At 42.4% G+C, this 60,968-nt stretch overlaps 2 protein-coding genes and 1 long non-coding RNA gene across 3 annotated transcripts; 2 read left to right on the top strand and 1 right to left on the bottom strand.

Moving 5' to 3' along the window:
* Window positions 1–15,601: 15,601 nt before the first annotated feature.
* LOC122000852 lies at window positions 15,602–29,693 on the bottom strand. The gene is made up of 3 exons (XR_006117231.1): window positions 29,557–29,693; window positions 17,005–17,047; window positions 15,602–15,924 (listed from the first exon to the last, which is right to left on the bottom strand). It is a non-coding gene; the product is annotated as an uncharacterized LOC122000852 (long non-coding RNA).
* LOC122000851 (homeobox-leucine zipper protein HOX20-like) lies at window positions 29,054–30,641 on the top strand. Its single transcript, XM_042555322.1, has 3 exons — window positions 29,054–29,475; window positions 29,577–29,938; window positions 30,046–30,641. Exons 1-3 carry the CDS (start codon window positions 29,433–29,435, stop codon window positions 30,484–30,486), a joined length of 846 nt encoding a protein of 281 aa, XP_042411256.1. The 5' UTR covers window positions 29,054–29,432; the 3' UTR covers window positions 30,487–30,641.
* Window positions 30,642–37,124: 6,483 nt separating this feature from the next.
* LOC121999175 lies at window positions 37,125–37,604 on the top strand. The gene has a single exon (XM_042553893.1). The coding sequence runs from the start codon at window positions 37,125–37,127 to the stop codon at window positions 37,602–37,604; it is 480 nt and encodes a 159-aa protein (XP_042409827.1).
* Window positions 37,605–60,968: the final 23,364 nt, after the last annotated feature.

Below are 60,968 nucleotides of genomic sequence, written 5' to 3'. Positions count from 1 at the left end.
CTTCGAGAAGTAGTCCACCGCAACGAGCAAAAATTTCCGCTGACCGGTCGTCATGGGGAATGACCCAACGAGACTATGCCCCATTGGTCGAACGGGCAAGATACTGTGGACGCCTTCATTTCCTCGGTCGGTCGGCGCAGAAGGTTGTAATACTTCTGGCAAGACAAGAAGGTGGCCACCATCCGAGCGACATCTTCTTGGAGGGTTGGCAAAAAATATTCGGCCAGGAGTATCTTTCGAGCTAACGCACGACCGCCCGGGTGACCTCCGCAGGAATCTTAGTGCACCTCCCACAGAATGTATTCAGCATCTTCCGATCCAACGCACTTGAGTAGGGGCCTGGAGAAGACTCTCTTATAAAGCTGGTCCCCAATCAAGGTGAATCGTACGACCCTATTCTTCAGCAAGCAAGCTTCTTCCAGATCAGCAAGTGTGGCTCCTGACCACAAGAACTCTATTAGGGCCACTCTCCAGTCGTTGGGGAAGGTTATTCATTCCATTCGATCGATATGCGCCACGAGTCAGACTTGTTTGATCGGCTGCCCTATGGAGATCGATGATAACAAACTAGCTAATTTTGCCAACTCGTCTGTCGCCTGGTTCTCCGATCGGGGGACTTTTTTATATAATGACCTCTTGAAAGTTGGTCTTTAGCTTCTCGAAGGCCTCTACATAGAGCCTGAGTCCGACATTACTTATCTCGAACGTCCTAGATAGTTGCTTGGTGACCAACTAAAAGTCTGAGTGGACGAGAACTTTAGCGGCTCCCACATGCTTATTTGCCTGCAGGCCGACTATCAGTGTCTCATACTCTGCTTCGTTATTGGTGACTTTGTAGTCCAGCCAAACGGAAAGTTGCATCCGGTCTTCTCGTGGTGAGTGAGATGAGCAATATGCTGATTACTCTACCTTGCCGAGTGGACGAGCCATCAACATATATCTTTCATGTTGCCTCCGGCTCAACATTTTGGATCTCTATGATGAAGTCCGCTAAGGCTTGAGCCTTGATTGCCGCTCGGGGTTGATATTGAATGTCGAATTTATTTAGCTCGGTCATCCATTTGATTAGCCTTCCTGATGCCTTGGGGTTGAGAAGGACTCGTCCCAAGGCGCTATTAGTTACCACAATGATTGTGTGCACTAGGAAGTATGGACGATGCCTCTGAGCAGCGAGAATCAAAGCATAAACTAATTTTTCAAGACCGGTGTAGCGAGACTCTGCATTCTTCAATATATGGCTCAAAAAGTATACAGGCTGTTGCTCTTGGCCGTTATGCCTAACTAGAGCCGATCCAACAGCATGTTCGTTAGATGATAGATAAATCCAAAGTGGCTCACCAATAACCGGCTTGGCCAGTACAGGCAAGGAATTTAGATATTTCTTGAGCTTTTTCAATGCCCGATCGCACTTGGCGTCCCATTGGAATTTTGTAGCTCAGCGAAGCACTTTAAAGAATGGCAGGCTCCGGTCGGATGACTTGGATATGAGTCTGGACAGTGTTGTGATCTGACCGGTCAACCGTTGAGCTTCCTTTAAGTTCCGAGGTGGCAACATGTCTTGCAACGCTTTGCCTTTGCTCAGATTGACTTTAATGCCCTGCTCGATGACGATGTAACCCAGGAAGCGGCCACTCTTTTCGCCGAATAGACACTTGCTTGGGTTCAGCTTTATTCCATAGGTCCTCAGCATTCGGTGGGCCTCCTCGATATCTACGCACAGGTCAGCAGCTCGGAGAGATTTTATTAATATGTCATCAACGTATACCTCTATATTACAACCAATCTATCGTCGGAATACCTTGTTCATCAGCCTATGATAAGTGGCTCCGACATTCTTGAGTCTGAATGACATGGCGTTGTAGCAGTACGTTCCGTCGGGCGTAATGAAGCTGACCTTCTCCTGGTCTTCTCGGGCGAGCGACACTTGGCGATACCCTTGGTATGCGTCGAGCATGCAGATCAACTCACAGCCCGGCGTTGAGTCCACCATCTGGTCTATCCTGAGCAATAGATAGAATTCCTTTAGACACGCCTTGTTCAGATTGCGGAAGTCGATGCAGACCCGCCATTTATTGCCTGGCTTGGAGACCAACACAACATTGGCTAGTCAGCTCGGGAATTGAACTTCCTTAATATAGTTGACCTCCAGCAACTTCTCTATCTCCGCTCAGATGATCAAATTTTGTTCCGCGTCGAAATCCCTCTTTCTTTGCTTCACTGGCCGAGCATTCAGTCGGACATGAAGCTCATGCTGAGCCACACTCAAGGAGATATCGGGGAATTCGTGTGTTGACCAGGTGAACACATCGTGATTTTGTCTAAGGCAGACGACCAACTCTGCCTTCTTCTCCACCTCCAGGTCGGTGGCAATAAAGATAGCTGCTTCCGCTCGGCTGGAGTGGATCCGAACCTTCTCTTTTTCTTCGTACACCAATGTAGGAGGCTTTTCAGTGATTGTGTTCGCCTCCAAGCGCGGACTCTTCCGAGCGCTTCTCGCCTCGGACTTGACCATCTCGACATTGCATCGCCGAGCGGCCAGCTGATCGCCTTTGACCTCGCCCATCTAATCGTCTACCGAGAACTTAATTTTTTGGCAGTAAGTAGATACTACCGCCGGAACTCGTTGAGGGTCGGTTGACCCAAAATGACGTTGTAGGCCAACGGTGCGTCCACGATGATGAAATTCGTGGTTCTGGTTCTAATCAATGGTTCTTCCCCAAGCAAGATGGCCAGTCGGACCTGTCCGAGTAGCAACACTTCATTGCCCATGAAACTGTAAAGAGGTGTCGTCATAGGCAGCAACTCATTCCGATCAATTTGTAATTGTTCGAACACCTTCTTGAAGATGATGTTCACTGAACTCCCTGTATCAACAAAAGTTTTGTGAATAATGTAATTAGCGATTACTGCCCGGATGATCAGCGCGTCATCGTGAGGAATCTCCACTCCCTCCAAGTCACTGGGGCCGAAGCTGATCTCGGGTCCTTCGGCCTTCTCCCTGCTGTATCCCACCGCGTGGATCTCTAGCCGCCGAGCGTACAACTTCCTGGCTCTGTTGGAGTTGTCGTCGGTCGACCCTCTAACGATCATGCCTATTTCTCCTCGGGATGCGTTGCTTCTATTTTGTTTTTCCCGAGCGGAGAGTCTGTTTCGCTCGGTCGGGCCTCGGAAGGGATCAGTGTCATCCCTTTGTTGATGTTGATGGTGTCGCTCGGGCGCCCTTCTTTCGTCCTCTCACTGCCCAGTAGATCGATGCGTTTGTCGTTGATCGGGAGAAGGAGATCGACGGTGGTATCCTCTTGGAGTCGGTCGACTGATGATTGGTGTTAGACCGTGACAATCACGTGTGTTGTGGGTCGTCGACTGGTAGAAAGAACAGAACATCGATGCCCACACTTTGCCTTTTGTTGCCTTTTGCCGATCGGAAGCCACATGCTGCACGGCATGTGTCCTGGTCTCCTGGTGTGGCCGTGCTCCTTCGGCCCTCGGCCCTTTGGGCGACTGATGACTGCTTGATGGTCGACGCTGAGGGTTCGGTCATCGCCTCTTTTCTTTTGGCCGCTTGAGCTTCTTCCATATTTATATATTCATTGGCCTTCTTGTGCATGTGGTCGAAGTCCTTGGGCGGCTTCCTGATGAGTGATCGAAAAAAATCTCCCTCGACAAACCCCTGAGTGAAGGTGTTCATCATTGTCTCGGATGAGACCGAGGGGATGTCCATGACTACTTGATTGAAATGTTGTATGTAGGCCCGAAACGTCTCTTTCGATCCTTGCTTCAGGGAGAAGAGGCTGACGCTCGTTTTTTGATAGCGTCGGCTGTTGGCGAAATGATATAAGAATGCAGCTCGGAAGTCCTTGAAGCTACGTATGGATCTGTCTGGCAACCTTCGGAACCAACGCTGCACCGATCCGAAGAGGATAGTGAAAAAGACTCGACACTTCACTCCATCTGTATACTGATGCAGTATGACTTCATTATCGAACCTATCCAGATGATCATCTGGATCGGTCGATCCATTGTATGTCCCGATTGCCAGCGGGGTATAGTGTCTAGGCAAAGAGTCTTGTAAAATCTCATTGGAGAACTACCGATTTATCTGTTCGGGCGATGCGTTGCTTTGGGGTGCCTTGTCTTTTCATGCATCCCGAACGGGAGCGTCATCCAAAGACGATCCCTGCTCTTGATTCGCCTGGGCTATTCCGAGGGGGTTTAGAACAAGGCGCAATGAAAGGGGATCAACGCGGGCAGCGCTTCCCCCTGTGTGTCGATCGGCCTTCTATTCTACCCCATACGGAGATTTGCTCTGCTCGGTCTTCCTTCCCCTCTCGTCTACAGGCCGCAAATGTTGTAGGCTGCAGCGCTTGCCGATTGGCTAACGCCCATTGTTGCTGCTGCTCGATCATCTTTGCCGCTCAAGCTTGAATGAGCATGTCGAGCTCTTCCTGGGTGAGCGTCACGGTGGTGAGTTGTCTAGCGTCCTCCTTCTTCTCGGCTCGGATGCAGGTTAAGTTCCCACAGACGACGCCAAATATGATCCTGTCCGAAAGTTGATGAGATGGAATGCTGGGGATATGACACCCCCGCTGACCGCCTGTAGACTCCGCTCGGACCTGCAACACAAACTACATCAATGCTGAGCTAGGGAAGGGGTCTCCGGAGTTGGCTCTCCGACGCTCAAGTCAGTCACCGACGATGAAGTATAAAGCGGAGCAACAAGAAGATTGTAGCGCAAACAGTGAATATTGAATATCTCCACCAATGCTTGGCCCCCTTATATAGAGCTTTTGTAGCGCGCACGCACGCTCCTCGAGGTGAGCATGCTTCCCAAAGTTTCCCCTGAAAAGACTTGTCAATAAAGTATCCCTGACACAATACCTTAACGACCCGAGCATATTTCTGAAGTGACAGTGGAAGCTTCCGTCGTACGATCTTCTGCTATCCATGCCCGATGTTGGCGGCGCCAACTCCCAAAAGGATGTCGATGGATATCAAAGGGAGTGTACTGGTAGGCCGAGCGAGTTGATAGCTCGACCGAAATTTCGTCACTCTGGTGTCCCGTCCGGTTGGCCAGAACCTCGCTACTCCTGCGTGTGTGTCTGTTCGACAGAAGTTCCACTTTGTCACTGTCGAGTCCTGCTGCCAGGCCGAGCGGGGTAACCGCTCGGGCGAAGTTGAATTCTATCCATATCAAACTCTGCTGTATGACCGAGCGGGGTAGTCGCTCGGCCCGGCTTCTGCATCTCGTCTCCTCCTCCGTTCGGCGTCCAATAATCCATTGAGCGTCAATTATTTGACTCCTCCCGTGTCGAACGCGAGATCGGACCGGAACCTTCTCCCTCTGGTCGGAGCATGATCGACCGAGGATATCTGAGCATTAACCGCCTTGACTTTGACATCCATCGTATCAGCTATCTTCCGTAGGATGAGACCCCTCTTCATCACCATATCAACAATCATTTGCTGATTTGCGATCATACATAACTAATCAAAACATAGTATTTTACTAAAATAAGATTTAACTCAGGTAAGTACTTGTTAAATTAAATAAATAACACTTATTAAATCTAATAAGATATGTGCCCAACAAGTATGCCGGCCCAATAGATCCTGGTTAGGCCCATTTAAGCTAACTAGTTGGAAGCTATAATATTTTGGGATTATTTCATTCAATTTCAGCATGATTCTGCTGCAAGGATTTTGGCTATTTTGGTGGCAGCTGCATCAGCATTCTTCACCACGAGAGCATTTTGAAGCCCAGAACATTGCATAGAGAGAACTTTTCATATTATGCTTCAGTCTTATTGGGAACTCATATTGAATGATCTACAGTGTACATTAAGTAAAGGTAGATCTTAACGGTTTTCCTAATATCGGTTTTACGGATATGAAGAGAAGTACATATAAATACATAGGCCATAGGTATATGATGGAATAAATTTCAGTTCAACAATTTTTAAGAATCGATTCCTGATCATTATATCAAAAAATATTATGTGTCCACCGTCTATACTACATCATAACACCATAATGTACGTTAAGCAAGCCTTGCGGTTAGTTTGCATGGCCCAAGCTTTTTCCAAAGCTTTCATCACTCAACTGTTTAGGATCCACTTTGCGTGAAGCATGACATCTTTACATATTCAAATTCTGCAAGCAAAGATAAGTCCAATGTCCACGTCCTATTGGGCTTCCTAGTCATAGCTAAAAACATCAACAGAAGCAGACAGCTCTCGTTCTCTCTCTCGTTCTCTACTTTTTGCTTTCATTCTTTGTCCACTTCCTTGAGCTCCTCTTCCATTTTGAGCCCTTTATTAGGTGGGTGGGCGCTCCCTTGGGCTCTACCAAAACAAATAGCAGAAAAGAGGCATCGCTTTCCTGTTTACCTTTTGAAGGAATGGGAAAAAGCCTTTCCTGGTCGCTTTAATTTATGTAACTCCAAAGCTTGAAGGCAATGGATGGTTTGCGGATAGGTGTGCCCATGTGAAGTGTTTCCATTGGCTGCCAGCTTGGAATAACTAACTAGCAATTAAGATAAATACGATTTGATGATGCTTAATTATGACAACTACAGCCGTATCCTGGAGAAGCATTTCATATGGCTTACTTCCAATAACCAACCCTAACGTGTAAGATTTGTTGAGAATCAACGGGACTTTAATTTGCTATCTAGAGCAAGATCGCCCATGCAGGTAATAACAACATTTGGGACCTTTATTTTTTTTTCTTTTTGAAAGGAGATCTTAACAAAACATTTCTTTTGCTGCAAACTGGGTCCATGATATTAAAAAAAACAAAAAAATATCCAAAAGGAGGAGACTCTTGGGAGCTTTTGACCTATAAATTTCCAATTATTCAGTAAACGGGGGAAAATGGAAGACAAGAAAGGTAAATGCAGTCATGGGAGAGGCTGACTGGCTCACGGGTAGCGGAGGCACGCAGAAACAAAACACGAAGAGAGGGCGCCACCGTGGGACCCATCGAAAAGACTGGATTTAACGAATGGAAGAATAAATGCGCTTGATCACGATTGAATTTACCACCATGCTGCCTGCCTGCCTGCCAGACTCGCATTCATCCGGTAACATGTCAAAATCTAAGCTTTGCTACAGATAGTTTATAAAATTAAAGATGCGGGACATTTGTGAATAATATAATATATGACCTAAAAATATAAGGGAGGTTTTGGGGGTATGATCATTAGGATACTAAATAAGTCAAATCTAGTTACATTTTATGGAGTTCAACCTTATTTACTAAGATAATTAAGTTGAGTCAAATTTAAAATGATTATTCAAATTTAACTTGATTTTTTAATGAACTTGAGCTTGATTCATCTAAATGCTATCGAACTCTTAATTCAAATTTTTTTATTGTTTGATTAATTTTTGAACTAGATAATATAAACTTGTTTGTTTATTTTAAAAACTTCTTTATTTAGCAAGTTGATAAGAGTTTTATTGATAAACATGATGTATAAATATTGTTCACGAATATTTATTCTTCACAAACATTATTCATGAACGTTGTTCACAAATATTATTCACGAACATTATTCACGAATATTGTTTAGATATGTTGTTCACGAATAAGTTCACGTATATTGTTCACGAACATTAACGAGTAGAACACATATGATTCTATCTAAAATCAAGAAAGATTGTTCGTTGGATAAGTTTCTTTGAGGTTAACTGTAGAAAGACAATGAGCAAGAAAAATCTGGTGCCATGAGAGAGCCTGCGTGTCAAAAAGAAGAGCTAAAGGAAGCAAACGTTAGTAACCAGGCTAGGGAGGGGTCCCCAGCGCAGGCACTCCGATACTCAACCCAGACAAGGGATTGAAGAAGGAAAGATGAAGAATAATAGAGAAGAACAGTGGGTGTCGATAGCGAAGCATTGTGTATCTATGCCTGTAGGTGGAGACCCTTTATATAGTGCTGTTTTTTCCCTTCGCATGAATATCCAGGCATTTTCGAAAAAGGATCGGCTATTTTGACATTTTGACAGTTTTCCTAAAGTAGACCCACCATTTCTGTGCTTTACAAGGTAGAAGCTCCTATCATACAAGACATATTCCCTTAATTCTCTGTCAGCAGTTACAAAAAGTGTCAAAAAAGAATATTAGGTCGTTAAGTTGAAGAACTATTAATACTTTTTGACAGTATGTCGGCCAAGTCTCTTCTAATGTCCGGTCGGACCTCGCTTTTGGACTGGGTTGAGTCGGCTAAGGAATGCTAACCATCTTGAGAACTCGACCTCTTTGAGGACTTGTCATCTGCTCAGACAAGGAGTCCGCCCAAGTCATATGTCCAGTATATTCAATCAAACCGAGAGGTCTCGGTTCTAAATGGAATTGAGACGGCTCGGGATTCCATCCAGCTAGGGGGAGGGGGGACTTAGGTCTGATCGGACAAAAGGTATGATCGGCTGGGCTACTTGGTCGAGCCATATGACTATGATAGACCCGAGTGTTACCTCTCCTTAACTTTGATTATCACATCAACCAGCTTTCTTGACTTCGACCTCAACTTCAGGGACTCTACCTTATTTGTCGTATCACGGGACCTTTGTGAATAATATAATATATGAGCTAAAAATAGTGGGGAGGTTTCGAGACATGATCATTAGGACCATAACTAAGTCAAGCCAAGTTAAATTTTATAGTATTTAAGCTTGTTTGATAAGGTAATTAAGTTAAGTTGAACCGGGCTTAAAATGAACCAAGCTGTTAAAATGATTGTTCAAATTTGGTTTGTTTTTTTATGAGTTTGAACTTGGTTCGTTTAGATGATATCGAACTCTTAATTCAAACTTTTTTTATTGTTTGAAGTTTTTATATTTTAAGTATCTTTGATTAGTTTTTAAGCTTAATAATATTAATTTATTTGTTTATTTTAAAAGTTTTCTTTATTTAGCAAGTTAATAAGAATTTTATTAATGAACATGGTTTATAAACATTGTTCATAGATATTGTTTGTGAACATTATACATAAATATTATCCACGAATATTGTTCACAAACATTATTCACAAGCATTATTCATGAATGTTGTTCACATATGTTATTCACCAACAAGTTCACGTTTATTGTTCACGAATATTAACAAGCTGAGCACATATGTGTTCAAGTTTGTTCGTTTAGTTAGATGAGTTATTTAAACTTATTTATTTAATTGATCTTGTGTATTGATCATATCGTAATCTGAGTCAGACGAAGACCGACTGAGATGACGTCGGTGTTGACGGAGAGGCGACTTGGACACATCTAGCGCACGAGCATCGGAAAGGTGGACCCCCACGTGGAACTGAAGGATAGTGGTGATGAAAACGACGACACTGAAGCTCTGCACACACTCAGACAAGTACCCATAACGTTAGAGATCAGAAGCCAGGAAAAAAGTCCCCGGCGCAGGTCCTCCGACACTCAAGTCAGGTACTTTTTCTCTAGAAGAACAGTGTACGAAGGAAAAAAGAGTTGTAGAAGACGAGTGCGAATGTGTTCTAACTCAAGTTTTGATAAATGACAAAATAGGTTAAGTTAGTTTCGTTGTTATCTAACACTCTGATCGAGTATGCAGGCGAAGCCCAGACAGGTTGACGGGCTGACCGAATGTCTGGCACGAAGCCTAGATAGGTCGACGAGCCGATCGAATAGCTGGCACAAAGTCCAAACGGGTCGACGGGCTGACCGGACGTTTGGCATGAAGTCTAGCTAGGTCGATGGGCTCATAGGCTGACCGGATAGCTGGCACGAAGTCCAGACGGGTCGAAGGGCTGATCGGACGTCTGGCAGGTAAGTTAAGGTAAGTCATTGGAGGGGAGTGACTGTGAGGACGCATTCTTGGGAAGGAAACATTAGGCGTCGATCTGACTTAGATCCATTTCAGATATCTAAGTCGAGATCGTGACTAGATTTCGGTCTCGAGGAACGGAATCTAATTACTATTATGTTTTATTATAAACTGTGCTAACACTCTGTTTTGCAGAATATATAATTTACATTGCCTCGGACTAACATTTTCTTGCATGAAGGAGATTGTTGGAAAACAAGGGTCCAGGTGCCCGGAGGCAAGTTTTATCCCCAAACGAGCTTCGCCACATGGAGCACCCTGGTTGGCTTGGCTACGTCACATTCAGGGCGCCCTGAAGGTATTCAGGTGCCCCGAACCTCCTATATAAGGAGGGTGAAGGCTGAAGCAAAGATATAACTCACGATCTACGCTTCTGTGCTCCTGCGACGCTGCGAAGGCTCTCCGACAAGTTTCTTTTCTATCTTATTCTCTTATTGTCAGTTTTTCTTTTACTAAATAATTCCTGTACTGCATTTGTAAAAACCTTTCGAATTATTAGTGATTACCCAACGAAATCACTCAATGAGTGTGGGCCTTGGAGTAGGAGTCGACAAAGGCTCTGAACCAAGTAAAATGACTTTATTAGCATTGTGTTTTCGTTTTTCCGCTGCCTACTCTATACGTCGATATTTTTAAATCGCTATTCATCCCCTCTAGCGAATTCTCGATCCAACAAGTGGTATCAGAGCAGGTACCGCTCTGATTTGGTGCAACCACCAATCAAACAGGGGGTGAAACTCATTTCTTTCTTTTTCTTCGATTTTCAGTTTCTCGTCATATTCCAAATTGGTATTATTATCTTTTTGGAATCTTTTTCGTCGCAATTAATCTGAATTGGTGCAACACCAATTTAGTTGTTAGTTTCCTTTTATTTTATTCCACACTACTAATCCAAGACCTAGTCTTGGGATCTTTGTGTCTATTTGTTTACTTGTGTGCAGATTAAAATGTCTCAAATTGAAGGCTTCAACACAGTACGCCCTCCCCTATTCAACGGGGATGATTTTTAGTATTGGAAGAAGCGGATGGAGGTCTACCTGAAGATCGATTTCGACCAATGGTTCGGCGTCACCAGAGGCTACAAGGTGCCGGTCGACAACTTCGGAATTCCACTGGACTCAGAACAGTGGACTCCGGACATGAAGAAAAAATCGTCAACAGACTTCAAAGCACTCAACACGCTACAATGCGGACTGACGAAGGAAGAGTTGAACCGAGTAGGACCGCACCAGAATGCGAAAGAACTATGGGATAAGTTGATCGAGCTACACGAAGGAACGAGCGACACCAAGGTAACGAAACACGATCTCCTTTAAAATAAGTTATTTAATATTAAAATGTAGGAAGGAGAAATCGCAAGTTAACTACATGCGAGGATTAAAGACATCCTCAACGGACTCCACGCAATAGGCCACCAAATGGAGAACTATGATCTACTCAGGTACACATTGAATGTCTTTCCATATAACACCTTGTGGGCATCCATCGTGGATGCCTACAAGATTTCAAAAAATTTATCTAAGTTAAAATTAGACGAACTGTTTTGCAAATTAGAATTGCACGAGCAAACTATTGTTGGGACCGAGAAAGGTGTTGCCTTGTTTGTAGGTTCATCCAAGGAAAGGACGAAAAATAAACCTGAAATTGAAGATGAGTCTGACCAGAATTCTGAAGACGAAGAGTACTTGGTGAACCTGGTAAGGAAGATGTTCACCAGGAGGAAGAAGAGCTTCAGCAAGAAGGACCTACAAAAGATCAACTCCCCAGCCGAACCAAGGAATGTGACCTGCTTCGGGTGCAACAAGAAGGGTCACTATAAGAACGAGTGTCCGAGGTTGAAGAGCGACAAGACGAAGACATCCAAGAAGAAAGCTCTCAAAGTAACCCGAGACGACTCCTCTTCAGAAAAATTGGAGGCCAAAGATTAGAAGCACCAGAGTCACCTTGCGCTGATGGCTCGCGAAGTAGAATCGGAGGACGAATCGAAAGACGGGTCCGAACCTGAATCGAGCCACGAGTTCGTACTCGTTTCCAAAAGTCCCGAAGAGGTATACTCTAGTTTGAATAATTTTTTTAAAAAATTATTGTGTGTTTAAATAGAAAACTAATCACAATAGAAAATGAAAATAAATTGCTCCTTGAGGAAAACCAAAACCTCAAGGAACAAATCACAAATTCTAATTCAACTTAAGACCTAACACTTGAGGAAGAAAATTTAACACTAAAAACAGAAATTAATAAATTAAAAGATCTTTTAGAGAAATTTATAACAAGATCCAAAAATTTAGATCTAATTTTAAATAATCAAAAGGCAATTTACTGTTTACAACAAAATTGGACTTGACTACAAGTCAAGTTTAAATAAAACATTTAAATCGTTAATAACCCAACACAAACAATCAAGTAAAACTTGGGTTCCGAAAGCGTACTTAACCACGCAAGTAGGACTTAACCAATATTACATACCCAAATAAAAAAATATATTATGTAAAGTCAAATAAATCAAATCAAGAATCAAAATACAAACCTAGACCAACAAATTCAAAATCTAAACATTTCAAAACCCACCAAAACTTAGAATATCATCAAGTCAATTATTACGATAAAAATAACACACATAAACCAACAACTAAAAATAAAAAATAAAGGCCAATAATTCAGAGGGAAGCTCCAGAATAGCTGACACCTCCAAAAATAATCTACCGATAGGGTAACCAAACTAACCTATCTGGCAGGGTAATTAGGACTAGTTAAAAAGGGGCAACAGTTTAACTTGACCTATGGAACTGGTGAAGTTTTGGATGATAGTACGTTAGGGAAGCGTAGTCTATGCATGTCTAGGAAGATATGGCTTCGACCTGGTGCATTTGGCTAAGTGGAACTAACCGAAGCTACCCCTTACGGATCCTAATTAGTTAGACCAAGATTTTGTATTAAGTTCAGTGGACAGGACTATTTGGAAAATCTCGAAGGCATGGCTACTCTAAAGATGTTCAGGTGACTCACCATAGCCCATAAGTTTATCCAAAGAATGTCTATTTGTTGAGCCCAAAGCTAAACCTGAATTTAACACAAAGTTAAACCAAATCCTAAAATTTAAACTTAATTCATCTCACAAAAATTATAGTTTTCCCGGATTGAAAACATAGATCGGGTGAGATGACTAAGAACTTCAAATTGAATCGAACCAAATCGAATCAAATTGAACCAAATCGAAATTAAATTAAATCAAATTATTTTAAAAACTCTTTTAAAAATTATTTTAAAAACTTTAAAAATTATTTTAAAAAATCTTTTAAAAACTTTAAAAATTCTTTTAAAAACTTTCAAAATCATTTTAAAAATTCTTTAAAAAACTTTAAAAATGATCTTTTAAACAACTTTAAAAATTATTTTAAAAATTCTGTTAAAAATTTTAAAAATTATTTTAAAAAATTCTTTTAAAAACTTTAAAAATTCCTTTTAAAACTTTAAAAATTATTTAAAGAAATTCTTTTAATAAAAATTTTAATTTTTTTAAAAATTCTTTCAAAAACTTTAAAAATTATTTTTATTTTTTTTAAAAAATTACCTGGTAAAAAACCAGGGGCGAGCGCCCATGGTATAGCTATCCGGGGCGCACGAAAGGTACTCCGGGCGCCCCGCCCCCACTAAACTCCGGGCGCCCGGACCTCCCTATAAAAGGGGGGACAGGGCGGCCCCTACTCTTGCACATCACCTTTTCATCTCTTGCAAAAGGCCTTTTTTGAGCCTTAACGAGAGAGGAATTGCTAATTAAAATTTTTCTTTGTTTCTTCGGTTATTACGTTGCTGCGAGTCAACCAAGGTCGTCATTTCTAAAAATCTTATTCACGATGCCTCATTAAAATTCCCCCCCCCCCCCCCCCCCCCTCTCAAGTTTTCAAATATTTCATAATTTATGCTTAGTATGTTTTTTTTATAATTTAGGAAATGTTCTAGATTTGGTGTTGGGCCCTCTACTGCTAGTGTTGACCCTAGGTTTCCTACTGACGAACTTAGGATTAGGTTTGAGTCTACCATCTATATGCCTATTAGGACTAGATGCTTAGATAGACAGTTTTTCTTATGCTCCTGTATTCTAGCTGTAGAGGTTATTAACTATTATAATTTACAAAACCTTGTTTACTGTACCAGTTCAGTAAACATAAGTTTATGTGCTGAATTTTATAACGACTTAGTTAGAATAGATGATCTTACTTATACTACTAGGGTAGCTTGTACTGATATCACACTCTCCCCTACCATTATTCAGACTTTTTTAGAGCTACGACCATCTACATGCACTTTTCAATGCTACCCTCCTAGGGATCTACCATTTGGTGATCCTTATTCACACATTACTCTGGATACGATTTACTCGTATTTTTTTATAGGGGGTGGGTACCCACTGTGACTATGTTTAGGTCAGTATCCCTTCGAGTTCACGACTATGTACTCTATAGAGTTTTAGTCTTCTACATTCTGTCGTTGTCCACTCGCGACATAGCGATGATGGGTCCATTTCATTCCTTTCTCTTATATGCCATTTGCCATGGATTAGACTTAGACATTAGTTTACATATCTTTCAGACCATTATCTACTCAGCTGGAGTCACCACCAGCGCTCAAGTTCATATGCTGTATTGTCACATTTTGACGACATATTTCGCCTCTCTACGTATTGACATCACCCGAGGCGATATCCGAGTCATGACTAAGTTTGACATCCTAGGATCTAGGAACTTCTCTTTAGGAGGTGTCCATATAGATGATAAGGGTGTCCTATCTTGGCGGAGGGGGGTACAACACTAACCAGACCCAGATGCCTAGGAGGAGGCAGAGCAGGATGAGTTTATGGTTGCGCTATTCGGCGAGGACGCTTCGACCCCAGTACCACCTCCACCTCCAGGTCTAGCACCTCGTCCCGCTCCTCGCACTCTTGGGGATCGAGTTGCCGGACTCGAGCTATCCATAACGAGTCTCCGTCAGGAGGTCTCCGATTTTCATCGAGGCATGCGGCAGGAGGTCACCGACCTACGACGGGAGATGTGGCAGGAGGTCTCCAACTTGTGACGAGACGTGAGACAAGAGATCTCCGACCTTCGACGTGATCTATCCAGCTCCCGAGAGGATGATCGGACTTGTCATACTGAGCTGATCGAGTTGTTACGTTCCTTGGGGTCCGGACCACCCTCCTCATCATCCCGATAGACTTGATCATCACTATTTGTATTTTATCATGACCGTTGTATTTTGACCTAAACATTGACTTACACTATTCTGATTTACTCCGACTTAGTTATATATCGACTCTGACATTGATTTATCTTGATGTGTTTAATAAACTAGGATCCTTGAAATTCTTAAAATTGTTTTAAAAAATTGATTATTTCTAAATGCTAGGGTAAAACGTCTTTTTAATGTTTTCAAAACTTCAAATTTTTAGAATTTCAAAAATAGTTTTAGCCTTAAACTAGATTAATCCCTTAGAAAGCATGTACCTATAAGGCTAGTACTTGAGCATCTCACCAACACTGTCACGCCCCAGAGGAGTCCCTGCCAGACAAAAATCCGACAGCATCTCCCCTGTACTGGTGACAATATGAAGGAATAATACATACACATATATATAACATAATACAACCATCAGCCCACACGACTGGAACATACATAAAATAGAAACAACATAACCATGCAGTTAATATACGCAGCCTACCCGGCTAGACATGAATAAAACAACCACGCAGTTAATATTTAGCCCACACGACTATATCAAAAACACACAGCCACACAGTATAATAACAATCCACACGGCTGAAAGTAAACATAGCGAAAAACCGAAGAGAAAACCCACAATCCACAACTAAAGGTTACTAGCCAATTAGGCTTACACTACCACAAGATCACGAAAAATAAAACACCATGAATCAACTCCAAACACAGACCAATCCATACAATATTAAAAATCGTTGTATGCTAAAAATACAAGTAAAGCAGAAATAAAACCGATATAACGCAGGACCTAGGACTGGCAGCTGACATCTCTCCAGGCATCCATGAATTATCTACTGCTACCTGGCGAAAGAAAATCATTTTGTGGGGTGGTGAGTATTGGAACTCAGCGGGTAAGGAAAGATTGTGCATGAACATCAAAATACAACTAGAAAGTGAGTCAAGAGTATACAGTCTCATAAAGAACTAGCAGATACTATAATAAAACCAAAATAAATACTCATACTTGAAATCATATCCTAGGCTAGGTATAGTAGGTCAGAACTGGTACTAATCTGCTACAATATTGCTCATAACTACAAAGGTAATAAGCAAGATATGTCCATTTTACCAATAACTACACCAGTGTCTAAACACCCATAACGAGTGTATATCTCAAACATAAGAAAGCATATCAGCATAAGAAACAACAGTAATATAAACTAGCTACCACAGCATAAGCTCATAACAGCAGCATAAATAAACAATACTAACAGCATGTATAATAACAACGTATGCACGGATGGTCACCCCGCCCACCTTTCTGCACCACGACCCCTGTATGGTCGAGAGGCCGGATCGATGATAACTGTACCACCCAAAAGCCGTCACTCCTCTCGAGTAATCGGATGGACAAGTGCTAAGTAGCTATCTAACTACCAAGCGAAGGGGATCCCTGCTACTCACAACTCCAACTACCACTACCCATGAGTGGCCGAGTGCGGCACGACAGGACCGGCGGCATCTCCTCCAGCTACCACTATCCATGAGTGACCGAGTGTGCGGCGCGGCCCGACGGCTCACTCCCCCACAAGGAAGAAGTGGTCGCCTGCATGCATACAATGACATGATGCGTACAATGCAGCGGTCATCATATAAACATAAGCTAAAAGCAGGTATAAGGTATGCTACATGAAACCAACATGCTAAATACAGTACATAAGTAAACCACAAACAAAACATACAAGATTGGTATATAGTACATGCTAAATATCATTGATAGCAACAAGAGACTATATGGACATAAAAACGAATATCTCGAAAGTTTTGAGTGGAAGTATCAAGCGCATGAAAAATTACGAGTGGAGTCAAGGTAAAGCAGTCCTTATCCAAAATAATTCATGCACATAGTTCAAAGAACTAAAGAATCAAAGTAAGAAATACCTGCCTTATGTGGAGATCGAGCTAACCGTCTTCAATCAATGTCCTGCAAATCATGTGATGTACAATTTAGCTAATTTCATAAACAACACTAACTAAACCGAAACCCAACTTAATTAGGGAAAAACCCTAATCCAACGAATCTCAATTCACCTAAATCTATCAAAATTCCCAACTACCTTTCAAGAGCCAATACTAAGAGCAAAACATCATCTCAACTAACCGAGACCACCTAGACCTCTATCCTGAATCCAAACCATCGAGCAGAAACCATCCGAACACCAAATTCACTCACAAACACCCAAATCAACAGCATACCTGTTTTGCATAACATGAGCCAAGAAGCATCGAATTCAATCAAAAGCCCCGAAGCCCAAATCCGTTCGTGAAAACCAGAAGGCATCCCAAGAGGAAGCAGGACATCACGAAGAACTCAAATCAAGATCCGTCCAGTGAACGCACATCTTAGACGAGCAATCAACCTCACCTAAATTCCTAACCCATACCTCATGGATCTCATATAAACATAAGGGAGAATACTTGCCGGATCCATTGGGGCACAGCACGGAGGGAAGAGGCTGAAGGCTGTGGCTTGTCGGCTTGGTGAGGGGAATCGCAAGGAAGGGGAGCGGTGCCATGAAGGAGAGACTGGCAGCTGGGGCTTGTCGCAACCGGCAATGGTGCGGCGTTTATGGTTCTGGCGTGAGGAGAGGCCGGCGGCGTCCGAGGTGGCTCAGGGAAGATGCGACGGTGAAGGAGAAGAGGGATGGGAGAGGGCACCAACGAGATGGCCTTCAACTGCTCTCCAGTGGATCTCGTTGCCGGCGGTAGTGGAGGTTGGGGGGCGAGGCGAGGAAGAAGAGAAGGGGTGAGATCGGCATGGGAAGAGGAGAGGCGCGCGCGTGAGGATGCTAGGGCACGACAATTTAGGTTTTTATATATAAACTTAGGTTTAGATAAATTAAAACCTAAGTTTATTCCTCAATCAATTGCCATAGTTGAGTATTTCAAACGGACCTTTTTCAAAACCTATAATTTTATCCCCTCAAAATACGTCATACGAGTTCCGATTAAATTCTAGAAAATTCCTAAAAATTCCTAAAAATTCCACTAAAATTATTTGTCAAATAACCTTATTATTTAAATATTATTTGGGTATCGTATTTCACAAACACCCTAGGATTCCCTTGTTTGTGATTGTCGAACATAGAAAGGGGTGAGATGCATAGGCAAATTGTCTGGACTTAAGATGCTTATTTAAGTGCATCGACATAAGTCTGGGCGTTAAATACAAAATAGACATTAATCGGGTTAAGTTATTCAGTTTAGTCAAACACTAACTAATTACAATTAGACTTAATCTGACTAACCAAGTGAAAACTGTTATCCTCTAATTGTCAGTAAGTAGCTAATTGGTTAGATAGTTTTTGTAATGTCTGGTTCAGGGGGAGGATTACTGATTTTTATACTTATATTGAAATTAAGTTTTGAAAAATATTTCTTTAATAACATATTAAACCTTTTTAACACTAACAAAATTTTGTTTGGATTTTTTAAACTTAGGTTTTAAACGTAGGTTTGAAAAGTGATTTTATTTAGTTTCGAACTTTAAAATTGTTTAAACTTAAGTTTGAAAATCGTATTTATCTACTTAGTTTTGAAAATTAGATTTTTCACACTGAGTTTTGAAAATTAAATCTTACTTAGTTTTGAAAATTCAACTTTGAAAATCGTATTTATCTACTTAGTTTTGAAAATTAGATTTTCACACTGAATTTTGAAAATTAAATCTTACTTAGTTTTGAAAATTCAACTTTGAAAATCGTATTTATCTACTTAATTTTGAAAATTAGATTTTTCACACTGAGTTTTGAAAATTAAATCTTACCTAGTTTTGAAAATTTGACTTTAAAAATTATATTTATCTGCTTAGTTTTGAAATTTAGAACTTATAAACTTAAGTTTTGCAAAAGTGTTCAAACTTAATTTGAAAATTAAATAAAATTAGTATTAAAATTTGATAAACTTGGTTTGAAAATTTTACTTTTACAAAACTATCTTTATAAAATTTATGTTTAAAAAGGTGTTTTAAAAAAACTTACTTATGAAAATTTGATTAATTTTGCAAAGTTTATCTTTAAAAATAATTTTCAAACTTAGCTATTTTTGAAAAAGATAAAAAATAAAGCTTAAAACAAAATTTTCAAGAATGTTCTATGTTAAACTCCCCCAAGTCAATCTGACTTGTGTTTATATTCTCTCTTGCTTCTTTTACTTAGTTATTTACAATCAGCATTTTTACTATGTTTATTTTTTATGAATAACAAAGTGGGAGAGATAGGTTGAAGTTATTTAAACAACAAAATTTAAAACAAAGCTAACTTAACAACCTTTTAAATGCTTATTTTTGCTTGCATATTTTTTCACTAACTTAATCAGGTTGTCATTGCATCAAAAAGGGGGAGATTGTTGGTGCGGTTTGTAACGACCCGACCCTTTGGCCTCTTGGGCGACCCTTGCGGCGGCCCACTGGCGACCCTTATGTCGTCGGCCCATTTGGCGATCTCTAATGTCATCGACCGATGACCCTTTGGCCGTGCCATTACTCATTAGGACTTTCCATCCCTAGCAGTGGATTTTTGCCTCCCCCAAGATTTGAACTCTAAACCTCCAGGCTTAAGTATTAGAGTTTATGAATCCTGGTAGCCAAGTGAGCGCCTCTCACTTGGTTACCAGGATTCATAAACTCTAGTACTTAAGCCTGGAGGTCTAGAGTTCGAATCCTGGGGGAGGCAAAAAACCACTGGCCAGGGGTGGAAAGACCTAGTGAATAACGACACGGCCAAGGGTCGTTGGTCGACGACATTAGAGGTCGCCAAATGGGCCGACGACATAAGGGCCGCCAGTTGGGCCACCACAAAGGCCGCCCAAGAGGCTAAAGGGCCGGGTCGTTACACTGTTAGCACTAACAGTCTAACTCAAGTTTTGATGAATGAGAAAATAGGTTAAGTTAGTTTCGTTGTTATCTAACACTCTGATCGAGTGTGCACGCGAAGCCCAGACAGGTCGACGGCTGATTGGATGTCTGGCATGAAGCCCAGCTAAGTTGACGGACCGACCGGATAGCTGGCACGAAGTCCAAACGAGTCAACGACCTGACCGGACGTTTGGCAGGAAGTCTAGCTAGGTCGATGGGCTGACCGGGTAGCTGGCACGAAGTCCAGATGGGTCGAAGGATTGACCGAGTGTTTGACAGGTAAGTTAAGGTAAGTCATTGGTGGGGAGTGACTGTGAGGACGCGCTCCCAGGAAAGGGAATATTAAGCGTCGATCCGACTTAGATCCATTTCAGATATCTAAGTCGAGATCGTGACTAGATTCTGGTCTCAAGGAGACGGAATCTAATTACTATTATGTTTTATTATAAACTGTACTAACACTCTGTTTTGCAGGATATATAATTTACATTGCCTCGGTCGGTCTAACGTTTTCTTGTAGAAAGGAGATTGCTGGAAAACAAGGGTCCAAGCGCCCGGAGGCAAGTTTTATCCCCAAACAAGCTTCGTCACATGGAGCACCCTGATTGGCTTGGTTACATCACATTCAAGGCGCCCTGAAGGTATTCAAGTGCCCCAAACCTCCTATATAACGAGGGTGAAGGCTGAAGCAAAGATATAACTCACGATCTACACTTCTGTGCTCCTGCGACGCTGCGAAGGCTCTCTGACAAGTTTTTTTTCTATCTTACTCTCTTATTATCGGTTTTTCTTTTACTAAATAATTCCTGTACTGCATTTGTAAAAACCTTTCAAATTATTAGTGATTGTCCAACGAAAACACTCAATGAGTGCGGGTCTTGGAGTAGAAGTCAACAAAGGCTCCGAACCAAGTAAAACTACTTTGTTAGCATTGTGTTTTCGTTTTTCCGCTGCCTACTTTATACGTCGATATTTTTAAATCGCTATTCACCCCCCCTCCTCTAGTGAATTCTCGATCGAGCAGTACCTGGCTAAGGGAGAAAACCTCTATTTTTATATGACAATGCGTACCTCTGGAGATTGACCGATGTCAAAGAATGTTGGGTGTCAGGACCTATCGGGTGATGGAGGACACGTGGAGTCCTCTCATTGGTTGAAGGAAGGTTCCATTCGCAGATGATAGCAGACCACTAGAATATTCCCTGACGCATAGCAGTTATTCTCTAACAGACGGTTACGATTCCCTACCCTTGTTGTCGCCTAGTTCTTTTTGTCTTGCCCGAGTTTAGCTAGGAACCACTTGAGACGATCGTTCGAGTGAGCCACCTGATTTGAGTCTTGATAAGGGAGTCAAGTTGTGGTGTGGGCCCTATCTTTCCTGCTGCAATCGCTAGGGGTCAACTGGGAGTTGTCTTACTGAGAGTACCAGACTTAGATATGCGGCTCAGGCTGAGGAAACCTGACCAGTCGGGGAAGGTCAAGCCTTACTCCAGGCTACATCTTATGTCTCTAATCTGGGACCCTGATCTGTCGGTACTCGATTGGGAATTATGCGGCTGATGACGTCAGGTGATTTAACTTCTTCTTTCCCTTAACTACTGACTGTCACATCCCTTTGACTTCTGACTATCCTTGACTGACACGTCTTCTCGACTTCTGACTGTTTGATCTTATCAGATCCCATCTTTATGCACCGTATCACAAGTCTTCCCTCCAAGTCTAGTCAAAGGAGGCTCAAGTCTAACTGACTAGACTCAAGCTCGAGTTTCATTTACTTTGCCATTATGACTATAAATGCTGCTTCTTTTCCTAGATCATTGGTACTGTAACCTGTTTAATTGCTCAATCAACCTCATGAAAATGGCCACTTTATTCTCTGCAGAAATTGACTTCTCACCTCCTCCTCTTTAAAAGGAGCTGGCCTCCGCTCAGAGAGACACACTTTTCTTTAACTGACGTCCTTTAATCATGGATTTGAACTCCGAGTCGAATGAACTACAACACCTTCGCCAGCAACTGGCGAACGTTAATGCTCGGGGTGCCGACTCATGGGTAGCCCCGGAAAAGAGTTCTGAGCACTTAGGTGAGCACTTAAGCTGAGTTAAGAATGAGATTTTGTTTGAGGGGGTGCTTCCCTGTAATTTATCAATTAAATGTGGGTCTGCTTGGGTTTCAGCCTTTATTCCTATCTCTTTATTTCTTTCCTACTGGAACTTTCTTGCTTCTTGCAAACATCTTTAACAAAAAGGACGTTTTTGAATATTCATGACTTACGTGACCATAGCGACGCTAATTGCCCTCAGGAAAACTACTTCTTTGACCCATGACAAGGGCTCTACCCGTCTATCACCCCCGACAGGGTAAATTTAAAATACTGACCAAACGACTGGGGGGGGGGGGTAAAAATGCCAACTAAGAGGTCGTTGGTCGTGAGAGCATGCTCACTTATAACTCGTGCTGAGGCGAGAGTCTAGATCGCCGACCGAGAGGTCGTTGGTCGTGAGAGCATGCTCACTTATAACTCGCGCTGGGGAGAGAGTCTGGAGTACCGACCGAGATATCATTGGTCGTGAGCGCATGCTCACTTATAACTCACGTTGGGGTGAGAGTTTGGAGTATCGACCGAGAGGTCGTTGGTCGTGAGAGTATGCCCACTTACAATTCGCGTTGGGACGACAGTCTAGAGTACCGACCGAGAGGTCGTTGGTTGTGAGAGTATGCTCATTTATAACTCGCGCTAGGGAGAGAGTCTGGTATCGACTGAAAGGTCGTTGGTCGTGAGAGCATGCTCACTTATAACTCGCGCTGGGGCGAGAATCTGAATCATCGACCGAGAGGTTGTTGGTCGTGAGAGCATGCTCACTTATAACTCGCATTGGAGCGAGAGTCTGGAGTACCGACCGAGAGGTCGTTGGTCGTGAGAGCATGCTCACTTATAACTCGCGCTGGGGTGAGAGTCTGAAGTACCAACCGAGAGGTCGTTGGTCGTGAGAGCATGCTCACTTATAACTCGCGTTGGGGCGAGAGTATGGAGTATCAACCGAGAAGTTGTTAGTCATGAGAGCATGCTCACTTATAACTCACGCTGGGGCGAGAGTATGGAGTACCGACCGAGTGGTCGTTGGTCGTGAGAGTATGCTCACTTATGACTCGCGCTGGGGTAAGAGTCTGGAGTACCTACCGAGAGGTTGTTGGTCATGAGAGCATGATTATTTATAACTCGCTCTGGGGCAAGAGTCTGGATCACCGACCGAGAGATCGTTGGAGGTTGAAGGAAATGTTCCCGTGGGCTTAGCCCCATTCACCCGTGATCATGAAGCGTGTTACATAAGACATTAGTTGAATTTGAATCTGACTTTGATTCTGAGGCGGGGATGAGGTGCCAAATTTTGATCAACGCTTTCCGCCGCCTCCTACTCCACTTCCCGAGGTAGCCGCATGGAATGTTCAGTCCTCGAGGCATGGTGTCACTGTTGCCATATCAACTCCATGATTTCCCTGTCCTTTCCATCATAAATGTCACTTCATAGGAAGTTGACACATGTTCCACAAACTTCCCTGACGCACGCTTTTTGCACGCGACCTGATGGTGCTGCTCTCCTTTGATTTGATGGTTGTCGTGAGCCTCGCTGTTTCAATTGTCCAGCTCAAATCCCCATGCTCCTTAAGGGTTTTCGTTTACCCTAAAGACCTCCAATAGCTGTTCATCGACACTTCATCTTCCTCGACCTTTCCTCCCTGCTTGCCTCTGCTTGTTCACTTTCTTCTTCGTGCATCTCCTTTGTAAATGCTTCTCCTCCCTCACCCTATGCTCCTTCGTCCTTCGATTCGAGAATGGTTGGAGAAACAATAATACTGTGGTACGCGTATTTTCGTTCTGATTGTGATAAGAGTGACATCAGGGCAGTGCTATCTAGCTTGCAGCTTTCTGAAGCATACCAGCTTCGCGTTCTCGGACCCAATAACCATCCTTATCCTCCTCCCGCAGACTTTGTGACCTTCTTCAAAGACCAACTTCTTGGTGGTCTCCATTTTCCTATCCCTTCTTTCTTTTCCTCCTTGAGTCGATACTTTAGTATCCCCTTATCCCAGTTCATCCTCAATGCCTTCCGCGTCATGTGTGGCATTGTCATCTTATGCCTCCTGTATGAGATTCCTTCGACTCCTCAACTTTTTCACTATTTCTATTCCCTTAAGTGATCGGAGCCGAGTGTCTTCATGGTGCAATCCAGGACCGGGTATAAACTTTTTGAGGGCATGTTGTCTTCCAATAAGGGTTGGAAGTCTCGTTTCTTCTATGTCCAGTTTCCTGAGTCCGTGATTTGGCCTGTTGAGTGACGTCCCAATCTTCCTTCTCCTTTTGAGTTGACCGACCATCAACACCGGTTTGCTTGCTTCCTTGTTTCTGAGAAATTGGATGGAGTGCAACTTTGACTCTCCTCTTTGCTACGGGAAAACATGTTGAATACTTTTGGGCTGAGCCCCATCCAAATGCTTTTGAGTGCATCTTTTGGTAAGATTACCTGACTCTCCTTTCATTTCTTCACTAACTGAGGTGTTTTCGTTTGCCTGCAGAAGTCGTCATGTTTCGAGCCTTCGCCCTTGGCTCCTCTACAATGCCCAGCAAAATTCTACAGAAGCGAGGTAGGGAGATTAGGTCTGGTCAGGAGGTTCCCCAGGTCAACACCTTAGCAGGGGCCTCTTCTCAGCAGTCGGAGGACCCTGAGGCCCCCCGAAGAGGAATCACTTCCCATCGAGACAACTGTCGGCGAGCAGGCTTCGTCTCCAACTCCTGAGCAACACTTATGCCTTTAGCACAAGAGATGACAGGTTACTCCATCAGTCCAATCTTCACCTCCCAGGCCTCCTATGTCTCAGGCGTCTTCCAAGGCCAAAACTTTTGCCCAGGTAACACTTCAGCTTCGCCAGAGACTGTAGCCCCATCTTCTATCCCTGTCGCAGTCTAGGAGCAGACAACCTCCCAAGCAGAAGGCTAGTCTGGGACTTTTACGCCTTCTGCTCATCCATCCTTGAGCCAGCAACCGCCTTTGGCTCCTGCTTCTTCTTCTCGTCCTAAGGAGCGACCCAAAGGACGATATGTCTTTACTTCTTCATTTCAACTGTCATCCCTCTAAGTGCTGAGTCTCATCCCTTCCTCCAGCACTACTTCCAATTGCGGTCAGGTGCAACTTCATGGTGTCTTGCCTGATTCATGGAAAAGCACGACCGACCAGATTTTGGAATGCCTCCAATTGGATCTAGCCGACTAATTTTCTCAACGGCTAGTGTCGGTAAGTTTTATCTGTTTCCTCTTCATGCCCCTGGAATATCGCTAATCCTTTGTCCTTTGCAAACTTGCATCGTGGGCTTGACCCTCTGCCAGTATGTAGCCATGTCTGCATCAGGAGAACGAATCCTTGAGGGCTCGAATTCAAGAGATGGCGTCTCCTACAACCGCTAGTCGCACTTTTAACCTGACAACCACTGAGAGCTTGCTCCAGTCTTACTTGCAGACAGCAAAGGAGCAAACTTGAACTGCCAGGGACCTGGCTCACGCAGGGTCAAAGAAGGTGTAGTCCTTGAAGACTGCCCTGAAGACCAACGAGTCCAAGCTTAAATTTGAGGGTCTGAGGCACGTCCAGATCCTGGCTGACCTGGAGGCGAGGGACGACGAGGTGACCACCCTCTCTTTATAGCTGTGAGAGCTCCAAGAGGCACATGCCTCTATGAAGATAGACCTGGCGGCCAAAATGACAAATCTGTCTGCCAGTACGGATCGTGAGACCGCCCTTCAAAAGCAGGTGAATGTGGCTCATGCCACCCTTAAGTCAGTGCAGGCAAAGCTCTCAGCGGCCAAGGCAGAGTTAGTGGTTGCACGCTAGGAGTTGGCTAAGGCGCGGGACGACACAGACAAGGCTAGGGAAGAGCTGAGAGACTACTAGACGGGCGAGGACTTGCGCCTGGAAACCCACAAGACCTCCTTCCTAGCTTCCAATGATTTTGGAGCTAAGATAGGTCACCTTATTAACCAAATGCTGTGTTATGGTGGCGCAGGGGCCTTGTTGCAATTGCAAGAGAAAGACTTGCTTCGGTCGACTCCCCCTGAAAACTTCTTGGACCAGACCCGTCTTCTCAATGAGCTCCCTGATGAAGCCTTCCCTACCTTTGAATAGTCTTTGCCTCCTTGTAATTGCCTTTGTTTTGAATGATGATGTAAGGTTTCAAACCTTTATATGACTATGAACTTAAAATTTCTTTAAGAAGTGGTGTAAGTGTTGTGTAAATGGTCATGTGGTTAGTGTGTAATGTGGTGCTTAAATGTCTATTGGGCCCATCCAGGACCCTAAACATTTCACCTTGTATGCTTAAGTGACTTGTTAAATGTTTGTCCCCTTTGTGAATGTTTGGTTGGCTTAGTACCCGGGCAGGCATCAACGAGGGTCCTTTCACTTGATCGAGCGTTAATCCTTACTGGCCACTCCATTTCCCTTGACGGGTTACGTGGTCTAAATATTGGATTGGTCGCGAGCCACAGTGATTCCTAGGTCATTCTACTAGCCCGAGCGAGGCTCATTGCAGCCTCGCCTATTTCTAATGTCATAAAGACTTCTACTCTATTTTTACCGCGTGTCCTCTGGTCCAGCTTTTTCTGACAAGACTACTTCAACCCAATATCCTAAGACGATCCAATGGCCAACATTGCTTCTACATCTACGGCTGATGTCAGCTACCTCGTCTACGAATCACATGATTGGTGATGATGTCGAGGTGCCCTTCCAGGCGTCTCCCTTGGCTACTATAAATAATCTGCTTATCTCATTTGGACATCTTCGCTAATAGCCGAAGTTAGGTTCCCTTCTCTTCCTCCTTCTGTGCTTTTGCTTTCTGGCCTTCTATTTGTCACCTTGACCTCTTCATGGATTCTCCCATACTCCGGTATGCTCCTGGAGTCTCAACCTTCAGTGGTGTAGATCTGAACGATCTCTGCTTTGCGTATGAAGTGTCTTCGGCTATGCATATCATCATACCCTCCGAGGTCTATCAACTCTTCCGACCTCCTCAGGGCTATGTGACTTTTTTCAAAGAACAGATCGTAGCCAGTCTTCGCTTTCCTATCCACCCTTTCTTCTCTAATGTGAGTCACTATTTTCGCATCCCCCTTTGTCAACTCACTCCCAATTCCATTCAGATCTTGTGCGGATTCGTTCTCATTTGTGACTTGTGTGATATTCATTGGACTTCTTTCCTATTTCACTACTTCTTCACCCCCGGCGCCATAGTGAGGACCTTTTTCGATTCCAGGCTCATACTCGAACTACCCTTTTTGCTCCCCTGCCCCCTTCAGAGTCGAAATGGAAAAATAAGTACTTCTTCCTTCGCTTTCCATCGGCTATGGAGTGGCCTACCGAGTGACGATTATCTGTTCCTTCGGTGTCTCCTCTAGGAGACTATCGCTCAAACTCTACTTTTTTTGGAGGCGTCGTCGCAACTAAAGGGCTGACACTTTGATCTAGGTGTATTGCTAATGGAGGATATGTTGTACCTATTTAGGCTAAGCTTCGCTCGTTCAGAGTTACCACACTCTGTTAGTAAGTATTACCTTCGCTTTGATTTACTTTTACCTCCCGTTCTAATCCTCATTTTCGCTGCAACTGACACTCTTGCTTGAGCATCTCGAATCAAGTCTCTCCCATTAAGCGCTTTAGAAATAAATCAACGAGGACACATAATCTTGAATAGGCGAGGCCTTCCATATTCCACTCCAATCGGCGAGATTTGGATGCTAGAATCGCTGAAAGAAATAAGACTTTTGTGTTGATATTGTAAACAATAACATCTCTAAATTTATTATATGGAAATGTTTTACCATCGATGGTGATGAGTTTGATGTGATGGCCATCGGCCATGAGCAAATTTAAGTTCTTCACTGACCAACTAAATTAATTAATTTTATTTAAATATTTATTATATATATTAAAAGATAAAAGATAAATATTAAAGATATTGAAATTTATTTAATAGTTTATATTTTAAATTTTAATTTTAAAAATACTTTATGATTTTTTAAATACTTAATTGCAAGAAAGAAATTCTAGACCATAAATACATTATTCAATTTTCATGGATTGAAAATTTTAAAGTTCAAAATTGGAGAAATTCCATCTCATAACGATCACTTCACTTAAATCTTCATAATCAACAGTTAGTTTAGTTTGCTACGCACAAGTGAAATATACACACACTATAAAGATAAAAAAAATAAATAAATGAGGGAAACAAAAGTTGGAGATCTTTATTTGTGATATTTTAGAAAGTTTAGGTACAAAAGTTTTAAATGTTATTTTGACTATTGCAAGGCTAAAATTAATTATTTTGCACCAATTTAAAAGGGACCAAGAGGGGAAAAAATGATCAAGTCGAGAACACGTTTGCACTCGACCTAAGATTTGTGCTACTACTGTGCTAGGTATGAACTCGTTTTGGCTATAGATATTGAATTGCGATAGTCCAAATAAATCCCAAAAAGTGGCACCAAGCTTGATTCCAATTTATGAGTCAAGGTTAATATGACATGACCCTTATAAGGTTGAGTTTAGCATGGCCAATATCATGTCAAAGTAGGTCAAATAATGGCCAATGTGATATTAATTGCTTTCTCTAATTAGACCATAACAATCAGATCCAAATGTGTTATTTAATTGGAGCTTACGGTCATAGATCATGGATCTAAATATTATGAACTATATATTTTTCCAACATATAATAGAACAAAGAAATGAATGGTCTATCACAAAATAAAGAAGATAAATAAAATAGTGCAAAACTAAAATGATGTATTTTATTTGGTTTCCCCTATTATGTAACCCTTATGTAAAAACAAGGCATGCATGGGGACATCCACAATTCAAGGTCGTAAAATAAGAAAGTAATAGAAAAAGGAAATAAATGATTCATTTCATTTCATTTCATTTCATTTTGGACGCAAAGTCTTCTCTTAACCAATGTTACCCTAAACCCAACCCCAAACCCAACTAAAGTTTTCAAATTTGTTTTATTTATAGAGGAAGGGAATCTCTCGCTCGCTAGCTCTTCTACCACCTTCCTCCTCTCTTATCCATCTCTTTCAGCTTCATTGTTCCTTCCTTCCTCACTGATCCACGAGTGCATCTCCACCAGTTTCACGCCACAGATAGATCTACCAATCTCAATTGATGGGCTCTGAAGGCGAGGAGATGGGCCAGAAGGAGAAAGAAGAGGGGACGTGGAAGAGACCCTCCTCCTCTGTTCATCCTCTGTTCTCTGCACAGCTGCTCCCTCAGCTGCTGTGCGTCAGCCCACTTCCCTTCTTCCTTTAGAACTCGGTAAGCCGAGTTGTACAGTTAAAGAGACTCTGCTTGCTTGTCGAGAACAAGCTAAAGATCTTCTGAAACCACCAACTCAGTTCGGGATTGTCATGAAGAGATCACTCAGTTACTCGGATCATCTGATCCCTACTGGTATAATTCGATTATGTGTAGCTAAATTATGATAAGGAATTATGAAAAGATTTCATCTTTCTAGCGTAATTGGTGTCTAACCTGGAGTTGATTGTGCGAAGGAGAAGAGAGGACCACGTTCACGTCGTTCATGGACGGGCTCGAGGAGGATGAGAGCCCGGAAGAGGAGATGTATGGTGGCGGAGGGCGCGGGGCGAAGAAGCGGCGGCTGAGCGCGGAGCAGGTGAGAGCGCTGGAGAAGAATTTTGAGGTGGACAACAAGCTGGAGCCAGAGCGGAAGGTGAGGCTGGCGCAGGAGCTCGGCCTCCAGCCGCGGCAGGTCGCCGTTTGGTTTCAGAACCGCCGCGCGCGGTGGAAGACCAAGCAGCTGGAACACGACTATGCCGCACTCAAGGCCAACCACGACGTGCTCCGCCTCGACTGCGACGCCCTCCTCCGCGACAAGGACTCCTTGCTCGCAGAGGTAAGCCAGTCTCGGATTAGGGGGGAAACCCTAATTTTTTACCTCTCAAAATTGGCGGTAGTCCTCAAAAGGGGGATCTCGACTCTATCCGATCTATATCGGTGCAGATCAAAGAGCTGAAGGCCAAGTTAGCAGAGGAAGATCCATCAGCGCCGGCGGCCGAGAAAAAGACGATTGCGGGTACGGACGAACCCCCTCCTCCGTCTCTGGCGTTCAAGAACAGGTCGTCGGACAGCGACTCGAGCGCTATCCTGAACGACGCCGTACTCAACGACGAGGACAGCCCGCGGGGATTCTCGTCATCTGCGTCGGCCACCAACATGCTATCGGTCGGCATCGGCGCCACCTTCCCGGATTCGCCGCCGCCCCTCCCTCTTCTGAACCTGGATTCGAGGACAATGAAATCAATCGGAGTAGGCGGCGGGATTTACTATTACCAGAATCACCCGATGAAGATGGAAGAGCTACTGGAGGGAGAGGAGGAGCACTGCCACGGCTTCTTCGCCGACGAGCCGACGCCAGGTCTCAATTGGTTGTACTGGAATTGAGCCGCTAGCGAAAACGACGGCGAGGGTAATTATCATAATCAATAATTAGTATGGAGCATGCTCTACGGAATTATTTTTGTAAAATCAAATATGTATGTATTATCATGTTATCTTAAATTCTAATGGCGCAAGTAATTAATAATTTAGCACAAAAATCCTACACATATCGTAATTATTTGTCACTCGATTTTTGATCGAGGACTAACGAAGATTTTGTATGGGTCATGCTCAATTAAGCAAAAAAATAACTTAGAAAAATTACAGATTGTTTCGGTTATCCAAATCAATTGAATGACACGGACTACGTCCCTGATAAGAACTGCAAAATAAATAAATAAAAGACACCTGCCACTTCATTACCATTGTTTATTAATACCGACGCGGACGTCAATTTATGATCAGTCCACATACTTTTCACCGACGACTAATTGGCCCACATACTTTTCAACAATTTCATGTCCATTTCAGAATCCGCCAATATATCTTCTCGTTTGGCCAGCCAGATAAAAAACACGGATGAAAAATTAGGAAATTGTTTCTCCAGTCACTTGTTTGTTTACACTCCTACTCGGAAAAAAAAGACTCAAGGAGTTACAGCATCGCGATCCCATCCAGCGGTGGTCCTCCTAACGCATCACATCGCATCGCGCATCGGCCAACGGAGCTGGTACAGCGACGGTGGGGGGCCACCGCGGGGGCTCAAATGGCTGGGAAAAAAGGAAGGGAAGAAATACAGAGGCGGTCCACGGTACGTGCACTTTACGAGGTCCTCTCCGCCCCTCGCAACGTCCCCGTCCGCCACTCGTCCAAATCAGCATTGGATTCCACATCCCTGCAATGAATGAGCCACGGCTCGATTGGTTGCCACTTTGAAATGTGTGTGTGTATGGATTGAAGAAGAAGCCAGTAGGTGGTCCGTTGACGCCTGCAGTCAACAGTGAAGGAGAGGGACAACATAGGCGTGGTAGGGCTCCGCGGAACCAGCAGAGTCGGTCTCGCTGTTTTTAACTTCGGACGACGGTAAATGAGTACAATGTTTATGACATATTACTTGTACCTGTTCGATATAGCAGAGAACCAAACAAGAGTTTACACCCTGATCTACTAATTCAAGTAGAATGCTCTCATCATCTCCCCTCAATCGAACCAGCCCTGATTCAAGAGAGGGAGCGTTTTGTCCTTAACCTGGCCCTGGCAGGAATCTGATCGAGATTGTCGTACATTGTTACTCCTTCGAGAACAGAGCAAATGGCAAACGAAACCATAAACAGACCGCATGCTTCACAATCAAATCTAAACATTTCTCAGAACAGGGAGGGTGATATTTATTTATCTCAAACTTATTCATATTCTGACAAACTGTTAGATTATTTTGATTCAAGAAACGGGGGCCTCACACTGCTGAACATATGAGCTAGAAGAACATATAAAATCCGAGAATGATATTAAGGTTGATGTAGTTTTGGTTGGAACTTTAACTTAACTATCCGCTGAATATAGATATGACTGAATAATCTAACGATACATTCAATTGTTGCACGTGCCTTCTTTGGGGAGCAAGAAAGGTCAAAGACCTACCCGACTGTTGCCCGCACCGTGCTCTACTGGTATTCCTCCAAAGTCATAACTCATAAGCTTGTGAAGAATTAACTTCTCTAGCTTGGCATCCATACCATGTCAAGAAATGCACAGCTTGGAAAAGGAAAATGAATGCCTAATTAAAACCTAGATACCAGGAACTAACCATGTTACAGACCAAAAACAGAAGCAAAATCCTTAATCCATTATGAAGGAAATCACATAGAAAATGTAAGAATTTGAGGTTTCAAGAACGAAAAATTCAAAGTACGCATAAGGTGATCAAGTGCAGTGATAATCACATGCGGTAGTGCTAGATACATTTCTCGCCTGGAATAGAAATGCACAACTTGGAATATTATGTGTCCGCAGTTGTTAGTGTTGTCATTAATTAATGATTCAATGCATGCTATGGAAGTAGTAGCATGGAGACCGTGGATGGTCAAGTCATTGATTAACGAACAAGTTAACGTGCGTGTTTTTCGAAGATTGTCGGTGAAGGGATGAAAAGACCTAAAATGTACTCCAAAAGGGAGCTAGAATGACATCGGGGATGGATCATGGCAGGTCATTTCGACGCTCAAGTTAGGGTTTCTTTCGGTATCAAACTAGAGGAGGAAGAAGGAAGAAGGAAGAAGGGAGTTTAGTAAAGTCAAAGAGAGTCCCCCCCCCCCCCCGGTTTACCTTCTCTAATGTTTATATAGCTATCAGAAAAGCATATTTATGTCAGATGTTGCATTCTCCTCTATTATCCTCGTATGGGCTAGTGAAGAAATGAGATCCGACAATTATTATTCGCCTCTCCATTTATCAAGCGTCAAGTGTTTGAAGGAGGGGCAACCAAGAGACTAGATCTGACAACCACTTAACCACCTCTCCATTCCTTTGATGCCACATGTTTCTGAATATTCACAATAGTTGTCCGGATCTTCTAAGAAAAAATAACCTCATCAATGAGACGGTTACATTGTGTCCATTTTTCACACACCTCTCACACATTTTCTACATGTCCCTTAGAGTGTGGGTTCAATCTAAGAACAAATGAAGAAATGAGATTGATGTTGAGTGCCCTTGAAGATAGATGAAGTCGATGATCAAAACTGAGATAGAGATGATGTCGACAATTGAGGCCGAGCAAGGAGGATTTTCATGACCAAGGCTGAGCCAGGGGAGATCTCGAGATTTGAGGCTAACGAGATCTGAGGTCGAAGCAGAGGTGATGTCGGTGATTGAGACTAAAACAAAGAAGATGTCTAGATATAGAGTCAAGCCAGGAGCGATGTCAATGATTGAAGCCAAGTCTTAGTAACTGTCTTGTCTTCAGACAAACTCTATTCCTTGAGATGAGTGTGCTGAGCAAGTTCGATCAAATCTGAATCTCATCTGAGCTGAGTCCAATTCTCTTTGGATCACGTCTAACTCATCATAACTTTGATTGATGGCTCAATATAATTTTTAACCATATAGATCACATGAAGACTACATAATTCTACCACATCAACCACATTTCTGAACATCAGTCTTGTATGTGCTAGCTATAAGAAACATACATAGGATTATAAAGTTAATCTTTTAGATGATGAGGAGGTCAAATCCTAAAAGGGGCCAACCTTGGCGATCTTTTGATTGAATTTTCCCTACTCTAGAGGCTCTGCTTATACTGAGACCGCATGCTCTTTTCCTATACAATCTTCCAATTGGACTCTAGGGCTTTGCCCCCATACATTCTTCCGGTCAGATTTTTCTGACTCCATGGTCTCTGCTCCCACTGACACTGCAGGCTCTACTCTCATGCAATCTTCCGATCAAACTCCAAGACTATGCTCCCATACCTTCTTCCAGTCAAATTTCTCCGACTCCACGGGCTCTTCTCCTACTAACACTGCATGCTCAACTCTCATGCAATCTTCCGATCAAACTCCATGGCTATGCTCCCATACATTTTTCCAGTCGGATTTCTTCGACTCTACGGGCTCTACTCCCACTAAGTCAAGACTATGTTTTATATCGGATTCACAATACACAGGGCTCCGCTCCCTTCTATGTCCTTTTCTCTTGTTGAACTCCTATTAAAACTGTAAAAGGTGGAACCGTCACCCTAGCGGTCCCCTGGACCTGGCCCCCCAGGATTCCAGAGGGAGTAAATCACGGTTAATGCTGGACAAGAGAGGTGACTGGGGGTCACAGGAATTTTTGGCACAACAGACCAGGATTTTAACCCCGTGTGTAACTGGCGACCTTTGACCTCAGAATCTTAGCTGCAAGAATCAGGCACCTCTCCAGCTGATCCAGCCCGTGAGGGCTGAACTCCTATTCAAACTGCTCCTAAGGATGATGGACCTTGAAAGCCCAATAAGATGATTGGTCTGCCCATTAGACTATTATGATTCACAGATTAAGTCACAATAAATGTTACATGCATAATTGTCAGGGTATTTATCTTATCATGATGTGATAGCTAATTATATATGGATAATATATATGTTATATAGGATGTCGTCCCCGTGGGTACAAGTATGTTTACTGAGAACTTCACATCCTACTATTGTTATATGCCATATTCTCAGTCACCCACCACCTAGGACGGATCCCGGCATTAGAATTAGAGTGGGATTGAACTTAGGCTACGTTTAGTTGGACGTAATATAATTAAGCTTGTAATGTAATCAAATTTGTAATATAATGTAATGTAATATAATCTTGATTACATTATTACGTTTGGTAATGAAATGTATGTAATCTTTAATTACAAAGGTGATTACATTCTTTTGTTTGGTGTCCATTATTTTTATAAGGAATGTAATTCATATTATTATAAAATGACAAAAATATCCTACAACTTCTGCCGGCGGGCGCTACATCTCTGTCAGAGCTTGCGATGGCCGCTGCCGCCGGTTGTCGAGCATCGTCGGCTGTCACCGGGCGTCGCCGGCTGTCACCAGGCGTTGGTCGTAGTCGGTTGTCGGCCGTCACTGATCGCCGGCCGTCGCTGATCGCCGATCGTCGCTGATCGCCGGCCGTCGCCGGTCGTCGGCCATTCGCCGGTCGCCGCGCGGTCACCGATCGCTAGCCGCCGGTGGTCGCCGGTCGTCGGGCGCGGGCGGTCGCCGGGCGCGAGGGGGGGCGGTGGTGGGCGTTGGCAATGGCGGCGAGCGAAGATGGGCGGCGACAGACTAGGGGTATATTTGACATTCAAATTTTTGTTAAAAGGTGACCTCGTAATGTAATCGGATTACAATATGTTTATTTTGTAATCCAGATTACAAAACTTCATTACATTTTGTAATTCAGATTACATTACATTACAAGTTTAAAATGAAAGCAAATAAAATAATTAACCTTATAATGTAATATGGATTACATTACAAAATAGATTACACCCTACTAAACACATCCTTAATATGAGAAATTTTTTATAACATAGTTTGCTAAGTGAAAGAAATACTTGTTTAATAAGATATGACACGGCCTGAAAGTAAGTGTTGCAATTTAATTCCGATTCATTAAAATTAATTACAGAAATTAAATTAATTTATATAATTTAGAGAAATAAATTGCGTCTTAAATTGGCGTACATACAAAAAAAAATATAAATCAAATAATCAATCAGCACTCAGCAGCAAAGTGGGAAATCAAACCAATCAGCAACATAGTGATTAATGATGGGGATTCATAGGGTCAAACCTGAGCTAGCGAGATTGCATCCTTATAGCAGTTAGCTCCGCGCATCAATTTCAGAATCTGACGGAGCAAAATAGTCCAATTAAGCAGCTCAAAATATAAAATCCATCTCACAAGAAGAACCACAATCACTTTACTGACTTGATCGTTAGAGTGGTTATGTCACTGACCTCCTAACTTGCTTAGTAATATTTATCTTCCTCTACTCTCTGTGTGTTTACAGGTGCTTCTTCTTCGAGATTTTCTTTTAATCAACCTTCTCATTAGCTCATCGACGTAGCTTTCACTGATTTTAGATGGGATCCACTATCATCATCACCAACTTAATTGAGCGATGACGATCGAGGCCAACAAGTTTCACATGGTCGTATGGAGCTCCAGCGCTCCATTGATATCGAAATACTGAATCCAGTCGTTTGTTTTTTTTTTTTTTGACGGTAATGATGGGCCCTGTTGGCATTTTATTCAAATTCGGACTATTTATTACATTACTTTTATGAACCACTTTTCCGAAATTTCTATATGTCATTAATTGTTTTTTTATATTTCATTAATTCGTAGATTACGTCGATCGATAAATATACGTACGGAAGAATCATAGGTCAATAAACTAAAATAAATTTACGGTAAATCCAATCTGACTTACCTAACAAATAAGTTTATCTAATTAAAAATTAATTAAGTATTATTAATTAAAATTAATTAGGTATTATTTTGAAAAATTAAATATAAAAATAGATGAGAAAGGATATAATTAATTCATAAAATATGATATTGTTTTAAAAATTAAACATAATGACTCTAAAAATTATAGAAAATCTATTCTAACAAATTAAAATCTAGTCATTTAACATTATCTATAAATTCATAAAATTATTAGGGCTATACCATCATTCAGCGCGGCAGGCGTGCCAGAAAGCGTCTTAATGGCACCGTCGCAAATGCAGTGACGAGTACCGAGACCGACCACAAACACATGTTGAACGCAGCTTCCACGACCTTTCATGGCACGACAACTGGCCAACAAATTCTTTCGTCAAATAAAAATGCCAACCAGAATGGAATGATTGGTACCCAATCGTCATCTCGCCCGTACTACATTCAACGACATATCCACGTCAGATTTTGAGTTAAGAAGAAGACCTGATCCGGGCCATGTAGCTTGAATCACGATTCCGATCTTCGAATCTGCATCGTACGGTTCCAACTTCGCATTGGCTTCTCCGAAGAAGTCGAGTCCAAATTAAAGTGCTCTTCTTTCCATGCATATTCCAACTCCCCACCGACGAAGCAACCAGGAAATTTCCCTAGCGCCTCGATCGATCTCCTTTATATGTATCGCATACGTCTCCGCACGAGAAGAAATTGGCGAATTAATAATGGGGAGGCCGACGGCGGACGGAGGCCGGTGCAAGAGGCACCCGAAGCACCGGCAGTCGGTCGGGGTTTGTCCCTTCTGCCTCAGGGAGAAGCTCTATCAGCACCTCTCGACCTCTTCCTCCGCTGCTGCGGGTCTTTCTTCGTCGTGCTCTTCGTCGCTGTACTCGGACGATGACGACGGCTCCGATGACGTCTCTTCTTCGGCTTCCTCGCCGCCACGACTCCATGAAATGAAGCGGGCTAGGGTGGTTACTGGTCGGCTGACGAAGAGTCGGTCGTTGATGTTCGCCGTCAGAGGCCGTCGTCGGAAGGAAGAGGAGGAGAAGAAGAAAGACAAGGAGTTGAAGGTGACGAAAGAGAGGTTTTGGAGTAAGCTATTTGGTGCTTCGAGTAAGAAGAAGAAGAAACAGGATCAAGGTGGTGGTAGTTTGCTGCATTCTCTGACCTTCAAAGAAAAGCCTTCAGTAAAATGGATCTAATTATAAGATAATTCTCAAATCATACATGTTTATTTTATTCATTTGTTTCTTATTTAAATGGTAATATCAGTTATATTTATGTAATTAATTGTCCTAAAAATTACCTTGTTTAATGCATGAAAGATAATGTATGAGAGAGATGGATATTTTAATAACTTTGGTTAATTTATGAGTATAACTCAAATTTTAAATGACTGTAGGCTCTTACTACGAGGTCGGATTTTCTGATCCACATTTTATAGATCAAGGAATGATTCATTTACATATATTGGTGGAAATTTATGGTCCCACTTATTTTACAAATATGGACCATCAACCCCTACTAATACATGCAAAGGGATCATCCTCTGGTCTACAAAATATAACTCGTATTTTAATGATTTGAGCCTATATATATTAATCATGTCGGAAAGCGGGAAGGTGGAAAGCTGGGGATGTAGTGACTTTACTGATCGACTGTAGATCTCGTCATGCTCTGCAAACAAGTAACGTCAGTGCCGAGCCAGGGAAGAGGTCCCCGGCATTGGCCCTCCGACTCTCAAGTTAGTCATCGGAATAGTGGAAGAAAGTGGAGCAACAGTAACCTTAGCGCAAACAGTGAATAACGCATACCTCCGCCGGTGATGGACCATCTTTATATAGAGCCCTGGTGAGCGACGTACACGCTCCTCGAGGCATAAGCATTTTTCTAATATGTCATATGAAGGGATCTATCAGGAAAGTGCCTATGATACTATACCTTAACAGAGCATACATATCCTTGACAAGATAGTAGAAGCTTTCATCGTACGATCCGACTGTCGACCATGCCTCGTGTCAGCGAAACTAGCTCCCAGAAGGATATTGAGAGATATGACAATGGTCCCGCTGCTTGGCCGAGGGGATAGCCACTCGGTCGGAACTCCTCCACTCCGTTGATGGTCAGGTCCCACTGCTTGGCCGAGCGGGATGGCCGCTAGGCTGAGACTCCTCCGCTCTGCCAACTTTAGAGAGATGGCAAGGGTCCCACTGCTTGGCCGAGCGGAGTAGCCGCTCAACCAAGATTCTTCCACTATGTCGACCTTAGCTGTTATTCCCTACGATGACTATGTAGTAGCATGCCCTTCTCGCTCGGACAAGTTCTCCGGTCTCCTTAGCGTCCCGTTGCTCCACAATGAGCGTCTGGTTGTCTTATTATATTATCCTAAGCTAGCCGGGTGGTCCGCTCGGACATGTCTCCCGCCAGTCAGGCACTGATTATCCCGATCGGCAGTTGCAATCACCCTCCATTCAACCCTTTGACACCCTGCGTTTACCACCTTGACTTTGACCTCTACCTTGGCAGTTGACCCCATGCAGGCGGGCCTCCCTATATCACTGCATCACAAGCCTCCACCTTAAGTCTAGTCGAAGGAGACTGCAAGTCCGACTGATTGGACAAGTAACGTTTTCGGTGTCTTACATGACCGATAGGACCCTACATACGCTCCGCAGTTTCTGATCGACACAAACATCTTTGCTGTTCGGCTTCGTTTCATCAGGCTGGGTTCGTAGCTATCACTCAGATCACACCTCCCAAAGCATATGGTGCCTCGGTCGTTTGGCTATGTGACAATTTCTAATAATCCATATTTTATTCCTATTAAAGGATAAACATCTCCCACTGCAACAGCTGCCACTTTTAGTAATACCCCGGTTCTGAGATTCTGGTTAAGTATGCCTTAAAAGGTTAAATGCTACTATCCATATCACCAAGGTGTACCTTCCTTTTCGGAAGCCCAAACTTAAGAACTCCAAAGTTAAGCGTGCTTGGCTTGGAGAAATCTGAGGATGGGTGACCTCCTGGGAAGTTTTCCAGGGTGCGTGCGAGTGAGGACAAAACACGCTGAAAGGACCTCCGGTGGTTTGTGGAACTAGTCATCAAACCGATAGGCAATTCTGGTGCCGTTCCTGGTTCGGTCCGGGTGGGGCCCGCCCGGGCTGGGGCATTACAGATGGTATCAGAGCGACCTTGCGACCGTGAGTGCGCCTGTGGTAGGAGCACCCAGGGCACCACCTAGCGAGGGAGATTCTGGAATTTGTTTGTGGTGTGATTTGTGGTTACACAACGAGGACGTTGTGTCTTTAAGTGGGGGTGATTGTAATACCCCGGTTCTGAGATTCTGGTTAAGTATGCCTTAAAAGGTTAAATGCTACTATCCATATCACCAAGGTGCACCTTCCTTTTCGGAAGCCCAAACTTAAGAACTCCAAAGTTAAGCGTGCTTGGCTTGGAGAAATCTGAGGATGGGTGACCTCCTGGAAAGTTTTCCAGGGTGCGTGCGAGTGAGGACAAAACACGCTGAAAGGACCTCCGGTGGTTTGTGGAACTAGTCATCAAACCGATAGGCAATTCTGGTGCCGTTCCTGGTTCGGTCCGGGTGGGGCCCGCCCGGGCTGGGGCGTTACATTTACAGCAGTGCCCATGTGGACGGTGTTTTTATTTTCATTTAGTTGTTGGGTTTCCTGGAACCCTGCAATGAATTGCGGACAAGATTAATGACATCTGTATCTACACTCCAGGTTCTGGTAGATAACACCACCAAACATGTTTCAACTAATGAATTAAATACACCTATATTGTTCTTAATTCTAAGAAGACAGTCTTCCTTAATGTCCAAGTCCTATTTCCAATTATTACAATTGGGACTACTAAGTCTTTTCTATAGTATAATATCTAGGGAATTGACAAACATTTTAAATCCTAAGAATCATAAAAATGATTGATCAAGATCAATTCCTTAAAATCCCCATGAATTTTGTATGCCACGATAGTGTGGACGTATACAAAATCAAAGAAGAGATTTTATTCATTAATTTTATTATCTCGTCAACTTTACTTTATGACGAATAAAATTAATAGTTGATATGTCTTTGATCAAATATTTGGTCAAATTTTTGAATTTAAAATAACATTGATTCCTCAAACAATATTATTTAAATTCACCAACACTTCAAACACTGTGAATTTTGCATGCGACGATAGTGTGGACGTATACAAAATTTAAACATTTGTAAGAGGAGGGTTTTACCCATTAATTATCTTGTCAATAAATCTTTATGACAAAATAAAATTACCTCAAACACCGTGAATTTTGTATGCCACGATAGTGTGGACGTATACAAAATCAAACATTTGTAAGAGGAGTTATTTTATTTACTTGTCAACCTATTTATTTGACAAATTAATAGTTGGTTTTCTTCGGTCACACAAATAATAGCAGTGACTCCGATGGGGAGGATACTATTAGACGTGCCTAAGTGTATACCATTACTTGACACTAATTCCACTAATAAGATTGTACCCCTTCCGATGGGGAAGATCACACGCTCTTAATTAACTTCTTATAGTCATCCAAAATGGAAGTTTAAGCTAGTGATCCGCAAACAAGCTCATCCGATATGGAGGAAGACACTCAGAGCCAACGCGCAAGCTTGTTGCATTACTTATAAACCAGTAATGGAGACCGTGGAATTTATTTATTTAAAAATAAATCCCTCTCCCACTTAGTTATTTAAAGTGAGGAATTTTAACTATGCTAGCCTACTTAGCATGCATACTAACAAGCACACACAACACAGCATAAAAAGCAATAAATAGAAAAACTAATTTTCAACTATTATGACTTTTATCTATTGCTGTCCTCCATGTGTCGCCAACCCTAGCTGCTGCCATCTTTGGCCACCGCCACCGGGTCTAGTTGTCGCATCCATCTTGCTCCTTGTTCCGTTGCGCCGCTGATCCTTAAAAGGTTCCACGCCTTGCAAGATTCGATCCGCGACATAAATAGAATTTTACATTTTTCGATCCTATATTCCTCGAAGGAATGTACATGTAAACTAGATCGAACATAAAATAAAATTTACATTCATCGATCCTATATTCCATAAAAGGAATGCACATGTAACTAGATCAAAAAATAAAATCCTAATAAAACTAAATACAACTCCTGCTGTATTTTATAATACAATCATGCACACACAATAAAATGCCCTTGACATGTCCAAGGGTCCAATCACACACACAATATCTATAAGTCATAATAGTTGGATCCTGCATCCACAAAGTTAGCACATCCTACATTATCCTGCCTAAATTATGTATGACATGTGCATAATTAAACTAATACCAAATACATAGAGGCAAAATCCTAGCTCTGATACCAATTGTTGGTTGCTACTCGGAAAAACAAAAATTTTGTACAAAGGTCTGAACCTTTTCCTAGCTACCATGTGTTCTTTTAAATTAAACTTGGATCACCTGCGGAACTTAATACGTTTGATCCTAAGTTTAATTTATTTGTTCTTTTAGGTTTAGACTTGGATCTCCTGCGGAACTTAACACGTTCAATCCAAATCACCTAGGTTATTAATTCCATTAAATATTAATTTCCAAAATTGGCTTCCAGGACTACATGGCGAGGCACATGGCCTTCTTGGATATGGGAACAACCACCACCGCCTAGACAAAGCCTTTTAAGGAAAGCTAATATTTAATTTCCTTAAATAACTTTAGGTCAACCAAAAGGAACAATCAAATCACAAGGAAAAGAAAAATAAAAGAACACAACATCGAAAACTAATTCGAAATACTAGAATCGCATGTCTCTTGTATTTGGTATTTTTACATGGAGATAAAACTAACATGATGCGGAAAACTATATTAGCTATACCTTACTTAGTAGATAATGACCTCTTGATCTTTTACCGTATTCCTCTTCTAATCCCGGACGTTGTGTGGGCAACGATCTTCCGAGATGAGAACCACCAAGGCACCTTCTTCTTCTTTGCAAGGTTCGACCACCACATGACTCCAAGAAAAGATGAGGTTCGACCACCACCACCAAGCTCCAAGGGATTCAAGAACGAAGCCTCCTTTCTCTCCTTTTCTCCAAGCTAGATCCGGCCACCACAAGGACTCCAAGAGAACAAGATGGTTCGGCCACAAGAAGGAGAAGAGAGAAGAGGAAGAGGCCGGCCACCAAGGAAGAGAGAGAGGAAAAGAATAATAGAGTTGTTCACCATGAAGCCTCCTCTACCCCCTCTTTTATAATCCTTGGTCTTGGCAAATAAGGAAAATTTAATAAAAACTTCCTTAATTCTTTTGCCATTAAAAAAGAAAATTTAATTAAAAATAATTTTCTCTTCTCCAATTTATTTGGCCGGCCACTCTTCTCCCCAAATCAAGAAAAGTTTTAATTAAAACAAAAATTAAAACTTCCTAATTTATTTCCAGAAATTTATAAAAATTTCTCCAATAATTTTAATCCCTTCATGATTGGTTAATAAAAAGGAAATTTTATAAATTAAAATCTTTCTTTTAAACATGTGGATAAAAAGAAAGTTATCTCTAAAAATTAAAATCTCTTTTAATCTACAAATAAGGAAAGATATCAAATCTTTTCTTAATCTCTTGTAGAAACTTATAAAAGAGAATATTTAATTTTTAAACTCTCTTTTAAATCATGAACATGGTTAAAAAGGAAAGTTTTCTTAAAATTTAAAATCCACATTTTTAATCAACAAATAAGGAAAGATTTCAAATTTTAAACTCTCTTTTAAACATGTAGATGATTTACAAATAAGGAAAATTTTTATCAAAAATTAAAAACCATCCTTTTAATCTACAAATAAGGAAAGAGATTAATCTCTTCTCTTAATCTTTGTAGAAAGCTATAAAAGGAAAATTTTAATTTTAAACTCTCTTTTAAAACCATGATATCCACATAAAAAATAATTTTAATAAAAATCCCTTTTTAATATTTTAGTGGCCGACCACCTAAGCTTGGGACCCAAGCTTTGGCCGGCCACCAACTTGGCTCATCCACTTGGTCTTGGCCAGCCCTAGCTTGGGTTCCAAGCTAGCTAGGCCGGCCCCATTGGATGGGTAAGAAGGTGGGTATGTGGTGGGTATAAATCTCTATATACAAGAGGCTACGATAGGGACCAAGAGGAGGAATTGGTTTTGGTCTCCCGATGAAATTAAGCATCCCGTGTTCGCCCCGAATACACAACTTAATTTCATCAATAATAATTCATTCCACTAAAGAACTATTATTGAACTATCGCACCAATCCCAAATTACATTTTGGGCTCCTTCTTATTATGAGTGTGTTAATCTCCCTGTGTTTAAGATAACAAATGTCCACTAATTAAGTAAGTTACTGACAACTCACTTAATTAATATCTAGCTCCAAGAGTAGTACCACTCAACTTCATCGTCATGTCGGACTAAGTCCACCTGCAGGGTTTAACATGACAATCCTTATGAGCACCTCTTGGTGACATTCTCAACCTAAATTACTAGGACATAGTTTCCTTCTATAATCAACAACACACACTATAAGTGATATCATTTCCCAACTTATCGGGCTTATTGATTTATCGAACTAAATCTCACTCATTGATAAATTAAAGAAATAAATATCAAATATATGTGCTTGTTATTATATTAAGATTAAGAGCACACACTTCCATAATAACTGAGGTCTTTGTTCCTTTATAAAGTCAGTATAAAAGAAACGACCTCTAATGATCCTACTCAATACACTTTAAGTGTACTAGTGTAAAACTATAGTTAAGATAAACTAATACCTAATTACACTACGACCTTCTAATGGTCTGTTCCTTTCCATCTTGGTCGTGAGCTACTATTTATAATTTATAAGGTACTGATAACATGATCTTCTGTGTGTGACACCACACACCATGTTATCTACAATATAAATTAATTGAACAACTACATTTATCATAAATGTAGACATTTGACCAATGTGATTCTTATTTCTAGATAAATATTTATTCCAAAAGCTAGGCTTTTAGTATACATCCTAACAATCTCCCACTTATACTAAAAGATTAAGCTGTCATATCTGCTGCCATACATCTGATTCTCAAACCCTTCAACATGCCCATCAAAAGCTCTTGCCTTAAGGGCCTTAGTGAAAAGATCTACTAGGTTATCACTTGATGCAATCTAGGCAGCAACAACTGTTAGGGTGTATACTAAAAGCCTAGCTTTTGGTATAAACATTTATCTAGTAATAAGAATCACATTGGTCAAATGTCTACATTTATGATAAATGTAGTTGTTCAATTAATTTATATTGTAGATAACATGGTGTGTGGTGTCACACATAGAGGATCATGTTATCAGTACCTTATAAATTATAAACAGTAGCTCACGACCAAAATGGAAAGGAACAAACCATTAGAAGGTCGTAGTGTAATTAGGTATCAGTTTATCTTGACTGTATAATTACACTAGTACACTTAGAGTGTATTGAGTAGGACCATTTGAGGTCGCTTTTATACTGATTTTATAAAGAAACAAAGACCTCGTTATTATGGAAGTGTGTGCTCTTAATCCTAATATAATAACAAGCACATATATTTGATATTTATTTCTTTAATTTATCAATGGGTGAGATTTAGTTCGATGAATCAATAAGCCCGATAAGTTGGGAAATGGTATCACTTATAGTGTGTGTTATTGATTATAGAAGGAAACTGTATCCTAGAGATACTAGGTTGATAATGTCCTCAAGAGGAGCTCATAAGGATTGTCATGTTAAACCCTGCAGGTGGACCTAGTCCGACATGATGATAAGGTTGAGTGGTACTACTTTGGACTAAGATATTAATTAAATTGGTTGTCAAGAACTCACTTAATTAGTGGACATTCGATATCTTAAACATGTGGAGACTAACACACTAATGATAAGAAGGAGCCCAAAATGTAATTTGGGATTGTGCGGTAGTTCAATAATATTCTCAGTGGAATGAATTATTGATAAAATTAAGTTGTGTGGGCAGCACGGATGCTGTCGAGACCAAAACCAATTCTCCTCTCGTCCCTATCGTAGCCTCTGTATATAGAGATTTATACCCACCACATACCCAACCAATAGGGGCCGGCCAAGCCTCAAGGCTAAGGGGTGCAAGTTAAGGTGGACAACCCAAGCTTGAGCCCAAGCTTGGGTGGCCACATCATATTAAAAAGATTTTTATTAAAATTATTTCTTATGTGGATATCATAGTTTTAAAGAGAGTTTAAAATTAAATCTTTCCTTTTAAAAGCTTTCTAAAAGATTAAGAAAAGATTTGAAATCTTTCCTTATTTGTAGATTGAAAGGAGATTTTATTTTTAAGAAAAACTTTCCTTTTTAACCATGATAATATTTTAAAAGAGAAGTTTAAAAATTAAATATTCTCTTTTATTAGTTTCTACAAAAGATTAAGAAAAGATTTGATATCTTTCCTTATTTGTAGATTGAAAAGAGATTTTAATTTTAGATAACTTTGAAATTATCCACATGTTTAAAAGAAGAATTTTAATTTATAAAATTTCCTTTTTATTAACCACCATGAAGGGAAAATTATTGGAGAAATTTTTTATAAATTTCTGGAGACAAATTAGGAAGTTTTAATTAATTAAAACTCTCCTTGTTTATAGCTTGATGGTGGCCGGCCATGTAAATTGAGAATAGGAAAATTATTTTTAATTAAATAAATTTTTATTTTTCATGGCAAAAGAATTAAGGAAGTTTTTAATTAAATTTCCTTATTTGCCACGACCAAGGATTATAAAAGAGGGGGTAGAGGTGCCTTCATGGGTAATCAACTCTATTATTCTTCTCCTCTCTTTTCCTCCTTGGTGGCCGGCCCTAGCTTCTTCCTCTTCTCTTCTTCTTATGGCCGGCGGCAACCTCTCTTTTGGAGCTCTTGATGGTGGCCGGTTCTAGCTAGGAGAAGAAGGAGAGAAAGGTGGTTTTGTTTCTTGCATCCCTTGGAGCTTGGTGGTGGTGGCCGGACCTCTACTTCTCTTGGAGAATTGTGGTGGCCGAAACTTGTAAGGAAGAAGAAGGTGCTTGGTGGTTCTCATCTCGGAAGATCGTTGTCCACACAACGTCCGAGGTTAGAAGAGGAATACGGTAGAAGATCAAGAGGTCTTTTAGAAGGTATAACTAGTAATTTTTCCTTTCCGCATCATGCTAGTTATTTATGGAAATAATACCAAATACAAGAGGCTTACGATTCTAGAATTTCGAATATGTTTTTCGATGTTGTGTTCTTTTGTTTTTTCTTTTCCTTGTGATTTGATTGTTCTTTTCGGTTAGCCTAAAGTTATTTTAGGAAATTAAATATTACCTTTCTATAAAAGGTTTTGTCTAGTCGGTGGTGGTTGCTCCCATATCCAAGAAGGCCATGTGCCTCGCCACGTCAGTACTGGGAACCAATTATGGAAATTAATATTTAATGGAATTAATAACTTAGGTGATTTGGATCAAACGTGTTAAGTTCTGCAGGAGATCCAAGTCTAAACCTTAAAGAACAAATAGATTAAGTTTTGGATTAAACGTGTTAAGTTCCGCAGGAGATCCAAAATTTAATTTAAAAGAACACATGGTAGCTAGGAAAAGGTTCAGACCTTTGTACAAAATTTTTGTACAGTGGAACCCCTAGGTTTTCCGAGTAGCAACCAACAACAACTTCTTCTCGTTTATACGATTTCTCGTATTGGGTGGTACTTGCACTCTATTGTGTTTACTTGCCTTATAGACTCATGGTTTCTTCGAGTTTGCTACTGCACCACTATTATTACAATAAATTGTAATAATCTTTGGACAAACCAGAAATTATATCTAAGTCTATCTTGAGGTTATTGAGTCATTCAGATTTTATGACTACCTCAGAGGTTTGCCATATACTCAGCTTCTATGGTGGAGTCCAGAAAAACACCTATGCTTATCACTCTTCTATAGTTATGACTTTACCTCCTAAAGTAAACACAAAACCCCGAGGTTGACTTACTATTGTCCCTATCCGACTGGAAGTCAAAATCCGTGCAACCCACAGGGACCAAATTAACTGCCTTGTAAGCTAGCATATAATCTCTAGTGCCTCTAAGGTACTTCAATATATGTTTTATTGTAGTACAATGTCCTTGTTCAGGATTACTTTGATATCTGCTATCTATGCCCTTGGCAAAATAGATTTCTGATCTCGTGCATAGCATACATTAGGCTTCCGACAGCCGAAGCATAAAGAACTGTCTTCATTTCCTCTATCTCCTTTGATGTCTACAGAGACATTTCTTTAGATAAAGTTACTCCATGCTAAAAAGGTAAGAAACCTTTCTTGGAGTTTTGCATGCTTAAAATGAGCAAGAATTTTTTCGATATATGAAGCTTGGGATAAGTAAAATATTCTTTTCTTGCGATCCTTTATTACTTTGATCCCAAGAATATATACATTCTCCCAAGTCCTTCATATCGAATTGTTTTGAACAACCATACCCTTACTTCTGACAACATTTTGATATTGTTTCCAACTACCAAAAATGTTATCTACGTATAGTACAAGAAATACCACCACGTTTCCATCACACTTTTTGTATACACAAGACTTATCCGGTTACTAAATAAATCCATAGGTCTGGATTATTTTGATAAACCGAATGCTCAAAGACCTTGAAGCTTTGCTTCAGTCCATAGACTGATTGAGCTTGCACACAAGATGCTCTTTGCCCTTTGCAATGAACTCTTCTGGTTACTTTATATGGATGCTTTCTTCAAGACTTCCATTAAGGAATGCTGTCTTGACATCCACTTGCCAAATAGATAAAAGAATCCAGATAGACTTAAGCATGACTACCAGTGAAAAAATTTCCTTTTTCACCAAGCCTTGCTTTGAAAGTTTCCACCTTCCTGTCTATCCATCTTTTCCTATTGTAGATCTATTTTTACCCAATGGCTTTTACATCATCTGGTGGTTCTACAAGCTTCCAGATTTTATTAGAATACATATATTCTAATTCTGTATTCATTGCTCTTTGCCAAGATGCTGCATCTTTATCTTGGTGTGCTTCATCATATGTCCGGGATCAGACTCATATTCATTTGGGATCAAGTCCAAAAACTCTCCCAAAACATGAATCTTTTAGGTTTACTTGACAACCCTCCCACTACGATGAGCCACTGTCTGTGTATCATTTATGATACGTGTTGCAGTTTCTTGTGATATTTCATCTTGTACAGTTGGTACTAGATTAGACATGTCTTTTATAATTTCTTTAAGAACAAATTTACTTATGGGCTTGTGGTTTATTACATAGTCCTTTTCTAAAAATCGGTCATTGATTCTAACAATGACCTTCTGATTTTTTAAGACTATAAACCTACTTTCGTTTCTTTAGGATAACTCACAAACAAGTGAACTCCTGCCCAACTTATCAGTGTCTCTCATGTGCTAGACCACCCAAATCCGAATATGCTTCAGACTAGGCTTACGCTCATTCTGCAATTCTATGGGAGTAGAGAGTTCTGACTTTAGAAGGTATTATGTTCACTTCTGTTTCTAGTGTATATCCTTAAAACGAATTTGGTAATTAATTTATCATCAATCTACTTATTTCCATAAGAGTCTTATACCTTCTTTCTATTACACCATTCTGTTGGGGTGTACTAGGTGCAGTTAGTTGGGATTGAGTCCCGACTTCTTATAAGTGACTCCTAAATTGTCCCAAGAGGTACTTGCCACTACGATCTTACCATAGTGACTTGATACTTTTACTTTAACATTTCTCCGCATCAGCCTTGTACTCTTTGAACTAATCAAAGCACTTAGTCTTGCGGCACATCAAGTAAATGTATTTGTATCTTGAATAGTTATCTATAAAATAGACGAAATATTCGATACTAACTCTTGTCATAGGATCACACAAATCAGAATGAACCTATTCCAATGTATCTTTGGCTCCATACCCCTTATACTTAAAAGCTTCTCGGTTATTTTTCCTTCCAAGTAAGACTCGCAGGTTGGAAAGATTTCCACTACCAATGAACTCAAAAGTTCATCAGCTACCAATGAATCCTACTCAAGTTAATATAACCTAGCCTTAGATGCCAAAGATATAAATGGTTCATTTCCGAAGGTTGCTTTCTCTTATTAAAGTTAGAAGATGTGTTATAATTTCCATTTATTGCATCGTGAGAGTTATTGGATTGTCAACCAACATACCAGAATAGATAACTTCTCTATTTTTCTTGATAACAGCTTTGTTATCAAAATAGACACAATATCTATTCTATAATAGTTTAGAAACTGAAATCAGGTTCCTTCTAAACTTAGTACGTAAAGACAATTTCTAATAATCCATATTTTATTCCTATTAAAGGATAAACATCTCCCACTGCAACAGCTGCCACTTTTACAATAGTGCCCATGTGGACGGTGTTTTTATTTTCATTTAGTTGTCGGGTTTCCTGGAACCCTGCAATAAATTGCGGACATGATTAATGTCATCTGTATCTACACTCTAGATTCTGGTAGATAACACCACCAAACATGTTTCAACTAATGAATTAAATACACCTATATTGTTCTTAATTCTAAGAAGACAGTCTTCCTTAATGTCCAAGTCCTATTTCCAATTATTACAATTGGGACTACTAAGTCTTTTCTATAGTATAATATCTAGGGAATTGACAAACATTTTAAATCCTAAGAATCACAAAAATGATTGATCAAGATCAATTCCTTAAAATCCCCATGAATTTTGTATGTCACGATAGTGTGGACGTATACAAAATCAAAGAAGAGATTTTATTCATTAATTTTATTATCTCGTCAACTTTACTTTAGGACGAATAAAATTAATAGTTGATCTGTCTTTGATCAAATATTTGGTCAAACTTTTGAATTTAAAATAACATTGATTCCTCAAACAATATTATTTAAATTCACCAACACCTCAAACACTGTGAATTTTGCATGCCACGGTAGTGTGGACATATACAAAATTTAAACATTTGTAAGAGGAGGGTTTTACCCATTAATTATCTTATCAATAAATCTTTATGACAAAATAAAATTACCTCAAACACCGTGAATTTTGTATGCCACGATAGTGTGGACGTATACAAAATCAAACATTTGTAAGAGGAGTTATTTTATTTACTTGTCAACCTATTTATTTGACAAATTAATAGTTATTTTTCTTCGGTCATACAAATAATAGCAGTGACTCCGATGGGGAGAATACTATTCGACGTGCCTAAGTGTATACCATTACTTGACACTAATTCCATTAATAAGATTGTGCCTCTTCCGATGGGGAAGATCACATGCTCTTAATTAACTTCTTATAGTCATCCAAAATGGAAGTTTAAGCTAGTGATCCGCAAACAAGCTCATCCGATATGGAGGAAGGCACTCAGAGCCAACGCACAAGCTTGTTGCATCACTTATAAACCAGTAATGGAGACCGTGGAATTTATTTATTTAAAAATAAATCTCTCTCCCACTTAGTTATTTAAAGTGAGGAATTTTGACTATGCTAGCCTACTTAGCATGCATACTAACAAGCACACACAACACAACATAAAAAGCAATAAATAGAAAAACTAATTTTCAACTATTATGGCTTTTATCTATTGTTTTCCTCCATGTGTCGCCAACCCTAGCTGCTGCCATCTTTGACCACCGCCACCGGGTCTAGTTGACGCATCCATCTTGCTCCTTGTTCCGCTGCGCCTCTGATCCTTAAAAGGTTCCACGCCTTGCAAGATTCGATCCGCGACATAAATAGAATTTTGCATTTTTCGATCCTATATTCCTCGAAGGAATGTACATGTAAACTAGATCGAACATAAAATAAAATTTACATCCATCGATCCTATATTTCATAAAAGCAATGTACATGTAACTAGATTAAAAAATAAAATCCTAATAAAACTAAATACAGCTCCTGCTGTATTTTATAATACAATCATGCACACACAATAAAATGCCCTTGACATGTCCAAGGGTCCAATCACACACACAATATCTATAAGTCATAATAGTTGGATCCTGCATCCACAAAGTTAGCACATCCTACTATTATCCTGCCTAAATTATGTATGACATGTGCATAATTAAACTAATACCAAATACACAGAGGCAAAACCCTAGCTCTGATACCAATTGTTGGTTGCTACTCGAAAAACCTAATGGTTCCACTGCACAAAAATTTTGTACAAAGGTCTGAACCTTTTCCTAGCTACCATGTGTTCTTTTAAATTAAACTTGGATCGCCTACGGAACTTAACACGTTTGATCCTAAGTTTAATTTATTTGTTCTTTTAGGTTTAGACTTGGATCTCCTGCGGAACTTAACACGTTCGATCCAAATCACCTAGGTTATTAATTTCATTAAATATTAATTTCAAAAATTGGCTTCCAGGACTGCATGGCGAGGCACATGGCCTTCTTGGATATGGGAACAACCACCACCGCCTAGACAAAGCCTTGTAAGGAAAGCTAATATTTAATTTCCTTAAATAACTTTAGGTCAACCAAAAGGAACAATCAAATCACAAGGAAAATAAAAATAAAAGAACACAACATCGAAAACTAATTCGAAATACTAGAATTGCATGCCTCTTGTATTTGGTATTTTTACATGAAGATAAAACTAACATGATGCGGAAAACTATATTAGTTATACCTTACTTAGTAGATAATGACCTCTTGATCTTCTACCGTATTCCTCTTCTAATCCCAGACGTTGTGTGGGCAACGATCTTCCGAGATGAGAACCACCAAGGCACCTTCTTCTTCTTTACAAGGTTCGGCCACCACATGACTGCAAGAAAAGATGAGGTTCGGTCACCACCACCAAGCTCCAAGGGATGCAAGAGCGAAGCCTCCTTTCTCTCCTTTTCTCCAAGCTAGATCCGGACACCAAGAGAACAAGATGGTTCGGCCACAAGAAGGAGAAGAGAGAAGAGGAAGAGGCCTGCCACCAAGGAAGAGAGAGAGGAAAGAAATAATAGAGTTGTTCACCATGAAACCTCCTCTACCCCCTCTTTTATAATCCTTGGTCTTGGCAAATAAGGAAAATTTAATAAAAACTTTCTTAATTCTTTTGCCATTGAAAAAGAAAATTTAATTAAAAATAATTTTCTCTTCTCAAATTTATTTGGCCGACCACTCTTCTTCCCAAATCAAGAAAAGTTTTAATTAAAACAAAAATTAAAACTTCCTAATTTATTTCCAGAAATTTATAAAAATTTCTCCAATAATTTTAATCCCTTCATGATTGGTTAATAAAAAGGAAATTTTATAAATTAAAATCTTTCTTTTAAACATGTGGATAAAAAGAAAGTTATCTCTAAAAATTAAAATCTCTTTTAATCTACAAATAAGGAAAGATATCAAATCTTTTCTTAATCTCTTGTAGAAACTTATAAAAGAGAATATTTAATTTTTAAACTCTCTTTTAAATCTTGAACATTGTTAAAAAGAAAAGTTTTCTTAAAATTTAAAATCCACATTTTTAATCAACAAGTAAGGAAAGATTTCAAATTTTAAACTCTCTTTTAAACATATAGATGATTTACAAATAAGGAAAATTTTTACCAAAAATTAAAAACCATCCTTTTAATCTACAAATAAGGAAAGAGATTAATCTTTTCTCTTAATCTTTTGTAGAAAGCTATAAAAGGAAAATTTTAATTTTAAACTCTCTTTTAAAACCATGATATCCACATAGAAATAATTTTAATAAAAATCCCTTTTTAATATTTTAGTGGCCGGCCACCTAAGCTTGGGACCCAAGCTTTGGCCGGCCACCAACTTGGCTCATCCACTTGGTCTTGGCCAGCCCTAGCTTGGGTTCCAAGCTAGCTTGGCCGGCCCCATTGGATGGGTAAGAAGGTGGGTATATGGTGGGTATAAATCTCTATATACAAGAGGCTACGATAGGGACCAAGAGGAGGAATTGGTTTTGGTCTCCCGATGAAATTAAGCATCCCGTGTTCGCCCCGAACACACAACTTAATTTCATCAATAATAATTCATTCCACTAAAGAACTATTATTGAACTACCACACCAATGCCAAATTACATTTTGAGCTCCTTCTTATTATGAGTGTGTTAGTCTCCCTGTGTTTAAGATAACAAATGTCCACTAATTAAGTAAGCTACTGACAACTCACTTAATTAATATCTAGCTCCAAGAGTATTACCACTCGACTTCATCGTCATGTCGGACTAAGTCCACCTGCAGGGTTTAACATGACAATCCTTATGAGCTCCTCTTGGGGACATTCTCAACCTAGATTACTAGTGATCCGGCGATAAGAAGAGGGACCCCCGCTGAGGGAAGTCAACGCCACGTGGAAGTCAAAGGGCCGAACGTCCGACCAGAGAAGAGGAGACCAGTCGACCGAGCGAGGTCCCATCGGAGTCAAAGGCACCTGGCGAGGAGTTAGGGTTCCGACGCTCGTTGAATAGGATTGTACGGCCGAGCGGGTGGCCCACTCGGCCGGCAGCATGAGGTAGTAATATTGCAATCAGTTTCCATAGAGCACACTACCGGGAATACCCTAAGTGGACCAGCGCATATGTACGACCGGCCGGACGCAAGAGGGTTGCCGTCCAGCCGGACACTCGGCATGGAGTAAGAAGAGAACAGTACTGGGAAACATCTTCTGACTGCGGATATGGCCCACGAGCGAACCATACGTAAGATCTCATGACAGGGTTCCGCTGTCCCATCAGAGACGTGCTCGGACTGTAGCAGTAAGGGGTCAGGTAAGCTTTTCTGACAAGCCCATGTTGAGGTATGGGCTGAGGACACGTATGCTCCTCGATCTGTGTGCGTGAATCCCTTTCCAGCCCTATATAAAGGGCCTCACCCCTTCACCGGAGGGACGCATGCTACGATTTTTGGAGCCACTTCTTTGTTACCTGCTTACCTGACTTGAGCGTCGGAGGATCGTCGCTGGGAACCCCTTCCCGGCCCGATTTCTTTGCAGGTTCGTCGAAGCGCCGTGCGATCGGCCGGAGATCTACGTCATCGACGAGAGTGCCACGTGCCCAGCGCCCGTTGATTCAGCGATTCGAACATGATCAATTTTGCGCCGTCTGTGGGAACGCTCCTGCATCCGATCGGAAGCAATGGATGAAGCTGGACGACCGCACACGGTGACGCTCTCCACGGAGGAACTCGACGCTCTGATCGATTCGAGGGCAGCTAAGCTTGTAGAGCAAAAACAGAGGGCACAAGCCGAGCGAATTGAGCAGCAAGCGACATCAGTATCAGGGGGCCGAGCGGAAGCACCTCAGGCCACGGTTCCGTTTCACCGGGCCCTATTCCGCACGCCTCCGGAAGCCGCGGCCGTTAATCGTGATCGAGGGTCATCATCAGACGAAGTGCCGATACGAGACAGCAGAAAGGGCAAAGCCCCCCGAGCGGACTCTTCCCCCGAGCGGGTCAACCGTCAGTTTTCGGAAGCCATCTTGCGGGACCCTCTGCCGAAGCACTATGTGCCCCCGGCGATCGGTGAATACAATGGAACCACCGACCCGAACGATCATTTCGGTAAGTTCGATAACACGGCTACCCTTCATCAATACACAGACGGAGTAAAGTGTCGGGTTTTTCTTGCTACCCTCTCGGGATCGGCTCAACGGTGGTTTCGGAGGCTTCCGGACGGATCTATTACAAGTTTTAAAGACTTCCGAACGACTTTCCTCCACCACTTCGCAAGCAGTCGGCGCTATCAAAAAACTAGTGTTAGTCTGTTTGCCATCAAACAAGAAGCCCGCGAATCGCTCCGAGCCTATATCCAGCGGTTCAATAGGGTGGCCATGGATATCCCTACAGCCACCTCGGAGACCATGATGAATGCCTTCACACAAGGCCTCGTGGATGGGGATTTCTTCCGATCACTCATTCGAAGCCGCCCCGAGACTACGACCACATGTTACACCGGGCCAACGAATACATCAACGTGGAGGAAGCCCAATCGACCCGAAAAAAGGAAACTCCAACCGAGCGGGCTCCTCCTGCCGAGCGGAAGCCTCACACCGCTCATCACCCGCCCAGAGGACCGAGGGCCGAAGCAATCCGCTCCCCCCATATTAGGTCACATGTGCAAGAGGTAGCTGCCGAGCGACCCAAGTCAAAGAAGAAGTGGACCCCAATGTTCTGCTCATTCCACCGGACGGACACGCATAATACCATAGATTGCCGGAGTCTTCCTCTAATCGCCCACCCTGTCCCCCGAGGTGGAGGCCGTCGATCGCCATCATCCGATAGGCGACAAGGACTTCGTGATGCCGAGCGGACGATACCTGACAGGCGGCAAAGACAGACTCTCGAGCAGCATCATACTCCGAGGCATGAAAATCCCCGGATGTCTAGAGAGCGGCCTAGACCGACCGCTCGGGAAGAAGAAAATAGAAGTAACACTTCCCGAGGCGAGATCAACATTATTGCTGGCGGGCCAACCGGAGGCGACTCTAACTGAGCAAGGAAGGCGAGCGTCCGGCAGCTCCAGATCCATGCGGTCGGCTGCAGCCAAGAAAGGGCGAGCGGACCCGAAATCAGCTTCGGGCCCCGGGATTTGGAAGGAGTCGAAGTGCCACATGACGACGCTCTCCTCATCAAAGCGGTAATAGCCAATTACACTATTCACCACGTTTTTATTGACACAGGAAGCTCGGTCAATATCATATTCAAAAAGGCCTTCGATCAACTACAAATTGACCGAGTCGAGCTGCTGCCCATGACGACCCCCCTTTACGGGTTTACGGGCAATGAAGTTCAACCCGTCGGACAGATCCGGCTGGCCATATCGCTGGGAGAGGAGCCGCTCAGAAGGACGCGGACTGCAAACTTCGTTATGGTGGACTCTCCGTCGGCGTACAATGTCATATTGGGACGACCGGCTCTAAGTGAATTCCGAGCGGCCGTCTCCACCTTCCACTAGAAAATCAAGTTCCCGGTTGAAGACAAAGTGGGAGAAGTACGAGGAGATCAACTAGCGGCTTGGCGATGCTACGTCGAGATGGTCCGAGCAGAAACCAATTCCGCTCGGAAGGCGCCACGAATCGAGGTGAACGCTATAACTGAAAAACCTCCCTCTTTGGTTTATGAAGAAAAAGAGGAAGTACAGATTCACCCGACCCGATCGGAGGCCACAACGTTCATTGCGGCCGATCTGGAGGTAAGCCAGAAAGAGGAAGTGATCAAGTGCCTCCAGAGAAACTGTGATGTTTTCGTCTGGTCGACGCACGAACTGCCCGCAATTTCGCCGAGCATAGCACAGCACGAGATACATATCCGACCGGACGCTCGGCCGGTGAAGCAGAGAAAAAGGCTTTTCAGCGCTGAACATAATGCCATCATCCGAGCGGAGGTTGAGAAGCTCCTGGAGGCCGGCCATATACGCGAGGTCCAGTTCCCGAGTTGGCTGGCGAACGTAGTATTAGTCTCCAAGCCGGGCAACAAGTGGAGGGTGTGCATAGATTTTCGAGATCTCAACAAAGCTTGCCCGAAGGATTTTTATCCTCTGCCTCGGATCGATCAACTCGTGGACTCCACAGCTGGCTGCGAGTTGATATGTATGCTCGACGCTTATCAAGGCTATCATCAAGTGCCGCTCGCCCGCGAAGATCAGGAGAAAGTTAGTTTCGTTACAACCGACGGTACTTACTGCTACAATGTGATGCCGTTTGGACTGAAGAACGCTGGAGCAACTTATCAGCGCTTGATGAACAAAGTGTTCAAGGAGCAGATCGGGCGAAATCTGGAAGTATACGTGGACGATATTCTCATCAAATCCGTCTGATCGGCAGATCTATTTAAAGACATGGAGGAGACTTTCCGAACGCTGAGGAGGTATGGAGTTAAGTTCAACCCTCAGAAATGTTTGTTCGGAGCAAAGGGCGGACGTTTCTTAGGATACATAGTGACCGAACGGGGCATCGAGGCGAATCCCAGCAAAGTGAAAGCACTACAAGATATGCCGCCCCCAAGAAATCTAAGGGAAGTGCAGCGCTTGACCGGTCGGATAACCGCTTTATCCAGATTCATCTCCAAGACTGTCGACCGGAGCCTGCCTTTTTTCAAAATCTTGCGCAAGGCCACTAAGTTTCATTGGGATGAAGAATGCGATCGGGCGTTCGAAGATCTGAAGACGTACTTGAACTCTCTACCTGTGCTAGCCAAGCCGACTGTGGGTGAGCCACTTTGTATCTATTTATCTTCAACTGAGCAAGCAGTCGGCTCGGCACTAGTAAGGGCGAGCGGAGAAGAGCCTGTATATTTTCTAAGCCATATTTTAAAAGATGCTGAATCTCGCTACACTAGGCTCGAGAAGCTGGTTTTCGCTCTGGTACTCGCCACTCGGCGCCTTCGGCCCTATTTCTTGGCTCATACTATCATTGTCCGGACGAATAGCCCATTGGGAAGAGTGCTGTTGAATCCCGAAGCGTCCGGACGGCTCATCAAATGGACCACGGAGTTGAGCGAATTCGACATTCAATATTAACCCCGCTCGGCGATAAAGGCGCAGTCCTTGGCAAATTTTATCACTGAAGTACTAAGGCTAGAGCCCGAAGCAATGTGGAAATTATTTGTGGACGGATCATCCACCCGACTCGGTAGCAGGATTGGAGTGCTGTTGCTCTCTCCACAAGAAGAAAAGATGCATTTATCCGTCCGGCTGGATTATAGAGCTACAAATAACGAAGCAGAGTATGAGGCCCTTATAGCCGGCTTACAAGCCGCCCGACATGTGGGAGCCGGACGGGTGACGCTGCATTCAGATTCTCAGTTGGCCGCTCAGCAGCTCTCTGGTACTTTTGAAATTAACAACGCTCGGCTCAAACTCTACGCGGAAGCCTTCGAAAGGCTCAAGGCTAATTTCAGAGAGGTCGTCATCCAGAAGATACCCCGAGCGGAAAATCAGGCTGCAGATGAGTTAGCCAAACTCGCAAGTTCAATAACGCCGATCGTCATCCAGCACCCAATTGAGCAAGTATCTTTGGTGGCGCACGTCGATCGGATGGAGGGCCTCGAGTTTCCGAACGACTAGAGAACAACCATCATGGAGTTTCTTCGATCGGGGGCAACACTATCCGATCGGGAAGCATCCCAGCAATTAAGGAGGAGAGCCGGTCGGTTCACGCTTATTGGAGACCAACTTTACAAGAAGGCTTTCTCCCGCAATTAAGGAGGAGAGCCGGTCGGTTCACGCTTATTGGAGACCAACTTTACAAGAAGGCTTTCTCCCGCCTGCTGCTGAAATGCATGAGCTCGGAAGACGCGGCGTACATCCTCCAAGAAGTGCATCTAGGATCGTGCGGGGGGCATCCAGGCGGACGATCGCTGGCTAAGAAGATCCTGCTGGCCGGATACTTTTGGCCAACCCTGCAAGCAGACGCCGCTCGGACCGTGGCGACGTGCCTTTCTTGCCAAAAGTACCATAACTTCTCCCACCGACCGGCGGAGGAAATGAAGGCAGCTACCGTGTCCTGTCCGTTCGACAAACGGGGAATGGATATTGTCGGTCCGTTTCCTATGGCGACCGGGCAGAGGAAATTTCTACTAGTGGCGGTCGATTATTTTTCCAAATGGGTGGAGGCCGAGCCACTGGCCAGGATCACCGAGCAGATGGTCAAGAAGTTCATTTGGCAACATATCATCTGCCGGTTCGGCATCCCCCACCGACTCGTCTCCGACAATGGGCGGCAGTTCGCGGGAAAGTTGCTCGAAGATTGGTGCAAAAGCTATGGCATCGAGCAACACTTCACGTCCGTAGCGTATCCCCAAAGTAACGGGCAAGCAGAAGTAGCCAATCGGGAAATTCTTCGCATTTTGCGTGCTCGGCTCGACCATTTGGGAGGAAGTTGGGTGGATGAAGTGCCAGGTGTCCTATGGGCCATCCGAACGACCCCGAAGGAAGGAACGGGCGTCACGCCGTTCCATCTGGTGTATGGCGGCGAGGCGGTCATTCCTGTCGAAGTCGGCGTCGAGTCCGTCCGGGTCCAGAATTATGATGATGATAATGCCGAGCGGAGGAACATGGAGCTGGATATGGTCGAAGAAGAGCGAGCCAAGGCGTCCGTCCGGCTGATGGCGTACCGACAACGGATGAAGCAAAATTACAACCGGTGCGTAATTCCCCGATCGTTCCAGGTGGGTGACCTTGTCTGGAAGAAAGTAAAGCCGGTCGGCGACGTCGGCAAGCTGGAGGCTCCTTGGGCGGGCCCCTTCAAAATCATCGAAAAGCTCCGCTCGGGCGCTCATTATTTGGAGGATGAAGACGGTCGATGGCTAGATCGACCATGAAGCGCGAATCATCTCCAGCCGTATCGAGCTGGGTGAGAGGTGCGCTGATGTAACTTTATATATGTTTTGGTCGCCTATGTCCTTGTAATGCAGGAAGCAGAAATAATTAAAGAATGGCAAATAGCTTCGCCGAACGGCAGTGTCAAAATTAGCCTTTGAAGACAGTCGAGCTCCGGCGTTAAAAATCGAGAGACGAGCCGGCGTCTATAAATCCTCCGAGCGGAAGACCGTCGAGCTCCGACGTTAAAAATCGAGAGACGAGCCGGCGTCTATAAATCCTCCGAGCGGAAGACCGTCGAGTTCCGACGTTAAAAATCGAGACGAGCCGGCGTCTATAAATCCTCCGAGCGGAAGACCGTCGAGCTCCGACGTTAAAAATCGAGAGACGAGCCGGCGTTTATAAATCCTCCGAGCGGAAGACCGTCGAGATCCGACGTTAAAAATCGAGAGACGAGCCGGCGTCTATAAATCCTCCGAGCGGAAGACCGTTGAGCTCTGATGTTAAAAATCGAGAGACGAGCCGACGTCTATAAATCCTCCGAGCGGAAGACCGTCGAGCTCCGACGTTAAAAATCGAGAGACGAGGCCTATAAATCCTCCGGGCGGAAGCCCGTCGAGCTTCGACGTTAAAAATCGAGACGAGCCGGCGTCTATAAATCCTCCGAGCGGAAGACCGTCGAGCTCCGACGTTAAAAATCGAGAGACGAGCCGGCGTCTATAAATCCTCCGAGCGGAAGACCGTCGAGCTCCGACGTTAAAAATCGAGAGACGAGCCGGCGTCTATAAATCCTCCGAGCGGAAGACCGTCGAGCTCCGACGTTAAAAATCGAGAGACGAGCCGGCGTCTATAAATACTCCGAGCGGAAGACCGTCGAGCTCCGACGTTAAAAATCGAGAGACGAGCCGGCGTCTATAAATCCTCCGAGCGGAAGACCGTCGAGCTCCGACGTTAAAAATCGAGAGACGAGCCGACGTCTATAAATCCTCCGAGCGGAAGATCGTCGAGCTCCGACGTTAAAAATCGAGAGACGAGCCGGCGTCTATAAATCCTCCGAGCGGAAGAAGGCAATAAAAAAGCGAAATTAAGTAGCCAGTGGTATTCGCCATCGATCGGTCGACCGCCCCTATGTTCCGCGAACATCTTCTGGCGAAGCAGGACATATTTAGCCGAGCGGAATACTTATTTAAAGTACTTCGTAAAAATCCCTTTCGAATAC

This window comes from Zingiber officinale, chromosome 7A (genome assembly GCF_018446385.1).
Source record: "Zingiber officinale cultivar Zhangliang chromosome 7A, Zo_v1.1, whole genome shotgun sequence".
NCBI classification, from domain to species: Eukaryota; Viridiplantae; Streptophyta; class Magnoliopsida; order Zingiberales; family Zingiberaceae; genus Zingiber; species Zingiber officinale.
The sequence above is the reverse complement of the archived record's forward strand: the minus strand, read 5'-3'. Positions and strand labels throughout refer to the sequence as shown.

What these genes read in the sequence shown, in the direction of transcription:
- LOC121999175 (XM_042553893.1), top strand. Translation starts at nt 37,125, where the DNA reads ATGGGGAGGCCGACGGCGGACGGAGGCCGGTGCAAGAGGCACCCGAAG.
- LOC122000851 (XM_042555322.1), top strand. Translation starts at nt 29,433, where the DNA reads ATGAAGAGATCACTCAGTTACTCGGATCATCTGATCCCTACTG. An exon ending in GGATCATCTGATCCCTACTG is followed by an intron (nt 29,476 to 29,576) that starts GTATAATTCGAT and finishes GATTGTGCGAAG; the next exon opens with GAGAAGAGAGGACCACGTTC. An exon ending in AGGACTCCTTGCTCGCAGAG is followed by an intron (nt 29,939 to 30,045) that starts GTAAGCCAGTCT and finishes ATATCGGTGCAG; the next exon opens with ATCAAAGAGCTGAAGGCCAA.